Source organism: Elaeis guineensis, chromosome 4, assembly GCF_000442705.2.
Source record: "Elaeis guineensis isolate ETL-2024a chromosome 4, EG11, whole genome shotgun sequence".
NCBI lineage: Eukaryota > Viridiplantae > Streptophyta > Magnoliopsida > Arecales > Arecaceae > Elaeis > Elaeis guineensis.
In genome coordinates, this window is record NC_025996.2 from 118,780,786 (window position 1) to 118,847,532 (window position 66,747).

The 66,747-nt window shown below is 36.9% G+C and overlaps 1 pseudogene; it reads right to left on the minus strand.

Moving 5' to 3' along the window:
• Positions 1-48,091: 48,091 nt before the first annotated feature.
• Positions 48,092-57,925, minus strand: LOC105042731 (uncharacterized; annotated as a pseudogene).
• Between the last annotated feature and the right edge of the window lie 8,822 nt (positions 57,926-66,747).

Genomic DNA, 66,747 nt, shown 5'->3' on the forward strand with positions numbered 1-66,747 from the left:
TCGAATTTTCTTTGGATTTACCTCGATCCTATGGTGGATAACCATAAAACTAAGAAACTTTTTCAAGACTATCCCAAAGATATATTTGCTCGAATTGAGCTTCATGTGATACTTCTTTTAGGGTCTGAAAAGTTTTCTCAAAATTTGCCATATATTGCTCGATCCAATAGCTTTTCACCAGCATGTCATCTACATAGATCTCTATATTGCAATCAATCTGATCTTTGAAGACCATATTGATGAGATGCTGGTAGGTGGCTGCTTCATTCTTCAAACAAAAGAGCATAATTTTGTAGCAGTACAGCCCCTGGTCTATGATGAAAGATGTCTTCTCTTCATCCTCAGGCACCATCTGGATTTCGTTATATCTAAAGAAGGCATCCATGAAGTAGAGCATCTTGTATCCTATAGTGGCATTGATGAGCTAATTTATTTTGGACAAAAAAAACTATCTTTCAGGCAAGATTTATTTAATTCAATGAAGTCTATACATATCCATCATTTGTCATTCTTTCTTGATGAGGACAATATTTGCCATCCACTAATGGTAGTCCACCTCATGGATGAATCTAGCTGCCAAGAGCTTGTCCACCTCCTGCTTGATGGCTTCTTGGCACTCAGAGATGAAGCTCCTCCTCTTTTGCCACATAGGTCGATACAGTGGATCGACATATAGATGGAGCACCATAACCTCTAGGTCGACGTTGGACATGTCCTCGATCGACCATGCAAAAACATCGATGCTAGCCTGTAGGAAGCCCAAGAGGCTAGCTTGGGATGCTTCACCCTACTATGATCCAATCTGGACCATCTAGCTTGGGTTAGACTCATGCAAGGGAACTGAGATAAGCTGCTCGATCAGCTCCCTGTGCTGCTGCTTCCATTTGTCGCATGCATCGAAGCCTTTGATAGGCAGGGCCTCTCTTGATCTCTTGCATTGGAGAGAGGCAGCATAGCAGTATCTGGCTAGAGCTTGACCACCTCGAAGCTCTCTCACTCGTTGGGTGGTAGGAAAACTTACCAGTAAGCGATAGATGGAGATGATGGCTTGGAGATCATCAAGCCAGGCCTCCCCAGAATTACATTATAGATTGAGGTTATCCTCACCACCAGGAAGTCAATCATGATTGTGGCTTGCCTCGGAGCTCACCCTATGGTCATAGGCAGGGTTACAACACTCTTAGCAAGGATGATCTCATCTGAAAAACCAAGGAAGAATTGGCCTTTTAGAGCCAAACTATAGGCAAATTCATTTCACAAAAAGCATGTCTATAGAGCTTCTATTATCCGTCAATTTTTTTTTAATATCATAGTTTGCAATGGTCATAGAAATAACTACAGTATCATCATGAGGGATTAGACACCTACAACATTGGCATCCAAAAAAAAAATGACCTCATCCAATCTCTACCTCTTCGCTATGGGGGCCCCACCTAGGCTACATAGGCATTGGCCTTCCTCACATACAAGCTCTCACCTCTAGTTGTGGGTCCTCCTCCGATGGTATGGATAAGTTTGGTGATGAATCTATTATCGATTGAAGGCTCAAGCAAAAGTTTGAGTTCATGATCAGACACCTCAACGTCCTTTGGACTATTGATAAAATCCAGCAAATAACCTCACTGGATGAGGGCTTCTATTTCCTTCTTTAGCTGGAAATAATCCTTGGTATCATAACTGATTGCATTGGGACTGTTGACTCATCTTTTTAGGCCATCAAACAATGTCCTGGTTCTAGATCTCCATCAGAATTTGCCTCTAAAGAGTATTCAAAGGTGTTGAGATCGACGGGAAGGCTCCTTGTCATTCTTTTGCTTCATTGGGTGGGGAGCAAGGTGATCCTCCCTGGTCCTCTTCTACTCTGTCTCCTCCTTTCACTTCTCCACCATCCCTTCCTCACCATCAATGTACTTATCAGTGAAGGCAAGTAGCTTGAAGAAGTCTCAAGAAATCTTTTTGAGAGAGAGAAGTAGAAGCTATTTGCCTTCAACCACTTCTTGAGGGCTGACATCATGACTAAATGGTCTAGATCATGGAGTTCCAACATGGTTGCTTTAAAGTGACTCATATAGCTTTCGAGAGATTCTTCATTCTTCTTTTTGATAGAGAAGAGGGTGTCAGTGTCCTTTTTTGACTTCCTATTACTCTAAAATTGAGCAATAAGTGGGCGATCGAACTCAAAAGAATGGATGGAGTTCGACTAGAGCTTGATGTACCAGACTCGAGCAGCACCCTACAGAGTGATAAGGACTTGCACAGTAGAGCATTTGAGGCCCTTTGCAGCATCATAAGGGTCTTGAAGCTCTCCAGATGGTTTTAGGGATTGATGGTGCCATCATAGATCCCTATCAATAGTGCCTTGAAGTGGCAAGGGATCAACTCCTTCGTGATCTACTCCATGAAGAAAGGGCGAGTGGTAAACAAGGGCTCTTCCCTCGGATCTAGTTGGTGTCGGTGAAGGACCTCGAGGTAGTGGTCCACCTTCTAGATCTTTTGATGCAACTTATCCTCCTAATCGGATCACCTTTTGGATCGGTGACTTGCAGATCTGCTTGCAGATGTGTCCTATGATGAAGAAGAGAGTGAAGGAAGAGAAGCAGGTTCATGCTCCTTATCTCGCTTGCTATCCCTGAGATAAGATTAAGGGACATGAGTCATTCCTCTTGACCAGGACAATCAAGGATGATGATAAAGAGAAGCTCACTTAAGGCTTTGATGGATGGATCAGGAGATCTGGGAGAGTTCTTCTAGGATGGTAGGGCGGGATTGGTTATTTAGTCTTAGGCTCTTCAAAAGAGGAGAAAGATCAGGGTGCAAGTTGGATTATCACTCGGTGTCAAGTGGGCTGATCAGTCACATGCTACAGGTCATGCACTATGATGATCACACTTGGACATATTATAGGAGCTATTGGAACTGTTCAGAGGTGACCACTAAGGTAGTCGATCAGGATAACGGATAATGTTGCTTTATCGATCATGTTTCATCTTGTTAATTTTTCTCTCCACTAATATTCTCTTTATATGATTATTATTGGATTAAGCAATTTCATACATGTAGTTTTAAAATTTTTATCATATATAGTAGAAATAAATATAGATTAAAATATTTTTAATCTAAGCATACATTAGATTTGATCTACAAACCACCTAAAATGGACTTACGATACTAATATGATCATGCATCTAAAATTTGATTCTAAAATTCTAATCTACTAAGAGGAGATCTGATTTTCATACCTTTATGTGGGTCAATCTACACTACAATCAATGATCGTGGATGTTTGGATTTTTTGAACCGCACAAGTATCCGATCTCTACAGATATCTACATGAGGTCTTGATTTGATTAGAGGCTCTTTGATCTCTCTAGGATGCTAGCTCTCTTGCAGAAATCACTTTCTGATAGTTGATTGAAGATCTTTTTCAAATCTATAATTCCTTTCCAAAAAGAAGAAGTATTGAAGGAAGAAGAAGTGAAACATGAAGAAGAGAATCCTTCCCTTTTTCCCTCCCTAGAACCCCATGCCCAAGAGGAAAGGACCATGCCAAGAGACCTTATGCCCCAACCCCTTTCTCTCTTATTTTTCATGGTAGAAAATATGATTTCTTTTTCATGTTGCACATTCCCTTCTTTTTCTCCTTTTATTAGCATCCAAGATAAGTAGGCAAGGATCGATACTTATCAAATGAGGATTCAAATTCAGTTTGAACTCATCCTTATCCACTTAAGGAAAGAGGAAGGCATTGAGAAATGTTGGCGTGAGCATTCTCCATGCAAAAAACAAAATTTGCATGAAGAAGATTGGCATAGATATGGAGCGTGGCTTATTGTTATGGGGCGGGTGCTAGGAAGAAAGAGAGTCCCAGTCCAATGGGATTCTCAAGGTGCTCAATTAAACCTTAACCAATTACGATTTGATTGCACCCAAGGAGAGAAAAAGTCTTAGTCTAACTAGGAACCCAATCCTAACTAATTGGATCCTAATCCAATTAGAAAATTAGTTACACCTAAGTTCCAATCGAATCAGCAATCGGTCTCCCTTGCAATTGGATTATATTATAACTCAATTAGATGATCTAATCAAATCCAAACCAAGTCAAATTGAATCCAATTCAATTAAACTTGATCCTAAATTCATTGCTCAATCAGATTGAGCTAAATAGCAATCCAATTGCTAATTAATCCTCCTACAACTCACTAATTCTTTAGTAAATTTTTTTATTAAAACTTTTGTATTGGATTAATCATCAATCACATTGATAATTAGATTTAATTATGATTCATAATCGTAACTCAACTATCTGATCAGTCAAAAATTTCTATTATGTGTGACCTCATAGGTTCTATTCTGTCTCATAGTAAGATATATCATGATCCCTATCATAGTATCATTGAAACTCCTTTCAATGGGTTGGAATGATTCCAACTTTATCCATCATAGATCATCGATCATCAAGATGATACCCAATGAGTCTCATAATCTATCAGTGACATCTATCAGTATGTAGTGATAATCTAGCAGAATGAAAGTATTGAACCTCTAAGTATAGTTATCATATGATTCAGTTCTTTTATCATGAGTCTTGACTCGATGGAGGCATAAAAACCTCATCAAATCCTAACATTAGTCATATGCAAGATTGGCTCGACTTGAATTTATTTATAAATTTTTATGAAAACTCTTTTTCAATATTTACACTTGCTTCAGTCGAAAACTTTCTGAATTTAGTCTCGCGAGTCACATAGAACTTCTTTTTTTCTACTAAGATTGATAGATTCTATTTAGGTGCATCCTATTCTTAATAAAAAATTTGAACCCACTGTAGCCAATATACACCATAAGGATCTAAATGGCTAGGAGATCAAATTTATGTGCAGTCAAACTACAGTAGCCTCACTGTAAATAGTTGAGGCATCGCAGGTCAAAGATCACTCACACCATTACAGCATCGAGCAAACTACTGACGAGTGAGTAGACATCAAGTAGTTTCTTATGTTGATTATGTTCAGTGTAAATTATTCTTAACAACCATCTGCACTCTCGTCCCACTGTCTCCACACTACAGGTTCGAGATACATCTGTCAGAAGGAAAGTGATCCATACATCGATCTAATTAGATCGATCACCATCTTCTATGATGATCTCTCGAGCAGAAGCTTTTAAAAATTAACCATCAATAATATATGTCTCAAATTCTTAATACTTTAAGAATATATATTATCATCTGTCAATCCCTTCGATGAATCATGGATACATAAAAATATGATTAGAATAAAAGCTGCTCTTTTATTAATGAATAAAATTTATAAGTATAAATTTATATCCTAAAATTACAATATGCGTCAGCCAACAATTGACTTCTAGGACACACATTTAATAACTCTTACTTGCACTAAAGCTAATTGACCATAAATCTAAGTCCCATCTTCTCAAGATGAATTTTAATCTTCTACTGGCCGAGAGGCTTTGTCAGTGGGTCTACCACATTCTTTGTGGAATCTACTCTCTGCATCTCGATGAACTTCTTCTCGAGGTATTCGCATATAATGTGGAATCACCAGTTGTTTAAAACTTTTTCAACTAACCTAATCTTCATTACATAAGAATACACACTCCGATGTAGACTTTCTATCATCGATATCGGACATAAAGTTTGAATCAGTGTATCCCTCCACTTTCCGCTCAAATCTCCTCCAAAGATCAAGAACAAATTCTTAGTCCTTCTCAAGTACTTAAGGATGTTCTTCATAACTATCCAATACTCTTTACTTGGATTTGACTGATATCTACTCATGACACTCACGATAATGTCTATAGTAGGTCGAGTAAAATTCTTTAGCGACATTAATTAGTGTCGGTAAATAAAATGTAGCATCGCCAAAAGGCATGCTGGGATGCCTGGCATGCCACCATTAGCGACACTATGAAATATTTACCGATGGTAATTAGTGTCACTAAATGGTGATGAAAAATAAACATAGATAAAGGTCTTTGACGATGCTAATAATCGTTGGTAAATATTTTATAGCATCTCCATTTGCATCGCCAAAGAGCGTGTCAGGATACCGGATGTGCCACCATTAGCGATGCTGACTATAATTACCCACATTAATTAGCATCGCTATTTTGCCTACGCTTAGTTTGCATCGCTAAATATAAATTAGCGATGAAAAATAAGCATAAGTAAACTTAGCGTTGCTAAATGACGATATTAGCTCCCTAATTCTGGCATATCCTTTTACGATGCTACTTAATATTTGTCGATGCTAAAGTGGCATCGTAATCATATTTGATGACGTAAAATTAGCATCACAAAAAATATATTTGATGATGCTTGACAAGTGTAGCTAAACTAAAATTTTTTTCGACAGAATTTTTACATCGCTAAATATATATTTGCTGATGCTTTTTAAGCATAGCTAAATTGACTATTGTTGATGCTTTCTTTTTACGTACGTAAATGTAACTGACTGCGCTTTAGCTAAGCATCGACAAAATCAAATATTTGCCGATGTTAAAAAATAAGCATCGACAAATGGAATCAACGACCCCCTTATTACCGATGCTTATTTGTCGATACTTTTTATGTTGGTAGTTATTTTTTGCGATGTTTTTTTTAGATTTAATTATACTTTGTTTGCGTAGCTAATTGTCTCATCTCCTATAGTGCCACCATAGAAATTTAATTATCAATACAAAATAACTATCATGCCATACATATAAAGATGAATTTCAACTGGATTATAAATATATACAAATCAATTCTCTTCTTCTAAAATTAATCATCATATATCAAAGATTTTTTTTTTACATACTCAGCAGGTCATAATTCCATCACGCTTCCACTGCGCTACTCTGATCCATTTATTTTGCTAAATGCTACATATTTGTGGAAATCATTCTTATCTTCAAATATTCATATTATACTTTTCGATACCATGTCTTAAACAACTGAGTTTATCTTATCTTTTTTTTGCTTGGAACAATAAATCTTAACCTTACAAACTTTGAAACTCTCAATATATTATAATTCTTAATAGTTATCATCTAGTTCTCTATCTATCAATATAAGTCATACCAACCATCATCCACATAAGAGCACCATCCCAACTTCCATCGGTTGATAAACAATATTCAGTGTAAATAGAGAATATAAAAATTCACATGTTTTACTTATCATAAGAATTATCAACAATTTAAATATACTAGCTTAACTTATGCTTATTAGCTAATATATCCTTCTCCTAAACTAAGCAAGGGTATGACAGTCAAGCAGAGGTCCGCTAGTATCTTATGCTCGGGATCACAAGCTACTATTATTCCTGTTCGTCTAGCATAACTTGTCATACTTTAAATCATTATATCTCAATCTGTAGTTAAATTTGTAATCTTATTTATTTCAAAGATATACATAATAATTCATAGTATCACAAAAGATTGTATCTTAATTTCTGAGAACCATCCAGCTTAAGCTCAAAATATATCATCTTCTAGGTTCTAAAGAAATACTTATAATTGAACCACTACTTTTCAATATTACTTATATCATAATCTCTAGCAATCATAACCCAAATTTTTATACCACTTAAATCATAATCCCAACTGATCATAAACCTAGGCTCTCTCTCCCAATTGATCATAAACCTAGGCTTGATTTGCAATTGATTATGCTATGCTTATGCCCATGAAATCTATAACTTTTGCTCTGATTCCAAACATGTAACACTGCACCCCTAAAACTGGACGACGGTGTTACACCCCACCCTTAAGAAAGGACGAAGAAAATTACTAACTATAGTTGAGTTGATAATCTGATCACATTTAGTTCAATAAACTTTTCAATCTACTAACACAAGTATTTCAACATAATTTATTATTTCTCAAAATCAAATTAGGATTCCATTCATCTCACTATGCTCTTTACAAATCGTTCAACTTAATATACATTTAACATTTACTGATTTTCCATAGCTTAAATACTTATAATACATCTCAAAATATATTCCTTCCATAAGTGAGCATGAACAACTCAATGTACTAAATATTACGAACATACTCTTCATATTTATTAACAAGGCCAAGCTTTTTTAGTACTAATACTGATAAGGATGCTGATACTTGTAATCTATACCTGGCTGAGATGCTCCAAAACTGCAATGATAAAGAAGTGAGGGGGAGTGAGACCTAAGTCCCAATGAGTAGATAAACCATCTAATAATGAGGAAATAGAAAATCTTAGTTTAAATATTTAACATAACACTTAGAGCTACAACTGCTGACATACTTTCAAAAATTCTGATATACTAATAAAAAATGAAACCATGTAATGAGTCATGCTACTGCTGGCTACCGTCGACTATCCCATGGTGCACCCCTACCATGATAATCAATACAGAGCATCTGATACTGCTGAATCCCATTGGACATAATTATTCGCAAGGAGGTGTCGCTGGGCTACCGTCGACTATCTCACAGTGCATCCTTACCATGGTAGTCGATATGGAGCATCTGATATTATTGAGCCCCCAAGAACATACTATTTCATAAGGAGGTGCCGACTGAACTACCGTCAACTATCCTACAGCGCACCCCTACCATGGTAGTCAATACAGAGCATCTGATCCTACTGAGTCCTTACGGGCATACTGTTTTGCAAAAAACTGTCGGCTATTTTTACGCTGTATGAAATACTATTACTGAAACTTCAAAGGCTAGGAAGCTAAATTTCAATTTCTAAAAAGTTGGTTCCAAATATAATTTTAAACCAAAATGAAATTCTGTCTCAACTAAATACACATATCCATATATATTCTTGAGAAGCATTTCAAGAGAAGACTCTTTTTCCTATTTCCTTGCTTGCACATACATATATAAGTTGAAGAACAATAGAAATTAAACTTGCTTTTCAAAATGTATGTTTTCATAGCAAATACCATAAAAAAATATCAAGATTAGATAGAAACTCACTCACCTCATAACGGCTACTACAACATCTTAGTGCTTGACTCATCCAAAGCACCCTTTGAGCTTTCAATTCCTCCTATAAAATTGGCACACAATTATTGATACAACACTATATGATACATGAGCATAGGAACACCTACTTTGCTTCTTTATGCTTATTCTTTAACTTTTCTAGTTCTTACTTGTGTCCCATCTTGTTTTGCCCTACTTAAGATTAGCTAAACCTCAACATGACTTAAGAATTTTCAGTAAATTAATTGTATTTCACTTTCATCATCAATCCTAAGTTTAGTTAACATCATATTATTACTTAATTGCTAAAACAGTTCAATCATTTTCTTTTAAGAAAATCAGTAGCAATATTATTTCTTTAATTCAAGTTCACCAGTTATATTTTAATTCCCCAGAATATTAGGTCTTATATTTGTCATTAAAATTCAATTTAAATTTAACTAACACAACAACCTATTTGCTAAAATTTTAGACTGATTTCTTTAAAATTCTGACAGCAGCAATTCACCTTCTAATTTAAGTTTAAACTCATAATGTAAATCATCAAAACATCAAACCTAATAATAATTATTCAAAGTTTAATTTAGATCTAGCTTAGAAATCAAAATGCTTACCTCAAGTGGTTAAAATTCTACTAGGATCAAGGCAAGTTCCTTTCTTTTCCCAAAATCAGAAATTTCAGCACCCTTTCTTCTTTCCACTAAAAATCTCCTTTTTCTAGGCTGAATTCTCTTTAATTTTTAACTAAGAACATGATATTCTCCAGCTCCTCCCCCTCTTTATTCATTTAGACTAACAAAATAATTAAAATTACAGCAAGAAAGAACCGATGGATAAGGCTAGGAAGAGAAATAAAATAAGAAACCTGGTTGCCACTTGTCAACCTCATAAAAGACCAACCATTAATGCATATGCTGAGGTGTTGATGGAAAGAATTCTTGCCATTTCTTTATAGTATACAGCTGCTGAATTAGCCTCTTAAGTGTCCCTTTTAAAACTAAAATTTTAAGATATCTGGGACGCACAATATTTTTGCTATTCTGCTGCAGCTGAGTCGGCTCATCTGAACTTTGAATCAGCTCACTATAAGATTGCCATCAATATACTAATTTATAAAATTTTTATCTGATTTAATACTCCAATTTCATCTCTAATTACCTGTTCATTTCAGTCCAATTTAACTCTGATTGATTTTGCATCTTCAATTCCATATAAGCTCTGAATTTTTCTTCTTAATTAACAACTAGGTTTATGCTTCATTAATGCTAATCAATTAATATCTAAATATTCAAGTATATCATGATCAAATGCTATGCCATATATATAAATGAATGCTAAACATAGATACAAATTTCCCAAATCCCCATATTTTTGAATTGGGGTGTTACATAGTTGGTCCCTTGATCTGGATCCTATAAAACCATCAAAGATAGGAAAGTCCTCACGTTGGGGGGATTCACCAATGGTGGACCCTCCAATGCCTAGGTCAATCTTCCATAGAAGCAAACAGAAGAGGTCTGAGCTCGTAAAATAGATGAGAGGTGGTATCCAGTATGAAGTGTGGAAAGTTGATGTAAGAGAGTGAAGATTGGGAGAAGGAGGATGCTATATGGAGAACAGGGATTAGAGGTGGAGTTAGGAGAACTCAAAGTTTTGTGAAGGAGATAGATTCTAGATCGTCTAAAATTAGTGTTTAGGAGAAGGCAGGTAAAGTAAGTGTTTACCTATGTGAAGGGTCTTGGAGAGTAGAGTTTTATAGATGAAGGTGAATATTTGTCATCTTCAGGAACGTGCGCCTCTGCTAGAGAGTAGTGGTCATGGGGACTACTCTACCTATTAGGGAATAGCAGCTCACAAGTTTCAAAGTTGTTGAGATTATGGATATCACTGAGTAGAGGAGGAAGTGGAGCAGCAAGCGAGCATGTTTGTAACACCCCAACCCTAAAATCGGACGATGGTGCTACACTCCACCCTTAAATAAGGATGAAGAGAATTACTAAACTATAGCTAAACTGATAATCTATTCACATTTAATTCAATAAACTTTTCAATCTACTAATACAAGTACTTCAAATTACTCATCACCTCTTGAAAATAGCCCATGATTTTATTTATCAAACTAAATTCTGTACATATAGTTCCATACTATAATACATTTAACATCTACTAGTTTTCACAGCTCAAGCACATATATAATACATCTCAAAATAGCCTCTCATAAGCGAGCATAGATAACTTAAGATGTTGATACTTTAGCTATCTTGGCCCATCTTCTATAAAACTAGTGCTGATAAAGATGCTCTCTATGCTGTGCTATGATACTTCAATCTACTAAGAAAAGAAAAAGAAACAATGTAATGAGACTAAAATCCCAACGAGTGAATAAACTATTACATTATGGAGAAACAAGAAACCAACTGTGATGCTAATACATACATCATAAACAACTATTATACTTTCAAAACCTTGTCTGCTAAACAAGAATAAAGCTGTATAAATGATCATTAAAATAGAAAATTATTGGACTACCGCCGACTACATCACAGCGCACCCCTACCATGGGCAGTCGATACGGTGCATCTGATATTATTGGGCCCTACTGGACATAATATTTCATATTGAGGTACCGGCTGGGCTACTGCCAACTATACCACAATGCACCCCTACCTTGGACAGTCGATACAGTACATCTGATACTACTGGACCCTACTAGATATAATATTTCACAAGAAAGTATCGACTGGATTTTGGTACACCCACAGGTTGATCACTCCTATGGGTAGCTTGTTGAAAATATGCTCGATAAACTTTTAAATATTGAAAAATTGATTTGAAACTATTTTAAGCCAAAAATATTTTGCTGACCAAACTTGTAGCATATATACTAAATAACATTTCAATAAGGTTCATTTCTTGTTTCTATGCTTGCATATACATATAAGCTGTAAAATAGCAGAAATATAACTTTTTTTTCTAGAAGCAGTGTTCTTACGTAACAAAATATATTGAGAAAACACCATCATGAAATGAGAAACCCACTCACCTCATAATGGCTACTATAACATCTTAGTGCTTGACTCATCCAAAGCACCCTTTAAGCTTTCAATTCCTTCTATAAAGTTAATACCCATTGATTAATACAACTCTTCATGTTACAAGAGTATGAAAGCACATACTTTTCTTCTTTATGCCTATTCTTAACTCTTCTAGTTCTTATTTTTATTCCATCTTGCTGACTTTAGTTTAGGTTCAATTAAACCTCAACATAACCTCAAGAATTTCTAGAAATCTAACAGTATTCTCATTCTCATAACTGATTAATATAATACTCACATGATGTATGACTATACAATTGCTTACTTTGCTTCCTTATGCTTATTCATTATCTCTTTTAACCCTTGCTTTGATTTCATTCTACATTATCCTATTTAGGATTAGCTAAACCTCACTTTAAACTGTAGAACCTCCAGCAATTCAGCTGTGTTTTTTTTTCATAATTTATTCTAAGCTTAGCCAATACAAATTTTCACTTAATGGCTGAAAATGGTTCAAACAGATTTCAATAAAACCAGCAGTAATTTTTAATTTAAGTTCACAATTTATATTTCAATTCATCAGACCCTCAAATCTTATAATTGTCATTAAAATTCAACTTAAATTTAGCTAGTACAACAACCTAGTTGCTGAAATAATTCAAACTGATTTTATTAAAATTTTGGCAGCAGCAATTTACCTTCTAATTCAAGTTTAAACTTATAATTTAACTCATCGACGCATCAAATCTGATAATGATTATTCAAAATTTAATTTTAATCTAGTTTAAGAATTAAAATCTGGACCTCAACTGATCAAAATTTTGCTAAAATTAGCACATGTTCCTTTCTTTTCTAGTTGTCAACAATTTCAGCAATCTTTTTCATTTAATTCAAAGCCACCTCTTCTTGCTAATTTTTTTTCAATTTCTAACTGAGAACCTATCCTTCTCCAGCTCCTCTCCCTCTCTACCATTTTTGGTTTACTGAGGAATTAAAATAGCTACAAGGAAGAACCGATGGATAGGCTGGAAGGAAAAATAAAATAAAAGACACTACTTGCCACATGTCATCCTCATAAAAGCCAACAATTAATGACCTGTCTGAGGTGTTGCTAGAAGAAATTTTCAACATTTTCTTTATGTAACCGGTTACTGAGTAACCCTTTAAGAGTCTCCTTTAAAAAATCAAAATTTTAAGATATCTGAGACCCACTTTGTTTTTGCTGTTCTACAGCAGATGAGTCAGCTCATCTGAATCTTGAGTCAGCTCACCACACACTGTCACCTATTATATATATAAATTTATATAATTTTAATATAATTTAATTCTTCAATGTTATCTCTAATTACTTGTTCATTTTAGCTCCATTTAACTTTGATTGATTTGCATCTTCAAATTCCTACAAGCTATGAATTTTTTTTCAACTTACTAAGCAAATTCAATCTCAATTACACTATGTACTTTGGTATTTTTCTACTATTTCTTCATGCTACTAAAATTTCAATACTATATTACAATTCTGCATCCTTTCTTCTACACCATTCAAAGTTCAACTCTTAGCAATCACCAAGCAAATTCTCGATGAATTTTCTTCTCTAATATTCACTATTTCTCTTACTTTAAATTTTATGAATATATACCACAAAATCTGTCATGTTTATCATTTAAGATATCCTTACTAATATCAACTCATTCTATGCTCAATAACCACCAAAATTTAACTTTAATACCACTATTATCAATCTTGTTCCTCAATCATTTTTCTTCTTAATTAATAACTAGATTTATGCTTCATTAATACTAATCAATTAATATCCAAATGCTCAAGTATATCATGATTAAAAATGCTATGTCATATATATAAATGAATGCTTAATTGTGAAGATAAATTTACAAATCCTTTCATTCTTGGACCAGGGTGTTACATTTCTCTCATTCTTTAAGGAATTTCATCCCGAAACTTCACTACTTTTAGTCTGAAACAGAGGTGGATATTTACTTTTCATTTCATCTTTTCTTTTCCATATAGCTTCTTTTGTATTGTGACTCTACCATAAAATTTTAACTAATAGTATAACTCCAAGAACATAATTATTTTTCTTCTTTACACTAGTTCATCTTTTTAACCTCTATCTTCTAGTGATGGTTGCTCTTGATCAAGTCCTAATCTTGTCGATATCATCTTTTTACAAAATATAATTAAAATAATCAAATTCGCTATCCTCAAAAATGATTAAATAATTTTCAAATATTGAAATATAAGAGTATACTATTATCTCTCAAATTTTTTTAGGAATATTTTTGTAGATGGAAATCACCTTTGGAGTGAGATTAGAACCAACTAAGAATACTTTGAATAAATTAAATATGAATTAGAGATAAATCCTATGTAAAAAGTTTATCTGAGAAAATTGAGTCGACTCAAAATGGATTTGAGTCGATTTCGGCATGCTTTGAAAACTGACACACCCGACTGACATGGCGTTGAGTTGACTCAACACCAAACTGAGTCGACTCAGTCACAAAAAAATAGAGAGTCAATTTCTACGGTCCGAGACTCAAGTTGGCTCAAAAATTTTTGAGTCAACTCAAAGACCACTTATTCTATTTTTAAGTTAATTTGCTAGAAAACATGATTTACAAGCAATTATACTATGCATATACCCATGCAATCTATACCCTTTTATTTGAATCCTTACTTTTCTTTCCACAATATTACCATGATCAAAATATATCAAATTTCTTTCAAAGAATGATAGCTTGATTCTTATACTCCATATATTATTTTCATGATCTAATAATTCATAGCTTTCAATGTCTAAATCATTAATAATTCATAGCTTCATAATCTACTCGACTTTTAAGATTTGCCATCCAATATGCTAATACTCAACCTTTCATAATGACATACATAATTATACTATTTTTTAAATATATGAATACCACTTTGAGTCTTTCAACATAAGCTAGCATTTAAATAAACTCAAATTAAAATATTTTTAGTTATCAAGTGTGCATAAACTTATTCTGAACAACAATAAATCATACCTTTCTTATTTTCTCTGATTTCAATTGCTTTGCTTCACTTGGTTACTATTGACTTTGAACTTTATGAGACTCATTCTTTCTTATCATAATATTTATATATAATTGTACATACTATCCAAATACAAATCTAATTAGTCTTAAACTTTTAATTACCTTAACCGAAATAATATTTAGGAATATCTCGACCACCTCCATTTCTTTGCAATCACCACCACAAAAATTTAATTATCGATACAAAATAACTATCATGCTATACGTATGAGGATGAATCCCAACTAGATTGTAAACATATACAAATCAATTCTTTTCTTCTAAAATTAATCATCATATATTAAAAATTTTTATATACTCAGTAGGTCATAATTTCATCATACTTCTGCTGCACTACTCTAACTCATTTATCTTGCTAAAGGCTAAATATTTATGGAAGTCATTCTTTGTCTTCGAATATTCATATTATACTTGCCAATACCATGTCTTCAACATCTAAGTTTATCTTGTCTTCTTTTAGCTTGAAACTATAAATCATAATCTTATAAATTTTAGAACTTTCAATAATTTAGATATACCAGCTCAACTTATGCTCATTAGCCAAAATATCCTTTCTCTAAACTGATCAGGGGTATGACAGTCAAGCAGAGATCTACTAGCATCTTGTGTCCGAGATCACAAGCGATTATTAAACCCTATTCATCTGGCATAGCTTGCTATAATTCAGATTATTATATCTCAATCTGTAGAAAAACTTGTAATCTTATTTATCTCAAAGATATGCATAACAATTCATAGGATCACAAAAGTATATATTTTAATTTTCAATAACCATCTAGCTTATGCTCAAGATATATCATCTTCTAAGATCTAAAGAACTACTTATAATAGAATTACTAATTTTTAATATCATTTGCACCATAATCTTTAGTAACTATAAATCCAAATTCTTCTTTCACTTAAATCATAATCCCAAATGATCATAAATCTTTGCTTTGTCTCCCAAATAATAATAAACCTTTGCTCTGTCTCCCAAACAATCATAAACTTTTGCTCTATCTCTCAAACAATCATAGACCTTTGCTTTGATACCAAACATATAAGATCCCACCCCTAAAATCGGGTGACAGTGCTACACCCCATCCTTAAATTGAAGTGAAAATTCAGTGCAGGGGTAAAATGGTAATTTTAAAACTTTTTCAAAATTACTATTTTACAGTGGAATTATTAATTAATCTTATTAATTAATACTAATTAACCCTACACTAGGATCTAAATATGATACAACAGCATGCATTTAAATTTAAAATTCAAATTTGAAATAGTAAACTTTTTACTATACTGTGTTCAGAACACATCACCTTTTGCGAGTAGTCGATCACCGCAATCTGATCACCGTTGGGGGGCTCTGATCATCACGTCACAGCCACACTAGTGTCTAGCCTCTGCGGATCATCCACACGAAGCTCCCATCTGATCGGCTCCTCACGAATGCTAGTTCGTGATTTCACCCTTTTGATCGCTGATGTTGATCGAACTCCTTCGATCGATGTGTGCTGACTCTTCGAACACTCCGGATTATCTGCACGATTGGTAGAGGGCTGATGGATCTCTCTCTAAAATTTGATGGACTCACGACACTCGTGGCATACCAATCTCACTTCCCGAACCCTAGGTAGAAACCCTAGGGTACACACCAAAAATCCTGTGCCTAATTTTTTTTCTTTTTCTCTCAGAAGGTTTTGGACCTTCACCTCATGCACAAGGCTTCCTCACACCCCACTTTCTTTCTCAGAATTTTTCTACGCACGCCCCAGCTCCCTATCTCTTTTAAAATAGTTCAAAACGTGTCTTATCCGCGTGAGAGACAAGTGGTTACACATTTGAATTCAAATCAAATTTGAATTCAAACTAAAACCAACTCATCCCTATCCACTTGTGGCATGAGAAGAGAAGGGCATGGACTCTTTGTGCATGTGGCGCACAAGATGGATAAGCTTGAAGGTAAAAGAGATAAGTTATCCATTCAAATTTAAACACGCTTTGAATTTGAATGGTTAACTAATCAGCTTTATCCATCCATATTGGTGCACAAGAGTGGGTGTGAGAAGGGCTTTGCGTAAAAAAAATTCATGAGAAGTTTCTTCTCGTGAATTCAAATGGGCGCAGAGATTTAAGGTGGTGCAGGGATTCAAATTCAAATATTGGTTTGATCTTAATTGAACCAACCTAATCAAAATAGTTTAAGCACAATTAGACTAAATTAAATCCAACTTAATTAGGCTTAATTAAGCTCAATAAAATCCTAATCAAATCAAAAATTGACTAAGTCCAACCCCTGATCAAATCAGGGACCAAACCATCTCGATGATTAGGTCAACTCTTAACCTAATCGGGTCAAACCCAACTGAATCCAATTCAATTGGACTTGATCCAAAAATAATTATTCAATCAAATTGAGTTAATTAGCGATCAAATCACTAATAAAATCTCTCATAATTATTGAGTCCAAATCCGATGGGCAATCGGGTATCAAAGTCCATCAATATGAAACCTTGATCGAAGAGTTCAAATTTCAAATTCAAAATTTAAAATTCAAAATTTTGACCCCGGTACCCAAAATATGTGGAACTCATGATCAGAGAATCCTAATTCTCAATCATAGAGTCCCAAACACATAAGACTCATAATCAGCCATCAGATCAGAAAGGAACCTCTAATGTGTGTGACCCCGCAGGTTCGAACCTTAGTCGGTAGCACAGGAACCAATTTCTGTACTAATCGAAGTGACCATCTAGCAATGGTACCCGACGATCGGATAGGTCGAATAGTCGCAATCGCAACATTCAGAACCTACGTGAATATGGTTACCGTATAATTCATCTCTTTTGACCCCTGTGTTTAGGATGACTCAGGATTAAACTGTCAACCCTGATGAGATCATCGGAATCGTGCTCAACTCAATTAGTCCTGTGACTCCTCACTAGGACTACCCTGGCCAAGATTTTGCTAAATTGAAATATGACTGTACACAGCTCCTAAACTGGAGTGGTCAATCCCATCTTGACACACGCACCGATAAGTCAAGTACTTGACTACACCCAGCAGCCTTCCGTCACTGAATTAGAAATTCAGGTAGTCCAGTGCCTAAGTGCAGTGAGTTGCTTGCAAGTCACCGTGGCGGTCTCAGGTCGGAGGGACAGTTATACCCATATCCCATCGGAGTAAATCTTGACAGTAGAAATAGCTCCGGAGTCGGTCACGTTCAGTGTAGATGTACCATTACATCTCACCTGTATGCCATACCAGTGTCTTCACACTCCTTGGTTATGAGGACAACCAACCCATATGGCACACAACGACCTATGCTCGATAAATGTTGTCGTCCTTGGTAACAACATATCATTTGATCGCGAACAGGTTTAAGGACTAAGCGACAAATCCTCCTTTGTCGAGTCTAAATAGTCCTAAGGACTTCACCACAATACAAGAGTTCATTAGAAGATGAAACATTTGTGATGAAAAAATATCAAAATAACTTTTATTTATTTATAATTTATGTACTAATACAAAAGGAGCACAACCGTCAACAGGCTGACGATTGGCTTTGGGATACTATTCTCAACAATCTTCCACTTGGCCTAAAGTCAATCGGTGCAGTATCTAATACCCATCTTCGACTTGTAGTCATTGAACTCCTTCACCACAATGGCTTTAGTGAATGGGTCGGCCAGGTTCTCTTTCCCGTCAATCTTTTGAAGGTCGACGTCACCTCGATCTACGATCTCCCAGATGAGATGGTAGCGGCACAGAATATGCTTCGTCCGCTGGTGTGCCTTCGGTTCCTTCGCCTGAGCTATGGATCCAGAGCTGTCACAGTAGAGCAAAATTGGACCAACAAGGGAGGGTGCTTCTCCGAGCTCGGTGATGAATTTTCTCAGCCACACCGCTTCTTTGGCAGCATCTGATGCAGCAATATACTCTGCCTCGCATACTGAATCAGCCACAGTGTGCTGCTTGAAACTCTTCCAGCAGACAGCCCCACCATTAAGGATAAAAATAAATCCTGACACACTCTTGCTGTCATCGCGATCAGACTGTAAATCCTATAAGTCTCAAGTCTGATTCACCATATACAAGCCACTGGTCTTTAGTATTTCTTAAATACTTCAGGATGGTTTTAACAACCTTCCAGTGATTCTTCCCTGGATCAGATTGGTATCTACTCATTACCCCTAGTGAGTATGCCACATCTGGTCGTGTACATGTCATGGTGTACATGATAGATCCCACTGCCGAAGCATATGGAATCCTACCCATACGCTCTCTCTCTTGAGGTGTTGTCGGACAATCCTTTTCGAGAGAGAAATTCCATGGCCTATCGGTAGATAGCCTTTCTTGAAATTCTCCATGCTGAACCTTTTCAGCATAGTATCAATGTACGTGGACTGGGATAAGCCAAGCAATCTTTTGGATCTATCCCTATAGATCCTCATCCCTAGGATGTAGGAAGCTTCTCCCAGATCCTTCATGGAGAACTGTGATGATAGCCAAATCTTTATTCCCTGTAATGCAGGGACATCAACGATTAAGAGAATGTCATCCACATACAATTCAAGAAATACTACTACTGGACTATTAGCCCACTTATAAATGTAGGGCTCTTCTCCATTCTTAACGAAGCCATACGTTTTGATTGTCCTATCAAAACGTATGTTCCAACTCTGAGATGCCTACTTAAGTCCATAAATGGACCTTTGTAGCTTGCATACCTTAGACTCATCTGTGGATGTGAACCCTTCAGGTTGTATCATATACACCTCTTCGTCCAGCTCTCTGTTTAGGAAAGCTGTCTTCACATCCATCTGCCAGATTTCATAGTCTAGATGGGCAACTATCGCAAGCATAATCTGAATGGATTTGAGCATTGCCACAGGAGAAAACATCTCATCATAGTCTATACCATAACGTTGACGATATCCCTTAGCAACTAGACGGGCTTTATAGGTCTCCACTTTTTCGTCTGCGCCCCTCTTCCTCTTGAAGACCCACTTACACCCTATGGGTTTCACTCCTTCGGGTGAGTCAACCAATGTCCACACATCGTTGACCTTCATGGACTCCATTTCGGATTTCATGGCCTCTAGCCATTTCTCAGAGTCAGGTCTCTGCATTGCATCCATGTAGGTGATCGGATCCTCATCGTTTTCATCAAGTTTGACAGGATCGCCATCCCAGACCAAGAAACCATAGTATCTGTCCGGTTGATGTGGTACTCTACCAGACCGCCTTAAGGGTGCATAATCAATGGGCTCCGGATTTGATCTAATCAAATCCGGTTCAGGTTCAGTAACATGTGTCGGTTTTTCCACCTGTCGAACTTCGTCAAGTTCGACCTTAGAGGCAACAGTTCCTTCATTAAGGAACTCCTTTTCTAAAAAGATTGCCATAAGGCTGACAAACACCTTTTGCTCATCAGCAAGGTAGAAATAATACCCTTTGGTCTCTTTTGGGTACCCTATAAAATTATACTTGTCAGACTTAGGTCCAAGCTTGTCTGTAATTAAACGTTTAACATAAGCCGAACACCCCCAAACCCTAAGGTGCGAGAGTACTGGCTTACGTCCTATCCATATCTCATATGGTGTTTTGGCTACAGACTTACTCAGAACTCTATTTAGAAGGTAACAAGCCGATTCGAGTGCATATCCCCAGAGGAAGATCGGCAGACCAGCAAACCCCATCATGGATCGAACCATGTCCAATAAGGTTCGATTCCTCCTTTCAGACACACCATTATGCTGTGGTGTTCCAGGAGGAGTCCATTGAGAGAGAATCCCATTCTCCCCTAGATACGTCAGAAACTCATTGGAAAGGTATTCACCTCTTCGATCAGATCGAAGAATTTTAATACACTTCCCAGTTTATTTTTCTACCTCATTTCGGAATAGTTTGAACATTTCAAACGACTCCGACTTATGCTTCATTAAGTAGACATACCCATACCTCGATAGGTCGTCTGTGAAGGTTATGAAGTAGAAATATCCATCTCTTGTACTTGAGCTCATAGGTCCACATACATCAGAATGTACCAGACCCAAGAGTTTACTGGCTCGCTCACCTTTTCCAGTAAAAGGTGACTTGGTCATCTTTCCAAGAAGACAAGACTCACAGGTTGGAAGTGATTCACAATCATCAAGTTCAAGAATTCCTTCTTGAGCCAACCTGTTTATCTTGTTCTTATTGATATGACCTAGCCTACAGTGCCAAAGGTAGACTTCTGACACATTATCTATTCTAGGACGTTTACCAAAGTTTTGAACCACATTAACAGGCTGTGATAGTAAGTAAATTTCATTATTTAATTATCCAACAAACATTGTAACATCATTCAAAATAATATTACAAATATTTTTTTTATTAAAAAATCATAACCGTACATGGCCAAAAGGCCTACAGAAATAATATTTAATAAAAAATTTGGACAATAGTGATATTTACTCAGAATTACATTACGAGAATTGATTACAAGACTCATGATTTCTAAAGCTAGAATTGGAACTTTGCTTCCATCTCCAACGTTCAGGAACCTCTCGCCTTCATCAAATCTCCTACTAACCTGCAGACCCTGCATCGAATTACAAATATGATAAGGGCTTCCGGTATCCAATACCCAAGCAGTAGTATCACAAATAAAAAAGTTGCAAGGAGTTATCATATAATTACCTTGCTTCTTCTTCGGCCTGTTCGGGTCCAGGGAGGCAATGTATTGAGGACAGTTCCTCTTCCAATGCCCCTGCTTCTTGCAAAAGAAGCACTCTTCCTGACTCTGGTCGGGCTTGCGCTTCTTGGTCTGACCCTATGCAACTATCCCAATATGAGGCTGCACCTTCTTGTTCTTGTTCTTCTTGTTCTTCTTCCCCTTCCCAAAGGATCGACGACGAGAAGAAGACCCTCCCACTACATTCACCGACTCCTTATGGAGCTGGTGATCCTTCTCAAAGTTCTACAGCAATCCCAACAATCTGTGATAGTTTACTGCAGGCTTTGTCATTCAAAAATGAGTAAGGAATGGGAGGAAGGACTTGGGCAAGGAATTAAGGATCGCATCCTTACCGAGCTGCTCGTGCAGAGGAAAACCCAATTTGCTTAGGCACTCAATCATCTCGATCATGTACAGTACATGATCAGTGACTGAGGCCCCATCCCTCATCTGAGCATTGAAAATGGCACAACTAGTTTTGTGCCTTTCAACATCGTCAGGCGTGCCAAAGGAGTCGTTCAACATTTGAAGCATTTCCTGTGGCTGGGCATTCTTAAACCTTCGACTGAACTCGTCATTCATTGCTGCCAGCATAATACATCAGATGGTGGTGCGGTCATTGAGCCACTTTGGTAAGTATCTCAGATCGTCTTACTAGCATTCGGAGCTGGCTCCTCAGGTGCTGGATCTGTTACTACATAAAGGATCCGCTCATGCTCAAGGATGATTTTTGATTTTCGATACCAGCTATCGAAATTTGGTCCCATGAGCTTGTCATTATCTAATAATGACCGGAGCGACAGGGTAGTGGCCATAGCTGTATAAAGAAAAACCAGACCTCTATTAGTACATAAATTAATACTAAAGACTTGAACTTTAGTCTAAAGTTTTTTCCAATATTTTTACGAACTGGTAGCCTCAACCTCCAATTCGAGGAATTACTTTAATTCCTTAATGAGTACTAAAATCCACACAGACTACACATGAGCCCAACTTTGGTTGGTCAACCCATGTGCATCTATGGGTAGGTTCTTAACCAGTTGTTTCTCTAAATAACTTCTAGTAATTGATTTTGCTCCAGAATCTAATCAGTAGGCTTTGGCCTCCACTGAAAAGATCTGGTTAGGTCCAACCATTAACATGACTTAATTTGGTGAATCAGACCAATAAATGATCAGGCCCGACTTTGGCCGACCAACCTAACCACCATCAGAAAGACTCAACCAAATTATCATATTATGAATGATAATTCCATTAGCCAATGAGCACCAGGCCTTTGGGCCTCCAACGATCATTGAACTAATGGACTCATTATCACTCACTTAATAGGAGGCATTGACTTAGTTATCATTATAACTTAATCATTTTAGGGACCTAATAATTTTTGAGGATTTTATTAAAAGATAGTAGAGAAGAAATCATCCAGCCAATTTCAATCCTCCCACTGACTTCACCAAGTCAGATTAAAAAAAGATTTAATTAAAGCTGACATTAGGAGCACCTAAATCAGTCACACTGATTTACCTAATGACATGGGTGAGCTCTAATCACCAAGTGATCTAATCAAAATCTAACTTACCAGATTGGCCAGATAAGTGAGATCAGTGGTGGGGATTTGCCATTAACTCGTCAATGATCGAATCAATGCGAGTAGCTCCCGCTTAAGAACCACTGGTCAAAACTGTCGAACTTACCTTAGACACCAACCGGTTCATTAGTTTTAATTTTGATCAACTTAGTAAATAGGGCTCCACCGCGTAGCCATGAATTAAGTCCATCTTGGTCTAGTTAAAGACATGGACCCATTCAACTACAACTATTGAAGTTGAGTCTAGAGTATCCTTGACCTAATCTAATTCAACTTTTGATTAGATTTGACCAATTACTCCATTTAGTCCATTTTTTAAGCTAACCTTAGGTCTAACCCAATAATGGACCTAATTCATCTAACCCATTGACCCACAAGATTATGCAATTGTCTTAGGTCTTAATTCACAATTCTAGACCTACTAGACAACACTTAATTTTTTTAATTAAGTACTTGAGCTGATGGGTCAGGGTTTGGCATTTCGAAAATAATTTTCAAATTTTGAAAGATTTTATTTTCTGTTCACCAAATGTGTTGACTCATTTCACAAACGGGTCAGCACATTTCATAAACAGCAATCCTATTGCTCATTTCATAACAGAAAATAACTCAAAATAAATCATGAATTTTTTTTTAGATCTAATCTAACACATTCATGATAAATTTTATAATTAAGTCCTTTCGCTGCTTCATCGACATGGGATATAATTGCATCGACATCCCTACTGCCATAGGAGACCCCATCGAATGGGAAGAGAGGGCCTTTAAACCCTACTTTTCTCCTATGACCGGACGGCCATGACAACCAACCCAATTAGATTACTTGCTACTTGGATCAAGTATATCTAAATATATCAATTTCAAAATTTAAATTTTAAATTTTGAATTTTAAATTTCAAATTTCAAATTTCAAATTTGAGATTTCAACCAAATTTTAAATTTCGAATTTTCAATCTTTAAATTTTAAATTTTGAATTTTGAACTTCAAATTTTAAATTTTGAATTTTGAATTTCAAATTTCAAATTTGAGATTTCAACCAAATTTCAAATTTCGAATTTCTAATATTTGAATTTTAAATTTTGAATTTTAAATTTCAAATTTAAAATTTCAAACAAATTTCAAATTTTAAATTCCAAATTTCAAATTTCAAAATTCAAATTTCAAAATTCAAAATTCAAAATTTAAATTTTAAATTTTAAATTTTAAATTTGAACTTATAGATTATACCTTAATCCACGCATGCATATGTATATCATATTATAGAACCATGCTTTGATACCATTTGAAGCAAAAATTCAGAGCAGGGGCAAAATGATAATTTTAAAACTTTTTTAAAATTACTATTTTACAGTAGAATTATTAATTAATCTCATTAATTAATACTAATTAACCATACACTAGGATCTAAATATGATACAACAGCATACATTTAAATTTAAAATTCAAATTTGAAATAGTAAACTTTTTACTGTACTGTATTCAGAATACATCACCTTTTGCGAGTAGTCGATCACCACAATTTGATCACCGTCAGAGAGCTCTGATCGTTACATCATAGTCACACTAGTGTCTGGCCTCTGTGGATCATCCACACGAAGCTCCCATTTGATCGGCTCCTCACGAATGCTAGTTCGAGATTTCACCCTTTTGATCGTTGATGTTGATCAAACTCCTTCGATCGATGTGTGCCAACTCCTCAGATACTCTGGATCATCTACACGATTGGTTGAGAGGCTGATGGATGTCTCCCTGAAATTTGGTGGACTCACGACACTCGTGGCACACCAATCTCACTTCCCGAACCCTAGATAGAAATCCTAGGGTACACACCAAAAACCCTGCGCCCAATTTTCTTTCTTTTCTTTCTTTTTCTCTCGGAAGGTTTTGGACCTTCACCTCATGCACAAGGCTTCCTCATGCCCCACTTTCTTTCTCAAAATTTTTCTACGCACGCCCCAGCTCCCTATCTCTTTTAAAATAGTTTAAAACGTGTCTTATCCGCGTGAGAGGATAAAGACAAGTGGTTACACATTTAAATTCAAATCAAATTTGAATTCAAACTAAAATCAACTCATCCCTATCCACTTATGGCGTGAGAAGAGAAGGGCGTGGACTCTTTGTGCATGTGGTGCACAAGATGGATAAGCTTGAAGGCAAAAGAGATAAGTTATCCATTCAAATTCAAACACGCTTTGAATTTGAATGGTTAACTAATCAGCTTTATCTGTCCATATTGGCGCACAAGAGTGGGCGTGAGAAGGGCTTTGCGTGAGAAAAAATTCACGAGAAGTTTCTTCTCGTGAATTCAAATGGGCGCAGAGATTTAAGGTGGTGCAGAGATTCAAATTCAAATGGTGGTTTGATCTTAATTGAACCAACCTAATCAAAATAGATTAAGCACAATTAGACTAAATTAAACCCAACTTAATTAGGCTTAATTAGGCTCAATAAAATCTTAATCAAATCAAAAATTGACTAAGTCCAATCCCTGATCAAATCAGGGATCAAACCATCTCGACGATTAGGTCAACTCTTAACCTAATCGGGTCAAACCAACTGAATCCAATTCAATTGAACTTGATCCAAAAATAATTACTCAATCAAATTGAGTTAATTAGCGATCAAATCACTAATAAAATCTCTCATAATTATTAAGTCCAAATCCGATGGACAATCGGGTATCAAAGTCCATCAATATGAAACCTTGATCGAAGAGTTCAAATTTAAAATTCAAAATTTAAAATTCAAAATTTTGACCTCGGTATCCAAAATGTGTGGAACTCATGATCAGAGAATCCTAGTTCTCAATCATAGAGTCTCAAACACATAAGACTCATAATCAGCCATCAGATCAGAAAGGAACCTCTAATGTGTGTGACCCCGCAGGTTCGAACCTTAGTCGGTAGCACAGGAACCAATTTCTGTACTAATCGAAGTGACCATCTAGCAATGGTACCCGATGATCGGATAGGTCGAATAGTCGCAATCGCAACATTCAGAACCTACGTGAATATGGTTACCGTATAATTCATCTCTTTTGACCCCTGTGTTTAGGATGACTCAGGATTAAACTGTCAACCCTGATGAGATCATCGGAATCGTGCTCAACTCAATTAGTCCTGTGACTCCTCACTAGGACTACCCTGGCCAAGATTTTGCTAAATTAAAATATGACTGTACACAGCTCCTAAACTGGAGTGGTCAATCCCATCTTAACACACGCACCGATAAGTCAAGTACTTGACTACACCCAGCAGCCTTCCGTCACTGAATTAGAAATTCAGGTAGTCCAGTGCCTAAGTGCAGTGAGTTGCTTGCAAGTCACCGTGGCGGTCTCAGGTAGGAGGGACAGTTATACCCATATCCCATTGGAGCAAATCTTGACAGCAGAAATGCTCCAGAGTCGGTCATGTTCAGTGCAGATGTACCATTACATCTCACCTGTATGCCATACCAGTGTCTCCACACTCCTTGGTTATGAGGACAACCAATCCATATGGCACACAACGACCTATGCTCGATAAACGTTGTCGTCCTTAGTAACAATGTATCATTTGGTCGCGAACAGATTTATGGACTAAGCGACAAATCCTCCTTTGTCGAGTCTAAATAGTCCTAAGGACTTCACCACAACACAGGAGTTCATTAGAAGATGAAACATTTGTGATGAAAAAATGCCAAAATAATTTTTTTTTATTTATAATTCATGTACTAATACAAAAGGAGCACAACCGTCAACAGGCTGACGATTGACTTTGGGACACTATTCCCAACATAAATAAGGGCAAAAAAATACTAAACTATAGCTTAGCTGATAACCTGTTCACATTTAATTCAATAAACTTTTCAATCTACTAACACAAGTACCTCAAATTACTCATCACCTCTTGAAAACAACCTATGATTTCATTCATCAAAATATATTCTGTACATATAGTTCCACACTATAATACATTTAACATCTACTAGTTTTCACAGCTTAGGCACATATATAATACATCTCAAAATACTCTCTCACAAGCAAGCATAGACAACTTAAAATGCTGATACTTTAGTTATCCTGACCAATCTTCTATAAAACTAGTGCTGATAAAAATACTCTCTATGCTAAGCTATAATACTTCAATCTGTCAAGAAAAGATAAAAGAACAACAAAATGAGACTAAAATCCCAGTGAGTAAATAAGCCATTTAACTATGAAAAAAAGGAAATCAACTGTGATGCTCATAATATATATATCATAAACAACTATTATACTTTCAAAACTTTATATGCTAAACAAAAATAAAGCGATATAAATGATCATCAAAATAGAAAATTGCTGGACTATCGCCGACTACGCCACAGCGTACCTCTATCATAGGCAGTCGATATGGTGCATCTGATACTGCTGGGCCTTATTGGGTATAATATTTCATAAGAAGATGCTGACTGGACTACCACCGATTGCACCACAGCGTACCCCTATCATAGGCAGTCGATATGGTGCATCTGATACTTCTGTACCCTACTGGACATAATATTTCACAAGAAGGTGCCAGTTGAATTTTGGCACACCTACAGATTGATCACTCCTATGGATAGCCTACTGAAAATACGCTCAATAAACTTTTAAATGCTAAAAAATTGATTTGAAACTATTTCAAGCCAAAAATACTTTGCTGACTAAACTTATGGCACATATACTCAATAAGATTCATTTTCTGTTTCCATGCTTGCATATACATATAAGCTGTATATAGCAGAAATAAAACTTTCTTTTCTAGAATTAGTATTCTTACATAACAAAATATATTGAGAAAGCACCACCTTTAAATGGGAAACCCATTCACCTCATAATGGCTACTACAACATCTTAGGGCTTGACTTATCCAAAGCACCCTTTAAGCTTTCAATTCCTCCTATAAAGTTCATACCCATTGATTAATACAACACTTCATGTTACAAGAGTATGAAAACACATACTTTGCTTCTTTATGCCTATTCTTAGCTCTTCTAGTTCTTATTTTTATTCCATCTTGCTGACTTTAGCTTAGTTTCAATTAAACCTCAACATAACCTCAGGAATTTCTAGAAATCCAACGATATTCTCATTCTGATAACTGATTAATATAATACTCACATGATGTATGACCATACAATTGCTTACTTTTCCTCCTTATGCTCATTCATTATCCCTTTTAACCCTTGCTTTGATTCCATTCTATCTTACCCTATTTAGGGTTAGCTAAACCTCACTTTAAACTATAGAACCTCCAGCAATTCAGCTGTGTTTCTTTTTCATAATTTATTCTAAGCTTGGCCAATACAAATCCCCACTTAATGGCTGAAAATGGTTCAAATAGATTTCAATAAAACCAGCAGCAATCTTCAATTTAAGTTTACAATTTATATTTCAATTCATCAGATGCTCAAACCTTATAATTGTCATTAAAATTCAACTTAAATTCAGTTGGTACAATAACCTAGTTGCTAAAATAATTCAAACAATTTTATTAAAATTCTGACAGTAGCAATTCACCTTCTAATTCAAGTTTAAACTCACAATTTAACTCATCAAGGCATCAAATCTAATAATGATTATTTAAGATTCAATTTAAATCTTATTTAAGAATTAAAATCCTTATCTCAACTGATCAAAATTCTATTGAAATTAGCACATGTTCCTTTCTTTTTTCGTTGCCAACAATTTCAGCAATCTTTTTCATTTAATTCAAAGCCACCTCTTCTTACTGAATTTCCTTCAATTTCTAACTAAGAACCTATCCTTCTCTAGCTCCTCTCTCTCTCTATCCTTTCTGGTCTATTGAAAAATTAAAACAGTTACAAGGAAGAACCAGTGGATAGGCTGAATGGGAAAATAAAATAAAGAAAACTACTTGCCTCGTGTCATCGGCATAAAAGTCCAACAATTAATGACCTGGCTGAGGTGTTGCTGGAAGAAATTTTCAATCTTTTCTTTATATAACCAGCTAATGGGTAACACCTAACTTCTTTAAAAATAAAAAATTTAAGATATCTGAGACCCACTCTATTTTTACTGTTCTGCAGCAGATGAGTCGACTCATCTGAATCTTGAGTCGGCTCACCACACACTATCACCTATTATATATATAAATTCATATAATTCTAGAATGATTTAATTCTTCAATTTCATCTCTAATTACTTGTTCATTTCAGCTCCATTTAACTTTGATTGATCTGCATCTTCAACTTCCTACAAGCTATGAATTTTCCTTCAACTTACTAAGCAAATTCAATCCTACTTACACTATATACTCTGATATTTTTCTACTATTTCTTCATACTACTAAAGTCCTAATGCTGTGATATCTCTTCATACTACTAAAATTTCAATGCTATATTATAGTTTCGCATTCTTTCCTCTACAACATTCAAGTTCAACTCTTAGTAATCACTAAGCAAATTTTCGATAAATTTTTTTCTCTAATATTCACTATTTCTCTTACTTTAAATTTTATGAATCTATATCACAAAATCTATCATATTTATCATTTAAGATATCCTTACCAATATCAGCTCATTCTATACTAAATAACTACCAAAATTTAACTTTAATGCCACTATTATTTATTCTGTTCCTTAATTATTTTTTAATTAATAACTAAATTTATGCTTCATTAATACTAATCAATTAATATTTAAATGCTTAAGCATATCATGATCAAAAATGCTATGTCATATACATAGATGAATGCTTAATCGTGAATGCAAATTTACAAATCCTTTCATTCTTGGACTAGGGTACGGTGTTGCTTGTCATCTTGTGGGCAGAAGACTCTTGAACTCCTTTAGCACAGTTATAAAGATCAGGTGGTAGAGGTTGGGTAGTCACTCCATCACTTTCTATCAAGGGCATGTGTCAGGCAGCTATAGGATCATTAGCACCGTGATGGATGGTCCATCTTTCGGTGTATCATGGCTTATAGTGGCTATTATTGCCCAAGTTAGCTTTGTGATTATGTGGGCTATAGGTGCAATGGTAGGAGCTTCTCCATGATCTTGGTTCAATTCTCCAATCTTAACTTTGATCTCTCCCATTGCGGTGGAAATCTTCTCATCTAACAACTATTGAAATTGTTGCACAGTTGTTGAGAGTCGTTCATTCAATTGCTGCATTCGCTCAACCACATCCAACACCTGCTTCTTTATGTTTCATTTCTCCAAATTCAATCTATTCAACTTGCATGTGGCTTCTTCCTTCCATTCCTTCAAAGCAGCTATATCCCCTTAGAAAGAGTTGAATTGCTCTTATTGCTCCTGATCTCCATGCCTGAGGTCAAATAGCTGAGGTGGAGGTGGTCGAGGTATTGTTACTACTGGAGCTCCATCCAAGAACCTGCAAAAAGTCTCTACTGGGGTGTTCTCTAGTGAAGACCCTCCGATGCTCAAGTCAAGAGATGGAGAATAATAAGAGGGAGAAAGTGAGAGTAGAGAATTTACTTTGAGGGTCTCTGTACCCTTTTATTTATTGAAGAGGAGTTAGAGTCGTACACATCTCAGAGTCTTGATTGTCTTTCAAATTTTGCATGTAGATTAGGTTGGAGAGAGTTCTTTCCTTTTGGAGAAGATTGATTGTGAAAGAGTTTTTCTCTATCTGAATTTTTTCAGGCACAGATTCTATCAATAGCAGTTCTCCAACCATAGTTCGGCTTTGGCCGACTTTAAATAGATCACAATAGTCGAGATGAACTGCTCGATGTAAGCCGATGATTGAGGATCCAGCTAATACTTCTAGTTCAATATGGCGTGTCTGATGACCTTTGAGTCCATCGTAGATATGTCATCTGATTCAATCCATCTTCTAGAGTTTGGTCAGCATCGAGGATGCATCTAGCCAAGGCCGAGGTGGAAATCCACAACAAGTGTCCTCCACTATTGAGTCCAAGCTTGAATAAGATCGATCGAAGAGAGTATCAGTCCGAGATTAAGGCCACTTTTATCAAGCTATTTTTGATTGACATGTGTCGAAGATCGACATCGTATAGCGAACCATCTCTGCATTTGGACCGCTGGATTTTTGGATCTATGAGAGCTCTGTTCTGACCAACCATGAGTTGCCACTTGGTGCACATCGATAGATAGAGGTGATTCAATAGTTGATCGGAGCCGTCTGAGCTTCTATAAATAGGCATCATTCTGCTTTTTCACTTTTTATTGCTTCTACTATTTTGGCAAGAAGAACTCTGCCACTTGACTCCCAATGATTTTCCTCGATCAATGCCAAGCTCCACTTGTTGACCCCAGTCTTCACCTCGAGTTTGCTTGACTGTATCTTTTCTTAGGTCAGTTTCTCATCCTCTTTAGGTCAGTATGAGTGCGTCGAGTTCATCTCCATGTACTTGGACTTTGGGCGATGACCTGGGAGGCATGGACCTTAGATCCGATGTGGGTTGCTCTTCAGGTGAACCCAAAGTGAGAAATGTGCCTGAGTTCAACCCCTTTTGAGTAAATTCTATCCTCACCCTAGAGGACTTAGAGGTCTTTGACCTTAAGTTATCATATCCTGACCAAATTCATGTTGAAGGTCACTGTCCCAAGGAGTGCATAGCTCTTTTGCATCAAGGTCGAGTCGGCCTTTATGAGGAATCTCTAAAGGCCAGCCTTGGGTTATCTTTTTACTATTTAGTTGTAGAATTACTTAACACATATCGAGTAAGCCCTTGTAGTATAGCATCGAACTCATGGCATTAAATTTTAGCCTTCCTAGTCCACTGCCTTCTCCTTAAGGTTGAGCCATCCTCTCATCTCTTCAAGGCTTGCTTCATACTGAAGGAGCATCCTTAAAAATTCAGATGGTGGTATGCCTCTCCTCGAAAGGGATGACATCGCTTCCAAGGTGTGCCTTCCTTAGTATATAACTGGAAGAAGCGATATTTCTTTATCTTGGTCGAGCAACCCTAGGACTTTAGCATGTCGTGGGGTCAATCTCAGAGGTCAATGGTCAGAGCTCCTATCCTTTCCGATGCCAAGGAGGAGTCACCGAAAAGGATCTTTGGCCAGACTCTGCCCCCCAGTTTCTAAGCTCCTTTTTAGGAGAAATTGTACAAGATAGGGTTGAGCCCGACCGACCCTGCAAGTAAGTAGTTCTTTTTATCAAGTTATTTACCTCGATCTTTTTTCCTTCCAGCTGACTTCATCTTCTATGCAGATATGAGGGCCGAGGATATTGAAGCTCTTTGTCGAGCTGCTAAAAGGAAGAAGGCTACTACAACTCCTACTCCAAAGCACGATCGGATTGGGGCCATCATTGCCCAACCCACTGCTGGTGATTCTTCAAGGCTGGGGGTGCTCCTTTGAGGAAGGAACCTTCGTTTAGGGCTCAGCCCGCACAGCCCTCAGGTCCATTCCTCTTGAGGAATCGATCCTTCGATCTTCTGCATTCTCATCGCACCAAGGTTCGGGCATACTCTAGATTTTTATGTGAAATTTAAAGTGATGCATTATATTTTCTTAAGTTTTACTTGTTTATCTTTATGCTTAATGTTTTGTCATCATCAAAAAAGGAAAGATTGTTGATCAAAAAAATGATTTGATGATTCATAATATTAAATTATGAAATGAAACTATATAATGTCCTTGAAGTATGGTTAAGAATATTTTTGTAGGAAACTAATCCTTGTGATAAGCTTTGAAGTCATTTGAAAATACTTGAGAAGCTTTTGAGCTAAGAAAAATCAAGTTTGGATGTAAATTAAGTGAAAAAGACTGAATAGATTTGTTTAAGTTGACTCTAGCAAAATTTGAATCGACTCTGGCATATCCTAACACTGGCACACAGCTTTGGCATGCCCTTGAGTTGACTCATTCAAAGCTCGAGTCGACTCCTGCAGAAAAAATAGAGAGCCAAATTTTTGAAAATAGAGTTCAAGTCGATCTAGCAGACTTCGAGTCGACTCCCACATACTTCGAGTCAACTCATGGACTACTCGAGTCGACTCTACAATTCTGACAGCAACAACAAACTGTATAGAGAAAGTTGCAGAAACGTCCAAAAGTTGTTGGAACATCGAGATTCCATTCCTAATGTCTCAAATGGCTAGTTTTCAAATTTAAATTATTTTAAATAGTTAGGAGACTATTTTAAATAAAGAAGGAACCCAATTAAATACAAAAATAGCATATTTAAGGGGGAGAAGACTATTTTTAGCCTAGAGTGTATTTAAGAGAGCTTTTCTACCTCGACACCTAAAAGTTCTTGATCTTTGAGAGGTAAATCATCAAGAGAAGAGTATGCAATCTCATGCAAAGCATCTAAGCCATCCTCAAGCAAGCATCAGAGTATTTTATCAGCTCATTAAGAAGCTTTTTATATTGTAAATACTATAAGAAAACTAACTATTAGCATGCCGTCACTAAAAATTGATGAAAATATTCTAGTCGCTAATTACCATTATTAGCAACGATAATTTTATTATCGATAATAATGATAATTAATGATGGTTAATAGTTTTTTAATTTTTTAATTAAAATTTTAAAAAAATTATTAGCGATGGCATAGCCATCATCATCACTAATAGTTTTTTATAAAAATATATAATTAAATATTTTAAAATTTATTTTAAAATTATTTTTTAAAATCTATTATAAAAAATATAATAATTATTTAATATAATTATAAATAAAAAATTATTTATATTATATTAAAATATAAATTATATAATTTTATAAATCTACTTTACAAGTTTAAAATTACATATATATAAAAAAATCATGTAAGATCCTCCTCCTCGTCTTTCTCATCCTCCTTCTGCTCCTGTATGTCCTCTTCAATAACTGATGGATGAGAGCCAAATATCCCAGCATGCTGTAACGAAGAAAAATAAAATATTATTAATAAATTTTGATATGAAAGTATATATATCGATACAGAGATGTATATTTTGATACACTACTTTGATTCTTAAATAGATTATTCCTACATATTTCATTTAATGATATGGAGCTATAAACACTTTCAGTCCATCGTTTGGGTGGTTAGATTAAATTTTTACCTCAAGATCTTCTTTCCGAACTCAAGCCTAAACATGTAAAACTTTTAAATATAAAATTTAAAATAAAAAAAATTATTAATAGGCTTACCTACTGTGATGGTATATATTTCAGAGAATCTAAATGACCATATCGCAGACGATATTTCGAAAACTCTGAGGTCGCAGATGACATCCCAGTTGCCATTGTTAATGCCGTCGCTAGTGCCATTACTAATAATTTTTATTTTTTCAAAAAATTATAATTAAATTTTTTAAAATCTATTTTAATCACAGTAACAAATAATTATATTTTTTAAAATCTATCATAAAAATATAATAATTATTTATCATAATTATAAATATAAAATTAATTATATTATATTAAAAATATAAATTGGAGTCGACCCTAAGAAGATTGGAGTCGACCCTGACTCGTTGGAATAGAAATGGCATGCAGAGAGGATGCCCTATGGGATGACCCCTATGCCAGGAGACGACCCATGTGTCAATCCCTATTGAACAGAAAGCACAGACAGAAAGCTAATTTTTTTGAAACCCAGGAGGAGTCGACCCTAGAGCGGATGGAGTCGACCCCAAGGAAAATGAATTTGACCCCAAGTACAGGATAGGCTATAACTTTTGTCTTATTGCTTTAATATCTTAATTTTACTATAGCTTATTGCATTCACCTCATTACTACATTAAGATTAAGTTAATTCAAAGCACATACTTGTTAAAAGTTTAAATTTGGTCAAAATCTTGTAAGAACCCAATTCACCCCACCCCCTCTTGGATTACTATCTTTGGGCAACAATATGTCGATATAGAGGCATATATTCTATATACTACTCCAATTCTAGAATAAATGTATATTTAGATTGAATTTTTATCTCCTAGATCCTCTTTCTAGATTCAAACCTAAATATGTGAAGTTTTTAAATATAAATATTTAAAATAAGTAAAAAAATATTAATAGACTTACCTTCTCATCCTCTACCGTCGTCCTCCTCATCTTTCTCCTACTCCTGTATATCCTCTCCAGTAGTTGGTGGATGAGATCCAGATGATCTAGTATCCTGTAATAAAAAAAATAAAATATTATTAATAAATTTTAATATAAAAATATATATGTCGATACGAAGATGTATATTTCGATATACTGCTCTGATTCTCGAACAGATTATTTTATATATTTCATTCTATGAGACAGAGCTATAGATACCTCCGACCATCATTGGATAGTTAGATTGAATTTTTATCTCCTAAATTTATTTTTGAATGATTAATAAGTTTCGATACGAAAGCATATATATCGATACAGAGGTATATATTTCGATATACTTCTTCGATTCTCGAATAGATTATTCCTATACATTTTATTTGATGATATGGAGCTATAGACATCTCTGATCCATCATTTGGATGGTTAGATTGAATTTGTACCTCTAGATTTTATTTCTAAATTATTAATAAGTTTTAATACGAAAGCGTATATGTCGATATGGAGACGTATATTTTGATATACTACTCTGATTCTCAAACAGATTATTCCTACATATTTCATTCAATGATACAGAGCTATAGACACCCTCAATCCATCATTTCGATGGTTAGATTAAATTTTTACCTCTTAGAACCTATTCTCAAATTATTAAATGATATCATATGCATTTTAATGTCTTCTTAGTTTTTAATGATTATAATTTATTAGTAGCATCATCACAACAACCTATCATGCATACATCAATATATACTACAATGATATTTAAGGTATCTTCTGAACTTGATTTCTCTATTTTCTATAGTTTATCTGATTTGAACACTTTTTCTTTCTTTTTTTTTGCCTATTCTTTTTTTTAGTTGAGATTTTAGAACTCAAAGCAAAATCTATAAAGCTGTTGAAACTATTGAAAAGAAAACTTCATCTACTCAGTCTACATTGAAAGAAAATCGACTTTTGACCCTAAACCTTGGATATTTAGGCAATGTTTCTAAAATAGGGTAGAATGAACAACCTAGATGCATTAGGCCATGATAGTGGCATTTTTGTTTTGTCATCACGTAGTGCTCAAGCATACAAGAGATGCCAATACAAACACTAGTTCTGCCTTTTCTTACTATGTGTGTGTGGTGGGTAGGGAGAGGAGGGGTGAGTGGTATATGGATGTAGCATCTCCATGAGTGAGCATCTTAACAAATTGAAACCTAAAAAAATAGGTACAAGAAGAAAATATACTAAAAAAATTATGTATAAGCATGCAATCAAGATAATAAAATGGCACTGACTGACATAAACCAATTAGGATGATTATAAAAACTATAACATAGTTTCAACATGTAAAAGAGAAACAAGCAATAAAGCATTAGATGCTAGCATTAATAGAGATGGAGATTTTAACGACTTTGTAGCTCATGCATGCTTTTGATGCAATAAATAGAAAATAAAAAATAAAAAATAATATATATACAAATTGATGTTCAACATATCATAACTAATTATTCCACATCATCTGATGTAATGCCTAAAATTAATAAAACATGAAGTTAGCATGAATATCTAAGGAGTAAAGTTTACTCTTTCTGAGGTCATCAGGATTGGCATGGATAACAATAGCCCTTCCAATAATGAAATTTGATCCATTAAGAGAAATCTACAAAAGAGAATAAACATAGAAAAGTTTAAAAGGTAGAAAGAATAATATCTCATTAAAAATATATTAAACATAAGAAAAAAGTAAATAACCTGCTTATCAATAATGCTAAAATTAACAATTCCTGAAACATCAAACAAAAACCATATAAATATCTAGTATTCCAGTAACCAGCTGTGCATAATACTTCAGTAAACCTGCTCAAGCATAAGTAAAACACCACTTCTAATACCAAGTTTTAATTTTTAAATGTTATGGAAATAATACAGCACCATAAAGTGGATATGACAAATAGATCATACCATCTTCGCCAGCGATTACATTTTCAAGATCACCAGCATGGCGTTCTCATCTTCAAGTGCCTCATGTTCCTTCCTATGAAATTAAAATGCGGCCCTACATTTGAAAAGAACATTAAAATAACCCACAAATTAAGCACTTCAATCACAGATAATGTTGAATCTCAAAACAAGAGCTCACTACTAGTAGACAAGCAACCATTGTGGTGTCACCAAGAGTGTGAACATAGAATCTATATATGAAGCCCTTACTTGAGCCCAGAGATGTTTGCAATTACCTCAGTAGGATCGCAGCCGAGGCTCAGAGAGGCAGGAGGCAGTCGGGGCTCACGGCTGAGGTTTGGAGAGCAGTCGAGGGCTCACAATCGGGGCCTTGGGGAGGCGGGAGGTGGCCGAGGTCTTGCAATCAAGGGCTCAAGGAGGCAAGAGGAGGCCAGGGGCTCAGAGAGGTAGGAGGCGGCAGGGGCTTACAGTCGGGGGCTCGGGGAGGTGGAGGCAGTCGGAAGCTCGAGGAGGTGGTCGAAGGCTCGGAAGGGAGGCAGTCGAGGGCTCGGGAAGACGAGAGGCATGACCAGGGGCTCGGGAAGGCAGGAGGTGCGACCAGGGCTCGAAGAGGTGGGAGGCGGTCAAGACTCGCAGCCGGGAGCTCAGAGAGGCAGGAGAAGTTCGGGTGCTTTGAGACACCAGATCTGATAATGCAGTGGAGAAAATGAAGACCGAAGGACTGGAGGTGGGGGAAAGAGGGGGAAGGCAAGAGGATTGGAGGTGGGGGAAAGAAGGGTGGGGCAAAACGAGGGGGTGGGGGAAAAGGAGGGCGTGTGGGGTGCGGGGGGAAAACGAGAGCACATAAGGGAAGAAAAAAATTAAAATACTATTAGCGATGGCAAGTCGCTGTTGCTAATACTTTTTTCGCCATCGCTAATAAGTTTAATAAATAATTTTTTTTTACGATGGCTAATTCAGTCGCTAATAATGCCATCGCTAATGAGTATTAGTGATGGCATATGCCATTGCTAATACTTTTTTCACCGTTACTAATAAGTTTAATACTTTTTTTTTTTGCAACGGCTTATTTTTGGATCGCAATTGGTGGTCAGTAAAAACTATTATTAGTGACAGCAAAATTAATGTCGCTAATAGCCATCGCTAAAAGTCATTTTTTTGGAGTAAATTTTGTTTTGCTAAAATCTACTGTAACAAATTTTAAGGGTCTGAAACTTGAGAAAAAGGTTTAATCCAAACTTGGAAAATGAGATTGGAGCTAAGAAAAGGCTTGTAAGATTTTTATTGATAAGCTCAGAAAATTAACTGAGTTTGTTTGTGATCCTGAGCAAAATAACCGTACTGTAATCAGCAGATTATAGTAGAAATTCTCAAGTAGAGCTTTGAGAGTGGATGTAGGTACTTAGAGTACACCGAACTACTATAAAATCTTTAAATTTATATAGTATTCTTATCTTGACTGTCTTTACATCATTGTTTAGCTTTTATTTATTTATTTCCACTACTATTTACTATATTTACTGCACATTCATAGTATCTAACTTAGGTTGTTTTCAAAAATTGGCACATACTTGTTTGAACTTTTAAAAATTTAATTCACCCCTCTCCCCTCTTGGGTTGCCTAGCTGGGCAACAACCTCTAGTTTTTAATGGATCAAATTAATCTATTAGAAAGCTAGGATAAAAATTTTCATACAAGCATATGATTATAATTTATGAAAAAGTATAGTGATGGCCCACACACACATTATGCATTGATTAAGGATGATAAAGAAATGGCTCAACTAGATACTAAGATCATGATATGCTTTATTGTTCATTGGATATAAGTAAATTTAATGTAATTTATTCTTGTATTTAGCTAAAAAGTATAAGACAAATTAGAAGCAATCTATAAGGGACCAAATCAAGAAATAAGCTCCGAAGAAGATAAGAAAGCACCCCCAACTTATGCCTCATGAGGATGAAAAGAAAAAAGAGAAAGAAATGAAAGAGAAAAAAAGCATTAATTAAAGAAAAGCAAGGCAGAGAAAAGAAAAATGAGAAAGATGAACAAAGTATTGTAAATCTTTATCTCATGGCTCATAATGATGGGGTAAATATTAAAATTCTTCTAAATTTATATTTGATGAATAATTTGAAGTCTTTCATGAGCTAATAGGTGATTTCAAATGATAAGATTGAAAAATAAAAGCTTAAGAAATCAAATCTAAATTAGTTGAAGAAAAGAATAAGCTCTTAATAGAAAAAGATGAATTCTTGAAAGAGAAGAAGATCTTGGCTGAGAAAAAAGAAAATTTCTTAAAATCTAAAAAGTGCTTAGTGGAAGAAAATATAAAGTAAAAAAAAAAGATTGAATATTGAATCTTATGGTTGAAAAGTTTACATTTAGTTCTCAAAAGCTTTAATTGATGGTTGAATAATCAAAAAAGCCATTTTCAATAAAGCTAAATTGATTTTAATCTTTTAAAAAAAGAAAAATTTATTAAAAATATATTTACTAGAGCTTCACATGAAAATCATTCTATCATTTGTTTTAAATGTAACAGAATAGGCCATAAATTTATGAATATAATATCAATAAGAATTGTCATACTTTGGTTAAATAGATTTGGGTTCCAAAAAGAATCATGTGTCCTAACTCTAATGGACTAAAGAAAGCTTAGGTACTAAAATTCAAAAAATGATTTTGCAAGTGTGTCAAGCATCTAATGCTTTGAAAGGATTAAATTCTTGAAAAATGAATGCATAGGACTTAAAATGAGTAGGTGAAGATATTTGGTGAAAGCTAAACCTTTTGACATCATACCATCATTAATTGCTGAAATTATTTACTTAGTGTGGTTGATTTTGAATGTTTTATTTTGTGTATGATGATTTTATTTTTTTGCTTTCAGTATTTTGATGTATTGTTTATAATAAGTGTATATTTTTATTTCAAAATCTGCATGCTCTTTTAATTCTTTATATCATTTTAGTTGATAATTATATAACAAAGATGAATCATCATAAGCTTGGCTGCATAAGAAATTATTTATAAATCTATGAATTAAATCTTGACATTCTTATAAGATATCTAATCATTGAAATTCTTTAAAAATTGCATAATCTAAGAACATCAAGATAAAACACTTATTCATAAAATGATCATGTGCTTGATACTGTTGCATTGCATAATTGTATCTTAGATTGATCTTTGAGACTTTGAAAATCCCCTAGTGAACCTCAAACTTAAAGCCTCATCTAGATTTCCCTTGATTTGATCACACTTGTATTGATTCCTAATTCTCCCAAATTCATTTTTTCTAATTTAAAATCTTTTTTTGATCAGTGATCTGATTTGTCTTTGATCCCTATCCTATTTGATCCAAATTTCTTATATCAAAAATTTTTGAACTATTTTCTGTATTAAGGAGTCGACTCTTGGACTAGAGGAGTCGACTTATAGTTTTTAAGAAGAAAAATAATTCTATGAGGAACTGATTCCTAATGTTGCTGGAGTTGACCCCTCTTTAGGAACTGACTCTTGATTTAGCAGGAGTCCACCCCTATGTCTAGGATGGATTTCTTAAATAGATATGTCCTAAGGCCTTATCATTTCATTTTTAATTTTCTCAAATCGTAATTCCTTTCAAACCCCTTTCCCACTAAATTCAAAATTTTTCTCTCCATTTCTACCCAATTTTTGTGGTCTTTGTTCTCCAATTGCACCCCGGAAGCAATTCGCCCAAAGGAAAAGGAAGTGCCATAAGAAAATTCAAAAATTTATGACATCTCCAAGTAGTTCTTCTATGCAAAAAAGAAGAACCAAGCTTCAAAATAATCATGAGTAGAAAAATAGACTTTGAGTTTATGAAGCAAAAACAAATTATAATTAGTCAGAAAATTAAGAGGATGAGTTGAAAGTCTAGTTTTTAAAGTGAAAGACGTGCAAATTGAAATGGATGTTAATAGTATTGGATGCATGCTATATATACAAACCGATGGGAGCTCCTCAGATTGTTTCAAGCAGCAACATTGAGATTTACATTAGATCGAGATAATGTTGAGGGTATCAAGGATATCAGTGTCAGCTAGTTGAGTGTGGTGATGCAGCAACTATATCACATAATAAGTAGGATCTTCTTTATATCAAAGGGGACATCATGGTTAGGTATCATATTTTTTGAAATATTTTACTTTGCATGCCAGCACTCGTACTACAATAGATGTCAAAATTAAGGAGCCAATAAAGCTAGCAGAGTAGATAGAGATAACTCCTCCTTCTCAGATTAGTCATCCAAAGAGTTCAGATCGACCATTCGATAGACTAGATGAGGATTCACTTATTAGAGAGTCTCAACGAGAATTGTTGCTTCTATCTATGTAGAGCTTCAGCGATACACATCATGTGCACAGAAGCTGAGGAGAGATTTATTGGAGGCACTATAATTGGTCCAAGAGGAGTTCATTAGGTTAATTCAGGCTATCACTGCAGTGAGGATTGATGTTCATGATCGAAGACAGTCATTTGAAAATACTAAACAACCCTCTCCATGTAGCTAGCTTGGACCTCCTTAGAACTATACTATAGGATGCTAGGATCATTTCTTGGAGCATTAGTAACCCTAGCTATCTACTTTTGGCATGTGTAGGGTATAGGCTTCATTAACCTTGCATGCTTTTCATGTTAATATCACTTTTATTATCACATTTGGCAATCCATGAAAATTTAATGCTTTTTGAAAATTTAGTGTATTTGATGCTTACATTTGTGTTTATCTATTTAATTAAAATTATGCTTTGTTTGTAAAACAAAGGGGAAGAAATAAATACTTGATTAAATTGAATGAATATATATGTTTTGAAAGAAAAAGGGGGAGAATTAAGAAAAATAAATTTTCTAAAAATAGAAGGGAAAATGACTTTTGCACTTAATAAGAGAAATCATTGATAAATATTTATATTTTATTTACCTTGCTCCAATCATTTGTGCATTTATGTGATTTTGTTCATTTGATTTGCTTTGTATGGTTTTATCCTATCATCATTTTTGATAATTAATTGGTATCAAGCCAAATTTGAAACATGCTTTCTTATTTTGCTACAATTGATTATTCTCAAGAAATAGATGTGAGATTTGTTCTTTTTAAATCTCTAATTGGTATTAAGAAAAATTTTCAAAAAAATTGCTATTTGATTTGAATTTCAAAATAATTGGCATCAAAAAGAATTTTTAAAAAAAATTGTCACAATTGGTATCAAGCAGATTATCATTATCTTGTACTCTATCAATTTATCTTTTGGCAAAAAGAAAAGAATGTTTGTCTCCAATCTATTTTGCATAGCCTTGACATTATTTCTTTGAGATAAATTCTAAAATTAATACCTTTATGGATTAAATTGAATAATACTTCTCAAAAAAAGAAAGAATGAATTTTGAAAAACTAAATTTATTCTATGAAAATTCTTAGTTTTGAAAAATTATATCCTTCTTGAATCTTTAAAGCTTAAAGCAATTTTGTAACTAATTTGAGAATTTATTTAATGCATCTACTTTATTCAGAAAGGAGGAGATGCATTTTAAACCTACATTGTTCAAGAGAAAAAAACTATTTTTAAATCTAGACCACTCAAAAATTGAATTCAAAAAGGGAAGAAGAAATTTAATTTGCTACCAACTTTCAAAAAGAAGCACAAGTTATAAAAACGAGGAGAAGTGTTGCCGAGAAGGTTAGCAACTCAAGAGAAGGAATGAATTAGATTCTTTAAAAATTTAAATAAATCTAAAATTTAAGTAATTATATGCTTCCAAATTAAACTAACTTAAGTATTTATGGTGAATATGCAATGTGTAGTAGCAGAATTACGATATACAAGAAGCAATTCAAATATTGAAATAATGTAAGGCAAGAAACAAAAGCAAGAAGGCAAAACACAATACAAATTCAATAAATTGATAGTGGTTTGGCATAGCCTAGCATCTATGTCCACTTCCCAAACTTCTCTTAAAAATTCTATTATAATATCTCCAATTACAATATACTTGTTTTAGCCGGACTCACAAACAAATCCAGTTGATTTTCTAGGATCACCAACCAAAATCTTATACCATTATTTTTCAAAATCATAATTAAATCTAGTTGGTTTTATAAACTCACCAACCAAAATCTTATAAGTTCAATTCCGAATTTGGATGGATCTAATCTAACTTTCTTTTATCACAAAAAAATTTTGTAAGGAAAACAAAATACAATAGATAAAAATTTCAGCACAAATTGAAAAATAAAAAATGTAAACTCTTTTAGGCATAGAGAAGTTGCTGCTGAGTTGGCTCTTTTGATGTTTGAAATTCTCTTCGTTGATACTCTTTTGATGTTTGAAATTCTCTTCGTTGATACTTGAAAGAATGTAGATGGTGAAGCTAAAGATTTCTCTTGAAGGTTCACTGAAATTTTGCCCAAAGATCCTTTTTTTCTTTTCGTCAAGGATATTCAATGATGCTCACACATGAAATATTTTTCTCTTTAATCTTTTCTTTTTTTACTTCCCAAATGATTCTGTAGCCTTTTGTAGGCTTGGATATAGCTAGAGAATGAGTCTTGACCATTGGAAGAGCTGAAATAGTTGTTATAACCAAAAACTAGCTGTTAGAAGTATCTAGAAAAACTATTCGTTAGGTTGTTACCACTCACGAGTCAACTCCTACAGTCTAGAAGTCAGCTCATGTACTATACTCAAAAAATTTGCTCTTCATCTTTCTTGAAAAAGTCGACTCAAGCTTCTTAGAAATCGACTCAAGCTCTGTACCACTTAGTGCCAACATGCCGGAGTCGGGTTGCAACCTCCAGGGTTGACTTAAAACCTTCCAACTTCATTTTTTTTATATTTTGACCTCTCAAACTTAAATTTCTTGATCCTAATGCTTTCAAATAATATTTACTTCTTTCAATTTTATTTTCTTCAAAATTTGGTATTCTAAACATATATTTTTTGGTCTTAATAACTCCAAGATACTTCAAAAACTTCTCCAATCATTGAGTTTGACTCTTCGAGACTTCTCCATGCCAAGATCAATTTTTATCATCATTTTGGTTGACTCTTTGCTTCTATTACATAACATTAAGCTTGGAGAAAATGAATATTGCTTGATTTTGAAAGGACTTCTTTTTAATAATATATAATCTTTTAAATATCTTTAAAAATCCTACAAATATTCTTGAAATACATGGTTAGTACCATAATTACTCAATATTTTGTTATCATTAAAATCAATTATAGGGCCAACAAAAAGTTATAAAATCAGATTTTGATTTTCAATTGATTTTGATTATACTTTCTGTTGGTGCAGAATTCTGCTGACGTTGGAGAAGCCGGAGTCGAGGGGATCGCGGCCGTCACCGGAACCTGCAAGGGAAGTCTAAACCTGAGTTGGGGGTGCTCCGGCAAGACCCTCCGACGCTAAAGTCAGTACTCTGCTTCAATAGAAATAGAGCACTCGAATGAGATTTTAGCAGAGTTTCGAGATAGAGTTTAGAGCTTAGAGGAGAATGTATCTGGAGGATCTCTTTTATAGGTGGGAGAGCGTAACCGCTTGACAGCGACGTCTGTAACTGCCTGATAGTGGATCGTTCAGGGCTACGTGGAGTTTGTTACGGAGAGTGGAGTGGTGTCCGTTGTCGCGACTTGTCAGAGAGTGGTGGGGCCATGTGGAATCTGTTACAGAGAGTGGAGTGGTGTCCGTTGTCGCGACTTGCCAGAGAGTGGTGGGGCCATGTGGAATCTGTTACGGAGGGCGGAGTGGGGTAGTGTCCGTTGTCGCGACTTGCCAGAGAGTTCAGGCTGAACGGCTAAAGCTCAGCTGGGACGTCTGATGGAGCGGAATAGCTCTCTGTCTCAGCAATCTAAGAGAGGCTCGAATATTTTCGAGGTTGCTGACGAGTCCACTGTTGTCGGGTGCCTTAGGCGCTGATGCTGCAGGCGGAAGTCATCTGCTGTAGAAGCTTGGACGGAGACTTTCTATTGGAGAAATCTGGTAGGAGTCCAATTGCTAGAGAAGTCTGTCTGAAATTTATCTAATGTAAAAGTCTATCTGAAGACTGTCCACTGGAGAGGTCCGATTTCATGAGAAATCCAACAGAAGGTCGACCGATAGTGGAGTTCGGAAGGCATTGTGGAAGTTCGTCCGCTGGAGGAGTCTTGAGGACACTGGTGGAAGGTTGACTGCTGGAGGAGTCTGAAATTCAATTCTATTATAGAAGTTCGGATGGAGTCCGATTCTTGTAGGAGTCCGGAAGGAGGCCGCTTACTGTAGAAACTCGAACGAAGATCGGTTGCCGTGGAAGCTTGGATGGAGACTTCTTATTGTAGAAGCTCAGATGAAGTCCGCTTGCAATAGAAGTTTGGAGTAGAGATCCGACTGGTGGAGCCCGTCCGTTGTAGAAGTTCGTCTGGGATCCGTCTGCTGTAGAAGTTCGGACGGAGTCCGGCTCTTGTAGGAGCTCGGATGAAATTCGAAAGGCGGTTGACCATCGTAGAAACTTAGATGGAGTTTGGTTACTGTAGAAGTCCTGCTGCTGGAGAAGCTCGATCATTGACGAAGTTCGGAAGAAGTTCGGAGTAAAGTCGATCGTGGCTGGAAGAAGTCTGGAAGAGATTCGGAGAGTAGTCGATCACTGTAGAAAATTGGCTGATAGTGAAGCCCAGAGAGCATTTGGAGCAATCCGATAGATGAATGGAGGAACTCATTATTGGAGAAGTCTGGATGGCACGATAGGAGTTCGTCCGTTGGAGGAATCTGGAGGACATTGTGGAAGGTCGACTGCTGGAGAAGTTCGGATGATATTATGGAAGCTCGGACAGCCGGGGGGGTTCAGAAAGATGCCGCACAAGATCAAAGTCGGAAGAGCCTTGGGAGGGTCGGCCTCTTACGAACTTCGGCTGGGGTTATTTTATACCCAATACTTTCTAAATCTTTTCTTTGCTCTTTTTAATACTATCAAAAAGAGAAAGAAATTACGCTAAGTATATGCTTGAATTGCTTAAGTTGATTACATATTTGAGATGCTTAAAATGCTCATTTATTTGAACTGAGACAATCATATAAAATGAGTATTGAATATTCTTGAAATAAGCATTGATTTTTGAAATTTGAATTTAGGATGAATTGAAGCACTTATCAAGTAAGTGTTTACAAGTGTTTATTTATTCACTTCATAATTATATTGATAAATCAATCGAAATATATTATATTTATTTGCATATATACTTGAAGTTTTATCATCATCAAAAAGAAAGATATTGTTGAGCCTATGATTAATTTTAATAATTATAAAATATTGAGTAATTATAGTACCAATCATATATTTCAAAGATGGATGTAGGATTTCTTAGATGCTCACAATGAAGAAATTATCTATAAAAAAAAATTCTCTCAAGATATCAAGTCAAAGCACTTTAAAAAATAAGTTCTCATAAATTTAGATAATTTATTATAAAAAAATAAAATTAAAAGAAGTAAATATCATTTGAAAGTATTAGGGCTAAGAAATTCAAGTTTAAGAGATCAAAATATGAAAAGGATGAAGTTGAAAGGTTTTGAGTCGACTCTGAAAGATTTTAAATCGACTCTGATATGTTGGCACCAAGTGACACAGAGTTTAATTCAACTGTCTCAAAAAAGATAGAGAGCAAATTTTTTGAATGACTCTTGTAGTCTATGAGCTAACTCCTACAGTCCATGAGCTGACTTGTACAGTCCATGAGTCGACTCCAGATTTGTAGATTTGCATAAAAGCCCTCCAATGGATAGTTTTCAGTCCCCAATAGTTGGAAACAACTAGTTTGGCTCTTTCAAAATATTTAAAGGCTTCTAAACTCAATTAAAAGCTAAGAGAAGAGGATTGAAAGGAAAAATACATCACTTTTTGGAGTATTTATTAAATATCTTTGAGAAAGGGATAAGGACAGGATCAGTGCAGAGCTTTGAGTGAGCCTTCAAGAGAAGTCTTCATCATTTTCAGCTACATTCTTTCAAGCATTCAAGAAGAAAAATCAAGTTTCAAAAGAGCCATCCTTCATCATCTTCTTTGCACTTTAAAAGAGTTCTATTTTTTTTATTTTTATTTATGCTGAAAATCTTATATCTTGCATTTTTGGGATTTCTTTTCAAGTTTTTTTGTGATGAAAGAAACTTAGGATGGGCCTGTTCAAGTCCAGAATTGGACTTGTAAAGGTTTGGCTAGTGAGTCCAGAAAACCAACTAAATAGATTGTGAATCCAGAAAACAATAGGTATAAAATTTTGGTTGGTGATCTCAAAAATCAACTGAGTTTATGTTTGAGCCTGGATAAAATAAATATATTATAATTGGACTGATTATAATGAAATTTTCAAGGAGAGCTTAATAAGTAGATGTAGGTGCAGGATTTTACACCAAACTACTATAAATTTATTGTATTTGTATTATACTTTTGTTCATTGCTTTACTTGCTTCGTATTATTTTAATTATTACATAACTTCACTTATTCCTTAATTCTGCTGTTGCACATAGTTTACACTTCACAATCACTCAAAATAGCTTCAAGTGGAGCACATAATTGTTTAAATTCAAAATTGATAAAAATTTTTAAAGAATCCAATTCACTTTCCCTCTTGAGTTGCTAACCTTTCTGGGCAACACCTACTCAAATATAAGGCTGAAAATGAAAATAATTTAGGTTATTAGAGGGAACCCATAACTTCACTGACACAAAATAAGTTTTGGCAATGACGAACATAACATTCATTGAATAATTTTCCAAGGATAAATACTTTTGGTGCTCGGTTACAAATTGTTGGCTTCATCCAAAATACCTCTAGCATAAGCTACTAGCCAGAGGAAAAGCTTGTTCAAGGAGGAGAATATAATAAGATAACCCCAAGCCCCACAACATCCTTATCATTCCAACTAAAGATAAACTAGAAACTACCAAACCGAGCCAAACTCTTATTTGAAGCGTACCATGCATATATACTCAGTCACGTAAGACCGCCTCTTCAAAGTTCATCCTGGTCACGGTCAGCATCAGGTCTAGTGTGAACATGAAAGTCAAGATCCCGATTATTGCGAGGTAAGATGCTACGTAAAGAGGGCCAATGGGGAAAGATTTCCTTGACGCCACCAAAGATGTAGTCGTTTGTGGTGCCAGGAGCACAGTTGATGATCAGTGCGTAGGAATCTCCTTTGAATAGGTACGCCTCATCGGTCATGTGCGAAGCAAACGCTGCATCGATTCCGCTCTCAAAGATGGTGTTTTTCAAACTGGCAAAGCCTTGAGTGATGAAACGGATGGCGATGAGGTGGGAAGCAGAACCGTAGTTTATAATTAAGAGCATACTGGTTGCCTTTGAAGAGGTAGGCTTCATATTTTTTGAAGCTGCTGGAAGCTGCTTTCGCTGCCTCAAACGCAGCGTCTATGCCGCTTTCGAACACTGTCCCTTTCAAGAAAGGGAACATCGCGGCGATGGTCATCGGGCCTCCGATTATCTTGTCATTTGTGGTACCTGGTGCGTATTTTATCTTTGCACAGAGATTCCCAGAGAAGATGAACGCTTGATCCCCACCATTAGACGACCCAAAAGCACAGTCTATTCCATGTTCTGCGAAGGCTGTGCCTGCGGTCCGTTCAACACCCTGTCATTTGTCGAGTGTGGAGCATAGTTCACCAGCACATACTCGTTCTTCGTGAATAGATAGTGTTGCAGTCAATTCCTTCGTCGCCTGATCGCCGGGAACGAGCGTCTGCAAAAAAAAATACGCACTGATCGGAGGTGGCTCCGACGGGATCCTCCGATAGTCAAGTCAGAGAAGAGACTAGACAACAGTGAAAAGAAAACAAGGAGCTCAACGAGAGAGAGCGAGAGCTAGAGAGGAGGGGCTTAGGGGTTTCGAATGGACCTCTAGCATTGTTGCCTTCCCCGATATATATAGTGGAGCATGGTATGGCGCCGTCATTAATGGCGCGGACAATTGAAGAATTGTCAACTCACTGAGGACTGTCAGAGTCGCCGTGAGGGTGTCAAATCGCCGCGGGACTGTCAAATCGCTAGGGTTGACCCATGCCTTAGGTGGGATGTTGCCCCTAGGCGGCAGTGCCGCGTGCCATTGTCAGGACTGACAGTTTCCGACAGCCATACGGCATCTAGAGGAGCCGACCGACCATAGGTCGGCGGCCAGTTGAGGGGCGTCGGGTGGAAACTCGGGGCCCCTCCGACGGTCAGTCGGGCGCGTTGCCAGAGTCGGGCGTTGGACTTCATAGTGCAGTCGATCGGGAGAGAGGAGAAAGTCTGCCCGACCGACGTATCCTCGATCGGTCGGTAACGGCAGCCGTCGGTCGGTCGGTAGAGTCGGATGTCGGTCGTGTAGACCCGACGATGAGTCGGCGTGAGTGGAGTCGGTCGGTATTCTCCAACAGATAGGCTCCATTTCTACGAGATGAACTGAATGCAGCATCTATGTAGCTCTTAAAGTTAGCCACGGTGCCAGCATACCAATCGGTGGGGTCAGAATCGGTGGACGCTTGTCGCTTCTCTCGCTGAGGTCGGAAAATGCGCATGCTTAGAGGTGCCCTCCTGCCATTCCCATCCAAGTAATTAAATATTGGCCTCTGAATGTTGAGCAACCTTGATGGATGCGATTGTGGATTGAAGTTCCCATTTACTATTATCATGTTATCTAGTCTCTCCTGCCTTATATACCTGCATGCATCGCACAAGTGGACGTCGCAGTCCACGTAAGCCCTCAATTTTCAAATCTGTTATATATATATACATATATCTCACTAATATATATATATATATATTAAACTTATATATAATCTAAACAAAACAATGAAAATGGATTCGGTTGAAGAAATATTAATGAAGTGCTCTGATGTGTTATAGGGTCACCCCGTGTCAGCAATAAGCCTGAAGCGTTGGGCAGAACGGATGTATTGAGGGGCGATGCCAGCAACAAACCAGACCTCGTCTTGGGCAGGGTATCGGTAACGATCACCGAGAGTCTCAGCAACCCAAATGCCACCGGGAGCATATATCTCGTATCGATATACTTCAGGGGCCACGAGGCTAGGATGCCAAGCGCTGCTAAGCGTGGTGCTGACGAAGGCATGGGCGGCGTCCCGCCTGGAATCAAGAGGCCTACCGCCATGATGGACGTAGTGATCCAGATTGTAATAGACCTCGTCGGGCGTGCCTTGTTGACGCCTTGCTTGGAATCCTTGCTGAAAGACCTGCTGATAGGGAGAAGGATCCCAGCGAAAGACATGGCGGACCATGTCTTGTTCTCCGTTGCTGCTTCTGTACTCGATGTCAGGTAGAGGGGGAGATGGCTTACGGCAATTGAAGTAGTCAACAGTTTCTACCAAAAATTGAGATGCACGCTCGTCTTCTTCCCTGACAGGTTGAGGGAAGTTTGCTGCACATCCTCTCCATGGTGAATTCGGCGAGATCGACATCTTCTTCTCTCACCAGTAAATCGATTTAAACATGATATATATCATTGCCAACATCCCTTTTCAGTTGAAAGAATGAATGAAAATGCACCCATTTTGCAACATATTGAAGTCGGTGGCAGATTTCTTCCAGCACAATATTGAAACTAATTTTTGACAACCTATGACTGTGCAAGCAAGACATGAGTTACAGACTCTTTCTTGGATCATTCAACCTTCTCTACAGCCAGCTGAATCTGTTAAACACTTCTATAACTTCCTTATGCATGGCGGGGTGGTTACTTCTTTTGGAAAACTCCTCCGGAAATTACCTGTTCCTGAAAAGGCTACACTATTCACTAGGCTGTGTTAGCATAATAAAATCTTAACCAAAGAAAATCTATTGAGGAGGGGCATTAACATTGAAACCTTTTGTCCCTTGTGTAGGGTATTTTCGGAGTCTACATATCACTTACTGCTACAATGTGAGTCCTCCAAATCCTTCTGGTTCAAGAGATGCCAACCTCATTTACTCACATTTGGGATTTTTGGAGGTTCCTTCGACCTGTAAGTGATAAGTTCCCAGCTTTCGAGTGTCTGCTTGTAACCAGCATGTGGTGTTTATGAAAAGAGCGAAATTCTAATGTTTTCAAATTCCAAGCTTTCATGCCTCTACCAACAGCAAAAGAAGCAGTTTTTACTCTTAAAAACTGGACTTCTTCATCCACCGATCAAAATTTATGGCACATGGTTAATCAACTTGATCATTTATATGGCGTATGAGATGGCCCTTTAAGATGTTGCGACAGACGACCTCTTCTAGTCAGCACAGCCTTTTGAAGTTTTTCGCAGTCGTGAAATCTTCACGTGGGTTTTGAGCTATTGTACTTGGTCTATTTTGGTTATTTCGTTTGGCTTCATGGGGCCCATTCCTTCCCATCGTTTGATGTGACACGCCCACGCAACGATACACTATTATCTCCTGGGAGAGTAAACTCAGTCAATATCCATGTACATGTACCTCCCCAATTATAATAAATAACTAACCCAGAGAAAGAGCCTCTCTTCCATCTGGATTCTCCACAAAAAAAAAAAAAAAAAAAAAAAAAAGAATGAAAATGCGCCTATTATTCATGCATGGCAACAAACGCCGATCACCAAAACGTTAACGCGAGTGTTATTACTGATCATGGCAAACTCATCCAAGGTCAGTTTAAGACACAAATAGCTAGATACCTGCACTGCATAATTTTTCTTGGGAGTACTAATCCTTCATTTTACGAGGATAACATGAAAACAAAACAAACATAATTGCAAATCCATCTAGAGATTTTTAGAAATTACTAGCCAGCATAGTGAACACCTTAACACAGGCACGTTCCCAGAAAGCCCCTATTGATAATTAAGAACATAAACTAATACCAGAATCTCAGAAACTCGAGCAAGTCAAACCTTCTTCTTTTTTTTTAGCACAAGAGCGGACTCTAGTTCACTAGAATTGCATATCAGCATATGTAAGATATTGCATCTAGTGTTTGGTCAAACATCATACGAAAACCATGCTATAATCTTGCATCCAATTATCAACATGATAAAACTTCAACCCAGAGTCAACATAGAAGCTCAAAACTAACATCAACGTGAGACAGAAACGTAAAACTACATCAAGTTAATCGGAATAAAACACAACAAACTTTAATGATGAATGAAAGGAGAGGCCTGTGGGATAGAATGGGCAGATTGAGACTTGTCTTGACACAAAAAGGAAACCTAAGGGACGAGGGGCCGGGGCATATATAGTGCTTAAGCCTTAGCCACAAACCACATGGATGTCGCAAGACAAGGTTTCAACGGCGGGGATATCAACACGCATGCAGAAGGAAATGTGTGAAATGTGCGGAGACGGAGAGACGACGAGAAAGTGGAAACGGGAGAGAAAAAATGAGAAATGTGTGAAATAAATGAGAGATTTGATTTGGTGAGTAGAAGAAATAAAAAATTGAATTTCAATTTTGAATTCTTTGTTCATTGGACCACAAGAAATTAATTTGTAATTAAGTTCATCATTATAGCAAATTCAAGAGCTCTAGTAGTTAAAGTATTATGGAGATCTATGTAACTCCAATATTTAATATGTTATGAAAATTAAAGAGTCATCTTAAATAAACTAAGGCCCATTTGGTTGGGGACAATCGAGTATGAAAAAATTAATCCCATATCAGATTATCATATTTGGTATGAAAAAGGGAAGAGAGATAGTAAAAAAAAATGATGGCCCCATACTTAATTTTCACAAAGAGAAGGTAAAATAAATATCATGAAAGGTTGATATTTGGTAAATTCTCAAATAGTGGTAATTCATACTTGACAAAAATACGCCCAATAAAGCTGCTATGTAATCATTAAATTTGTTTGATGTCTTTCCAAATTTACTCAATAGAGAGCTTTTGCAAACAAATTAAGATGGGAATAGCATTATGCAAAGGACTATATAATGATAATTATTATATTAAAATTGATAGAGATGATAATACTATTATAGTATTAAAATATTATTTTATGTTAAAAGGTATATTGGTAAATTTCATCATATTCCCATATAAGATTATCTCTAATCAAATACAGTAATCTTTTTTCAGTGTCATTTTTTGGAATAATTTTTTCATCAACCAAGCATAATAAAAATTATTTTTCTCTGTAATCATTTTTTCAAATAAATTATTCCTAAAAATTATTAAAATATTTCGTAATTTAGAACACCCCAACCAAACAGACCCTAAGAGTTATATAGAGACTAAAGGGTCACTTTTATATTAATGAGAGAGCCTAAAAGTCACCTTTGAATCTATAAATAGGTGGATTAGAACCTTGCAATGCAAGCCATTAAAAGCATCTTATCCTACTCCACAATTTATGAATGAAAATCTTCCGTACCTCTCATTAAAAAATTCTTTGTCTTGTATCTTGTTACCTATATTTTTCTAGTAACCAACAAAGTCTATAAAAGTAGTCTACAAATTGGATCCCTCGAATAGGATTTTAGTTTGTCCCTTCTCATATTCCTCTTGACGTGTATCTGAACACAGCCCTTTATACATAAGAGGAAAAAAAAAAAGGGAAAAAGCAGATGAGAGAAACATATGGGATGGTGGATGCGGCTGTTGGGCAGAGAGAGAGAGAGAGGATGGGAGGTCAGGGAAGATAGTGGGGACTGGGAGAGAGAGGGAGAGAGGAGCGAGACACAAGAGTGGGTGATTGGATGGAGGGGAAAATCACAAGGGTACTCTGCTGCGGCGCCGTAGGAGAAGAGAGACTCATTGGGTAGAGAAAGACCATAGAGGAAAGGAATGAAAAAAATAGTAAAATATTACTGAAGGGAGGGGAGAGACGCAACCAGCTTGGATCAGTCTCCAGTGTGGAGGTTTTTTTTGTTAACGGTTGTGCCCTCGGGCAAATTGATAGGCTGGGAAATTCTTTATATATCGCATACGGTGTAAAAAAATATATCACTCTATTTAATTAAGAATATTTATAATTTTATTTTTTTATTTAAAATTTTGAATGACGAAAATATCTCTCCTTCTAAAAAAATTATGATATCCTATGTCGATATTATGACATCCTGTATTGATATTATGACATGTTATACGGGATGTCATAATTTTTTCTTAAGATGTCATAAAGAGAAAAAAATATTTTTATCATTTAAAAATTTTAAAGCACAAAAATATCTCTATTAAAATTATAACATCCTATAAAAAAATTATGACATTCTGTGCAGGATGTCATAATATCGACACAGACATAAGATGTCATCATATCGATGCAAGATGTCATAATTTTTTCAGAATGGAAGGGATATTTTTATCATTGAAAATTTCTAACAAAAAGTGGAACTACAGATATTAAATGTGCATTGGAAGATGGTAATTACGTGACCCAACTAGATGGCATGGTGTATTTTTTCTACACCACATGTAGTGTAGAAATAATTTCTCTTTATGGGTTTTGAACCTTTTAAGAGTTATGATCTCTTATGTTTGGTTTATTTTGAGCCAAAAAGCTCCATATATGGAAAAACAATATTATTCTCTATTTATTTCTCAAGTTTTTAATGCCAATATCTTGGAAATTTGTTTCATATGAGCCTTGAAACTTGCTAATTTTGATCCCATAAAGCTTGGTTGTGTCCTAATCCAAATTTTCTTTTTTTTTTTATGGGTTTTTAATCTTTTCAGAGCTATCATCTCTTATGTCTGCACTATTTTGAGTATAAAAGTCCCATATATCGAAGTGAAATGACAGGATTTGGTGGAAAAAGAAAGAAAGAAGTGAGATGATAGTGGCACTTAATTTGCTCATTTTTGAAAATTTTACGATGCATATTTTGCAAATTAGCTCTATCTCTAGAAACTTATTAAGTTTGATCTCAAAGAGCTCGATTGTGTGTTGGTCCACAATTCTAATATTTTATGTATTTTTTATCTTTTGAGAATTATGATCTCTTCTGTTTGGTGTATTTTGAGCCAGAAATTCCAAGACAAATGACATTGTAGCTTATTTCTCGTGTTTTTAATGTTTTTAAAACCGATATCTTGCAAATTCACTCAATTTGAACCCAAAAACTCACTAATTTTAATCCCATAAAGCTCGATTTTGCCCTGGTCCAAGTTTGCAATATTTTATGGGTTTTAAACCTTTTGAGAGCTATGATCTCTAATATTCTGTGTATTTTCAAACGAAGATTCCCATACGTTAAAGTGACATTATTGCTTGCTTCTCACGTTTTTAACATTTTTAATGCCAATATCTTGGGAATTCGCATTATTTGAGCCTTGAAACTCTTTGATTTTAATCCCAAGGAACTCAGTTGTGTCCTAGTCTAAATCTCCTATACTTTATGGACTCCTTTGATTGACGGAAAGTGAAAGAGAGAAAAGACAGATCCTGAGAATTAGTAGAAAGGGAGCCTCTTATTTGATTGGAGTTTTAAGAAAAAAGAGAGTGGAAAAAGCTCTTCCTATGAGAAGTTACTTTTCACATTTCATGGAAAGTAAAAATTCATAGAAGAGGTAGGTTTTAGCACTTCTCATAGGATGAAAAGTGGTGGTACTTTTTTCTTTTTCAAAATACTCTTTCAAGATCCACGGCTAAGATTTTGCATTATATCAATAGATAATTAGAATGAAATATTGAATAGTAATATAATATTATATTGATATTATTATAATATTTATATGAATATAATATCAATATTATAATTTTTATTATATTTAATATTTATACTAATATAATATTTTTATTAATATTAATATAATATTAATATATATTAATATTATATTTAAATTAATCTAAATATAATATTATTATTTATATAAAGTTTAGGAGCAAAAAGATATGATTTTATATCTATTAAGGATAATATATATTTTGCCTAATTTTTCTAGGAAAATGGGTTTTTAATCATTTGAGAACAGAGATTTGAAAATTTCATGTATCATGAAAATTTGCTTCCTTTGAGCTTTGAAATGCACCTTATTTTATGGGTTTCTAATGTTTTGATAACCATAATTTCTTATGTTTTTTTTACCCATTTTGAGCCAAAAAGTCCCATATATAGAAGAAAATTAATATTATTGCCTTTTTCTCACAATTTTAATGTCTTTAAATGCCAATATCTTGAAAATTCACTCTAGTTGAGGCCAGAAACTCACAAATTTTGATTCCATAAAGCTTGGTTCTGCCCGGGTCCAAATTTGAAATATTCTACAAGTTTTTAATCTTTTGAGAGCTATGGTCTCCTATGTTCAGTGTATATTGAACCCAAAAGTCCCATTTATGCAAGAAAATGGCATTATTGTTATTTTTGCATTTTTAACATTTCAAATGCCAATATTGTGGAAATTCACTTCATTTGCATCTTGAAACTTCTAATTTTCATCCTATAAAGCTCGGTTATGTCCTGCTCCAAATTTGCAATATTTGATGGGTTTTAAATCTTTTGAGAGCTATGATCTCTTATGTTCACTGTATTTTGAGGCTAAAAGTCCCATTTATAAAACACAAACAACATTATTGCTTATTTCTCATATTTTTAGCTATTTTAATATCAATATCCAGCAAATTTGCGTCGTTTGAGCCTAAAAGCAGCAAAGCTCGGCAATTTAGTCACGTAGAGCCTCGTTGGGCTCTGGCCCAAATTTGCTATATTTTATGGGTTTTTAATCTTTTGATAGCCATGATCTCTTATATTTGGTCTATTTTGTGCCAAAAAGTTCCATCTATAGAAGATAAATGACAATATTGCATTTCTTATATTTTTAACCTTGCTAAGGTCTATTTCATTAGAAAAAACTTTTTAAGGCCTATATCTTATAACTTCATTTCATTTGAACCTTGAAAATTGCTAATTTTGATCTTATAGATCTCGGATGCGTCCTGGTTCAGATTTGCAAGATTTTATAGGTTTTAAGTCTTTCGAGAGCTATGATCTAGATCTTACGGGTTTTAATCTTTTGAGAGCAATTTTGAGCAAAAATGTCCCACATATAGAAGGAAATTTTTACTATTTTCGCATGTTTTTAAACCAGTATCTTCCAAATTAGCTTCATTTGAGAGTAGAAACTCGCTAATATTGATTCCCTAGAGCTTGGTTCTGCCCCGGTCCAAATTTGCAATATTTATTGGGTTTTTATTCTTTTGAGAGCTATGATCTCTTATGTTTGGTCTATTTTGAGCCAAATATTCCTTACTGCTTCTTTCTTGCATTTTTTAAATGTTTTTAAAGCCAATATCCTGCAAATTTGCTTCATTTAAGCGTAATTTTCATCCTATATAGCTCAGTTCTATCCTCATCCAAATTTCCTCTGTGCCCAGGACTACTCAACGAAATACATAAACACACTAACTACAAACTAGCGAAATTAACAAGACAATATAAATGCAACAGCAGATATATAATCGCAGAGAGTAGGAACTTTAATATTTTATTGAATATAGTATACTTACAAGATAACAGCTTTATATATTTCAGTGGAGTAGCACTTGAATCACTTTGAGTGAAAGAATTTTACAAAAGAGAGAGAGAACACACTTACTTTACCGGAAGGCTCAAACTATCTTACAACTCCTGCCTCGGCAAGGGCGAGGCCATCCCTTTTATAGACAAAGAATTCGGACTTCAAAGCCTCTCAAGCCTGGAGAGAATCTGGATTGTGATTAAAGCTGAAGCCGACTGGCTGCGAGCGCTGGATGAGGGTGCAGTCCGTCCACCAGATTTATACTGAAGGAATGTTTCTTTTTTTTTTTTTTGCATTATTAAAGATTCATCTTAAAGTTAGTGTCAAAAGAGAAATTCTTCTTAAAGTAACTTTTTAGACTTTTAAGTCTTTTCAGAATCTTTTTTGTTATCGCTCTCTGGAGGATTTTAAAAAATATATATTATTTTTTTAATATTATTTTCGTAAAATATCGTGAATCCGAAGTTATTTGTGGATCTCCAGTGATTGGTGTGCCAGTGGGGGTTGGCACTGTCATATCACAGCAAAGATGAAATCATGGGTTGAATCCAGGATTTTAGTTAAATCGTGGTTACGACCCATGATTTCTGTTTCTTTTCCTCCAACTGCGATCCCCTTTGCTCCCTTCTCCCACCACCCCCATATCCTCTCTTCTCTGTCTATTCCCTTGATTCCCACCAACTGCCCCGCCTGCTCCCTCTCTTTCGGACCCTCCTACTCCTATTACTTTTCTAAGCTCGTAGCGATCAATTTAGAGCAAATTGCCTCAGCGAGATCGGTGGACTAGAATCTAGGATATCTCGTCATACAGGGAGCTCTGTTTCTCATACATGACATGCTCAGAGATTTGTGAGTTAATTTTTTTATATTTATTTATATGTCTATTGATTTTAATGTAAGTTATTTAAATTGATGAATTTTTTCAGCGAGAGAAGCATGGTAGAGAACCTCTCTCACATGAGCTATTCGAGGTGACCCATACTAGGAAGGCTAACGGTGAACTTGTTGATGGACGGACAAAACTATTTATGTAAGTGAATAAGTATTTGAATTGACTATCTTTTAATATTTGCACTATGAGATAAATTTTGAGGATAATATTTGATAATTGATATGATACATGATCGTTATAATATGCTTGAGGAGCAAATGTCTCAGTCACAAGAGGGATGCAGTGAGCCTCCTACTGTGGATGAGAGACAGCTTTGGTATGAGGCCGTTGGGAGGATAAGAAACGTAAAGTATATGGAGTGGGTTCTTAGACATCTGCTTTTTATCCTCAGTTATCTTATAAATCATCCTCAACTATATCATTTCACATGCATTCAGAGGCATTGGAGGATGAGCTTCAACAACTAAGAGAGAAATTGACAGAGCAGAATCAGCAGCTTCAGGAGATCATTGTTACAAATTAAGAGCTCTAACAGACTGTTGCTATATTGAAGGAGCAGAATAAGAAGCGAAATGAGAGAGAGCAGAGGTTGCAAGATCGGATGCACCAGATGGAGGAAATAATACAGCAGATGATAAGCCACTCAAAATTTATATCCTCAAATCCAAATACTCCACCAGATGATCTTGTTGAAGATGATGACGATGATAGTTAGATTTTAGATTTTAGATTTTTCTTTTATCAGATTATTTGATGTATTTGAATTTTAATGCTACATTGTATCTATTATTTATATTAATAAAATATATTTTTTATCATATTTAGTTTTTCAATTGAACATTGGACATAAAATATAGGATTAAGTGAAAAATTATAAATAAAAAATTTTTATTTTTTTATTTTTATAAATTTAGAAATAGAATTTCATTTCTGATTAGAAACGGATTATAGTTACGTTTCTAAAAAATATTTTTTTAATTTTTTATTCGATTTGAAATGGAATAGAAATAAAATTTTTATTTCTAATTAGCAACAAAAGTTGTTTTCATTTCTAATTAGCAACAAAAATTACTTTTATTTTTAAATAGAAATCGAGAGATTCCATTTCAAATGAGCAACGGAAACCATTTCCATTGCTAATGTGAAACGAAAAATATTTTCATTTTTATTTAGAAACAAAATTTCTATTTTTAATTAAAAATAAAATAAAAATAAAATATTTCATTTCTATTTAGCAACGGAATCTCTTTTCGTTTCAAATTAGTAACAAAAATATTTTCGTTTCAAATTAGTAATGAAAAAAATATTTCATTACTAATTTAAAATAAAAATATTTCTATTGCTAATTTGAAATGGATATATTCCAGTTGCTAATTTGAAATAAATAGATTTCCATTGCTAATCCGTTTGTAAATTTAGAAACGAATGCAAAAATTCGTTTCTGATGGATTTTGCAATGGGATACATAGAAACAGAAATTTTTTGTTTCTATTCCATTGCTAAATACATTTAGCAATGAAAATTTCTAATTTAGAAACAGAAAAAATCCATTTCTCATTTTATTTTATTTTTGTAGTGAAAGAGTATAAGATGAACATTATGGATTTGATGCAGTTCCGATTTACACTACTAAAAATAAGGGTGTCGTCTGGAATTGTAGATTATGGAGAAGTCCTGTGAATTCCTTGTTCCAATTCCCTCGATCATTTGGTTGCTAATTGTTTGTTTGATGATTCGATCTAGGACATGATCTACCACTAGAATGAAAAGTTGGGGCGATAGAGGGTCTCCCTAATGCAATCCTCTACGATGTGCAAGTGGGTTCCCAGTGTTTCTTTGACCAGAATTGAAGATTTCACCAAAGTGACAATATCCTGAATCCCACGACAGCACTTGTTTCCGAACTCTCTTGCTTTCAGGAGGTTAAAAAGGAATGGCCAAGGCCATGTTATCAAAAGCTTCCTCAAAGCCTAATTTGTAAACTATGCCTTTGTGTTTTGACACGTTGGCCTGGGTGATTATCCCATTTGCAGCAGCAAGATTATCCGCAAGTGTTCTTCCTCGGATGAAGGCGGATTGAGAGGGTGCAATGAGGTTGTCAAGCTTCTTTGTCAGTCTAAGCGAGAGTATTTTCGAAATAATCTTCACAACACCATGTAATAGGGAGATTGGACGGTAGTCTTTTTACAATGCAGTTGGCCTCCTTTTTGGGGATGAGTGTTAAGTAGGAATAGTTGATTCTTTCCAAGATTGTGCGGCGATTATAAAAGCTGTAGGTCACCTTCATCAGGTCCCCTTTTATGATATGCCAGCACTGTTAATTTATAGAATGCAAACAAAAAACCGTCAGGACCCGGAGATTTTTGTGAGTCAATTGAGAAAACTGCCTCCCTAACTTCGTCTTCTGTAAAGCCACCTCAAGATCATCTAATCTGACAGCTCCTTCTGGATATAGAGTCTTCCAGTCTACCTTGATTAAGGGTGTATGTGGATCACCAATAGTTCCTTTAAAATGATGACAGAAGCAATTATGTATCAGTTGCTGGTCTGTTATAGACTTCCCTTCATACTGGAGGTCCGAGATGAGGTTTTTTCGAGTTCTGTTACTAGCCCATGCATGGAAGAAATGGGTGTTCCGATCACCATTATTGAGCCATTGAACTCGTGATCGTTGGCACCACAGGATTTCTTCACGCTTGAGCACCAGGTCTGGATCATTTTTCCGGCGAATGCATTCCTCACGTTCAGATTGAAGAAGATTTCGTTCTTCCTCTTGGGAATCTAAATAGTCAATTTTTACAAGCAGAGAACTCTTTGTTAGGATTTGACGCTTCGAGATTCAGCCCACATTGAGCCCACAGCGAGGTTCGCGGCGAAAAATGGAGTCCAACGAGATCAAGATCACCTGAATCGGAGCTCGGATGGAGGAGATACGAGCTTTTGAAGTCGGCACGAGAATCGAGGCGGCGGAGGACCGCCGGCGACCGACGACGGGCGGCAGCGGCGCGAGGACGCGCGACCCAGGCCGCGCGGGATGCGTGACCCAGGCCCAGGCCCACGCGGGACGCGCGACCCAAGCCCGCGCGGGACGCGCGACCCAGGCCCGCGGCCCCTTTGCCCCGATCCACCGTGAACCGGGCGGTCCACGGCGGGCCTGTGGACCGCGTGGGCATTTCCCACGCATTTCTCGCGGTCCACGGCACTATTCCGTGGACCGGAGCGCGATCTAAGGGCCCAGAGGGCTCCCGGTCTTGATCGGACGGCCTGGGACGTGATTTGGGTTGATTAAAGAGTCCTAATCATGATCTAAGTTGTGATTAAGGTTATAAAAGGCCCTGTACACAGATAACAGGGTAGGTGGTTGGTTTTTTTCTCACGCCGTACGAATCCGAGAAGAGAGAGAGAGGCGAGAGCGCTGTGAGAGAAGGAGCAGGAGGCTCCTGGACAGCGGTCGCCAGGCTCTTCAGGGGTTCAGGGGGGTCTCCAAGAGAGAGAGAGCTTTTGTGAGGGGAACTTCAGGTGAGAGAGAATTGGGTGTACAAGGGTTGAGGGTGAGGTCTTCTCTTGTAAAATTTTCTTTTCATAGTGAAGTTTGCATGCCCCGTGGAGGCGAGCCCTTTTGTGGCTGATCCACGTATTTTGATTATTTTTCTTTTGTTTTCTTTTTTGTTTTGTTTCTTCTTTCTTCCTGCTGCATCGCGTGGTACTGAAAGGATCTTGAGAGGTGGTGTCCTGGCCAGACATTCACCTAACAAGTGGTATCAGAGCAAGGCGGTACAAGGACGCAGATTGCAGTGGTGGTGAGCAAGACTGAAGATGGAGAAAACAGGAATAATCAAGATGGAGATCAACAAGTTTGATGGTAAGAGCAATTTCTCCTTGTGGCAGGCAAGGGTGAAAGATGTGCTCATCCAACAGGGGTTGATCGATGCTCTCTTGTGCGATGAGAAGCCGGCCACCATGGAGGTGCAGGATTGGAAATGGCTACAGATGCAGGCGGTGAGTACCATCCGCATGTACCTGACGGATGAGGTGGTGATCCATGTGCTAAGCGAGACTTCCCCGACGGTGCTGTGGTCGAAGCTCGAGGAGTTGTACATGGCGAAGTCTCTCACCAACACTCTTTTCCTCTGGAGGCAGTTTTACCAACTGCGGATGACTGAGGGAGAGAACGTGCAGGAGCATCTAAGCCACTTCCAGAAGATCCTCACCGACCTTCTCAGCGTTAGCGAGAACGTTGAGGAGAAGACCAGGGCGCTAGTTTTGCTGGCGTCGCTTTCCCCTTCGTACGAGTCCTTGGTGACTGCTCTTGTAGTGGGGAAGAGCACTATCAAGATGGATGAGGTCACCGCGGCGATACTCCAGAACGAGGTTCTCAGGAGGGAGAACCCAGCTTCGAGCTCAGGTGATGGTAGCTCAGCTTTGGTGGCTTCTGGAGGAGCAGGAGGCGGTAGACGGAGCGACAGAAGATCGCAACGAGGGCGGTCTAAGTCCAGGAGGGACTTGAGCAAAACCAGGTGTTACCGGTGTGAGGAGTTGGGGCATCTAGCCAGAGATTGCCCTCAACTGAAAAATCGGACGGTGGCTGCTGTAGCGACAGCCGGCAGCGATTCAGATGGAGATGTCCTGGAGATATCTGATGAGGTATCTACTTCTTTCCAGCAGTGGATATTAGATTCTGCATGCCCCTATCATGTGTGTTGCAGAGAGGAGTAGTTTGACTCCTTGGAGAACAGTGAGAGCACTGTATATCTGCCGGATGGATCGAGCTGTGCGATTAGAGGCATTGAGACGGTCAGCTAGAGGACACATGACGGTGCAGTGAGGAGATTGGGGGAGGTCCGATACAGATCCGATTTCAGGCAGAATCTTATCTCACTTAGCAGACTGGATTCGAGAGGCTACAGGATGGTAGCTGGTGGAGGAATCCTGAGGGTGTTACGCGGCGATAGGATTGTGCTGGAGGGAAAGAAGGGGAGCAGAGGACATTATTACCTGGCAGGGAGCCCAGTGCGAGGTGGAGCTTCGGGAGCCAGGTGGAGCCCAGAGCGAGGTGGAGCTCCAGGAGGTAGATCGGGCACGAGACAGGAGACTCGGGAAGACGAGAGGCGATGTCGCAAGGTGAGATTCCTATTACCGCAGGACGATGCCCCGAGCAGGTCTCAGGTCAGGAGGAGCACAGCATACGACAGAGATGGGATCGAGCAGCCTGGCTCGACTTCTATGTTTGCCCATCCATGATCAGCAGGCGATTGCCCCAGGGCATGGGGGCGAGGAGATCCGAAAGCTCTCGGAGTTTGGAGGAGGCTGAATATCGAGTCGAGGTGGAGATTGTTAAGATTTGACGCCTCGAGATTCAGCCCACATTGAGCCCAACGAGATCAAGATCACCTGAATCGGAGCTCGGATGGAGGAGATACGAGCTTTTGAAGTCGGCACAAGAATCGAGGCAGCGGAGGACCGTCGGCGAGCGGCAGCGGGACGCGCGACCCAGGACCGCGCGGGACGCGTGACCCAGGCCCAGGCCCACGAGGGATGCGCGACCCAGGCCTGCGCGGGACGCGCGACCCAGGCCCACGCGGGACGCGCGACCCAGGCCCGCGGCCCCTTTGCCCCGGTCCACCATGGACCGGGCGGTCCACGGCGGGGCCTGTGGACCGCGTGGGCATTTTCCATGAGTTTCTCGCGGTCCACGGCACTATTCCGTGGACCGAAGCGCGATCTAAGGGCCCAGAGGGCTCCCGATCTTGATCGGACGGCCTGGGACGTGATTTGGGTTGATTAAGGAGTCCTAATCATGATCTAAGTCATGATTAAGGTTATAAAAGGCCCTGTACACAGATAACAGGGTAGGTGGTTGGTTTTTTTTCTCGCACCGTACGAATCCGAGAAGAGAAAGAGAGGCGACAGCGCTGTGAGAGAAGGAGCCGGAGGCTCTTGGACAGCGGTCGCCAGGCTCTTCAGGGGTTCAGGTGGGTCTCCAAGAGAGAGAGAGCTTTTGTGAGGGGAACTTCAGGTGAGAGAGAATTGGGTGTACAAGGGTTGAGGGTGAGGTCTCCTCTTGTAAAATTTTCTTTTCATAGTGAAGTTTGCATGCCCCGTGGAGGCGAGCCCTTTTATGGCTGATCCACATATTTTGATTGTTTTTCTTTTGTTTTCTTTTTTGTTTTGTTTCTTCTTTCTTCCTGCTGGATCGCGTGGTACTGAAAGGATCTTGGGAGGTGGTGTCCTGGCCAGACATCCACCCAACACTCTTCTTCTGGGTGATGTTGCCAACTTCTGATCTGTTCCATGCTCTAAGTTTTGATCTGAGCAGTTAAAGTTTCGATACTAGTGTTGCAACCTCATCTCGAGAGTTAACACTTACATCCCACCAAGTCTGAATCTTGTCCTCACATCCTGTGATTGTTAGCTAGCCAGAAGTTTTCGAAACGAAAAGGTTTGTGAGAAGGAAACTTACTATATGTAAAGTTGAGTACATGACTGCAGGAGAATTGGGATGTGATCAGAGGTTGGTCTGGTCATTGGTGTAAGAATCATTTGCGGATATTTGTGGAACCACTCAATAGAGACAAAGCAATGATCCAAGGCTGCTAGCAAAGGTTTTTCTCTGAAGTTACTCCACATGAATTGTGTTGGGTAGATGTTTAGCCAGGACACCACCTCTCAGAATCTTTTCAGTACCATGCGATGCAGCAGAAAGAAAGAAGAAACAAAATAAAAAAATAGTCAAAATACGTGAATCAACCACAAAAAGGCTCGCCTCCACGGGGCATGCAAACTTCACTATGAAAAAAAAAATTTACAAGAGGAGACCTCATCCTCAACCATTGTACATCCAATTCTCTCTCATAAGAAGTTCTCCCTCACAAAAGCTCTCTCTTGGAAGACTCCCCTGAACCCCTGAAGTATCTGGCATCCGCTATGCAGGAGCCCTGCTCCTTCTCTCTCAGCAACGCGCACTCCTTTCTCTCTTTACGGATTTCGTACGTCCACAGCTTCCTGCGGCAAAACAGCAGACCACACAAAAAATCCACTGTTCCTGGCCTTTTATAGGCTTAAAACATGACTTAGATTAGGTTTAGAACTCCTTAATCAACCTAAATCAAGTTCCTGAATCGTTGGATCATCACCAGAAACTCCCTAGACCGTCTGATCAAGACCGATCCACGGAATAGTATCGGGGACTGCGAGAAATGCGTGGAAAATGCCCATGTGGTCCTGATCCACGGGGGACCGGGGTACATGGCTCAAGCAAAGCGCCTGGGCCTGGGCCGGCCCCCGCACACGGGCCTAGGCCGCACCCGCATCGGGTGCCTGGGCCGCGCCCCTGAGTCGCGCGTCCCGCATGTTGGCCCCACCTAGGCCGTGCTCCATCACCTGCGGCCACGCCACTGTCGCTCCACCGGCCCGCCGCCGGCTACCGGCCACCGACCATCCTCCGCCACCTCGGCTTACGTGCAATCTTCAAAAGCCCGTATCTTCTTTGTCTGACTCCGTTTTAGGTGATCTTGATCTCGTTGGACTCCATTTTTCATCGCAAACCTCACTGTGGGCTCAATGTGGCTGAATCTCGAGACATCAAATCCTAACAATCTCCACCTCGACTCGATATTCGGCCTTCTCCAAATTTTGAGAGCTTCTGGATCTCCTCGCCTCCATGCCCTGGGGCAATCGCTCGTTAATCATGGATTGACAAACATAGGAGTCGAGCCGGACTGCTCGATCTCATCTCCATCGTATGCTGTGCTCCTCCTAACCTCAGACCTACTCGGGGCATCATCCTGCGACAATAGGAATCTCACATTGCGACGTCGTCTCTCGTCCTCCTGAGTCTCCTGTCTCGTGCCCCATCCACCTCTTGGAGCTCCACCTCACTTTGGGCTCTACCTGGCTCCCGAAGCTCCACCTTGCACTGGACTTCCTGTCAGGTAATAATATCTTCTGCTCTCCTTCTTTCCCTCCAGCACAATCCTATCGCCGTATAGTACCCTCAGGATTCCTCCACCAGCTACCGTCCTGTAGCCTCTCG